We start from the raw sequence: 60948 nt of genomic DNA on the forward strand, positions 1-60948 counted from the left end.
GCCTTGAAATTTTGATGACATACACATTTTGCACACAAATCGTAAAACTGAATTTCATTGACCATGAATGTGACCTACTGACTTTCTTAATATTTTATCATCAGTTTGACATTTGAAACATGTAGCTCATATTACTCAGGTGAGCGATCCATGACCCTCTTGTTTAAAAATTATGCCCCTTTTTCAACTTAGCAGTTTTTATACGCCCGTTTGAAAAACGGGACGTATTATGGGAACGCCCCTGGCGGGCGGGCGGGCGGCGTCCACAGACCTTGTCCGGAGCATATCTTCTACATGCATGGAGGGATTTTGATGAAACTTGGCACAGTTGTTCACCATCATGAGACGGAGTGTCATACGCAAGAACTAGGTCCCTAGGTCTAAGGTCAAGGTCACACTTAGAGGTCAAAGGTCAAATTCAAGTATGACTTTGTCCGGAGCATATCTTCTTCATGCATAGAGGGATTTTGATGAAAGTTTGCACAATTGAGACGGAGTGTCATGCGCAAGAACCAGGTCCCTAGGTCTAAGGTCAAGGTCACACTTAGAGGTCAAAGGATACAAGAATGAAAACTTTGTCCAGAGCATATCTTCTTCATGCATAGAGGGATTTTGATAAAAGTTAGCACAATTGTGCATCATCATGAGACGGAGTGTCTTGCGCAAGAACCAAGTCCCTAGGTCTAAGGTCAAGGTCACACTTAGAGGTCAAAGGATACAAGAATGAAAACTTTGTCCAGAGCATTTCTTCTTCATGCATGGAGGGATTTTGATATAACTTGGCACAAATGTTCACAACCACAAGACGGAGTGTCATGCGCAAGAACCAGGTCCCTAGGTCTAAGGTCAAGGTCACACTTAGAGGCCAAAGGTCAGATACAAGAATGACTGTCCGAAGCATTTCTTCTTCATGCATAGAGGGATTTTGATGTAACTTGGCACAATTATACACCATCATGAGACGAAGTGTCATGCGCAGTTCCCTTCTTTAGAATTACTTCCCTTTGTTGTTACTATAAATAGCTTATATTGTAACTTTTTCATTACTAGACGTAGGGAAAAATCGAGACCACTTTTCTGTAGTACAACATGCATGTTACATCCAATTTTGAGGTGTATTTTGACCAATCTCTACCTGGTAAGGATTTTTGTGTGGACTTAAAAAAAAAATTTTTTGTATTTTTTTTTTTTTTTTTTAAAGATTAACTTCCCTTAGTTGTTACTATAAATAACTTATATTGTAACTTTTTTTATAATTGACCGTAGGGAAAAACCAAGACCACTTTTCTGTGGTACAACATAGTTGTTACTTTCTAATTTTAGGTGTATTTTAAGGTATCTCTACCTGGTAAGGAGTTTTTTTGTGGACTTAGAAAAACAAAAGAATTACAATGATTACTAAACAACCACAAAATTAAAATTACATCTGCAAATACAGGTGCTAGAGTAAATAAATTTGCTGTGACGGGCGTATATTGTGACATTCTGGCACTCTTGTTGTTTTTGTATGTAAGCTGGTATCTCAGTATCCGCTAATGGGAATGGATTGAAACTTCACGCACTACTTGTTCACTGTCATGATATGACATTCAGTGCATAGGTTCAATAACTCTGCTTTGCATTTTTAGCTTGACTTTTCAAAAGTATAGTCCCTATTTGGTTAAGTTTTTGTATGTAAGCTGGTATCTCAGTAACCACTAATGGGAATGGATTGAAACTTCACACACTTATTCACTGTGATAAACTGACTTACAATGCACAGGTTACATAACTCTCTTTTGCTTTTTTTACAAAATTATGCCCCTTTTTCGACTTAGAAATTTTTGGTTTAAGGTTTTATATGTAAGCTGGCATCTCAATACCCACTAATGAGAATGGACTGAAACTTTACACACTTGTTCACTGTGATGATCTGACATGCAGTGCACAGGTTCCATTACTCTACTTTGCCTTTTTACAAAATTATGCCCCTTTTCCGACTTAGCAGTTTTTGGTTGTTTTTGTAAGCTAGTATCTCAGTACCAACTTATGGGAATGGATTGAAACTTCACACACTTGTTCACTGCAATGTTCTGACATGCAGTGCACAGGTTCCATTACTCTACTTTGCATTTTTACAAAATTATGCCCCTTTTTTTCGACTTAGAAATTTTAGGTTAAGGTTTTTTATGTAAGCTGGTATCTCAGTACCCACTAATGGGAACGGATTGAAACTTCACACACTTGTTCACAGTGATAATTTGACATGCAGTGCACAGGTTCCATAACTCTACTTTGTATTTTTACAAAATTATGCCCCTTTTTTGACTTAGCAGTTTTTGGTTAAGTTCTTGTATGTAAGCTGGTATCTCAGTACCCACTAATGGGAATGGATTGAATCTTCACACAATTGTCCATTGTCATGAGCTGTTATGCATTTTACAGGTTCCATAACCCTGTTTTGCATTTTTACAAAATTATGCCCCTTTTTCAACTTTAATATTCATTCCATTGACAAGGCTGTTGAATAGTGGAGCATTGCTGTCCTCCGACAGCTCTTGTTTACAAAGTTATATATTCCCGTTTGAAAAACGGGACGTATTATGGGAACGCCCCTGGCGGGCGGATGGGCGGGCAGGCGGGCGGCGTCCACAGACTTTGTCCGGAGCATATCTTCTACATGCATGGAGGGATTTTGATGAAACTTGGCACAGTTGTTCACCATCATGAGACGGGGTGTCATGCGCAAGAACCAGGTCCCTAGGTCTAAGGTCAAGGTCACACTTAGAGGTCAAAGGTCAAATTCAAGAATGACTTTGTCCGGAGCATATCTTCTTCCTGCATGGAGGGATTTTGATGAAAGTTTGCACAATTGTTCATCATCATGAGAGGGAGTGTCATGCGCAAGAACCAGGTCCCTAGGTCTAAGGTCAAGGTCACACTTAGAGGTCAAAGGATACAAGAATGAAAACTTTGTCCGGAGCATTTCTTCTTCATGCATGGAGGGATTTTGATATACATTTGCACAAATGTTCACCTCCAGGAGGCGGAGTGTCATGCGCAAGAACCAGGTCAAGGTCACACTTGAGGCCAAATGTCAGATACAAGAATGACTTTGTCCGAAGCATTTCTTCTTCATGCATGGAGGGATTTTGATGTAACTTGGCACAATTATACACCATCATGAGACGAAGTGTCATGCGCAGTTCTCTTCTTTAGAATTACTTCCCTTTGTTGTTACTATAAATAGCTTGTATTGTAACTGTTTCATTACTAGTCGTAGGGAAAAATTGAGACCACTTTTCTGTAGTACAACACAAGGGCGTAGGAGCTGGGGCGGCAGGGGCAGCACCCGCCGCCCCAATATTTCGAGGAGTGGCGAAATGCCGAACTCGTAAATTTTTGAAAAGGCTAGAAAATATAATTGAAAATAAAAACAGCGGTCGACCATTTATCATGAAGTGCATCGGCGACTGATATGTACACAGAATCTTGTTATATCGCCGACACCTTGCTAGATCACCTTGGTGACAGGGTATTGTACAAAATCGATAATCCGCAACAACCAAAGTCGCTGTATTTTTACGCCCCGCAGACTTGGATTATAGGCGATACATTAATTAATGAAAGTTAATCGATTTTAATTGCTTACTGCCAAACTTGCAATTAATGTTGTATCTCAAATTCTGCCGACAAAGGAAAGTATCTTGAGTAATCGGGATCTTTAGATGTCTTTACATAAAATATTATGTTAAATTAATATTTTTGACGCTTAAACATATTGTTTGCAAATCAAATAATAATAATAATGATTAAATTCAACGCATAAAATGTAGAAAAATCCTCAGATCTAGTTAAATTAACAAGTATTACAGCTTCTACATAAAAATATAAAATGCCAATCAGCCTCGCAATTTGGCATTTCCAAATCGATCATTTGGTAAAAAGAACCATGAACTCTGTTTATTCAACCCTCAATGGTTCAAAGAAAACAGTGAATTGCGTTTTACCTTTACAATGCCATTACCCCTTTAAGTCAGGGTCTTGTGCTCGATCCTCTACTTAGACATTCACTGGTTTTACACTGGCAAAACATTGTGCGTATCTAACATCGTACCGCCGTTACAGTGTTTAAACATAGTAAACTGTAAAAAGGCGTGAAAACTCGAAAAAAAAACCCGAGTATGTTCAACAGATACTGAGCAGTCCAAGAAGTCGCCAGATTGCACCATTTACTCTAGCTATATGCAAAATTTTCCCGGGGCAACCCCGTACCCCGTTCATAGGAGGGGGACACCCCTCCCAAACCCACCCCCTCCGCCGCCCCAATGCTCAAATCGTCCCTACGCCCCTGCAACATGCAAGTCTGAAGTGTATTTTGACCTATCTGTACCATGTAAGGATTTTTGTGTGGACTTACAATTTTTTGGGGGGGATTTTTTTTTTTTTTTTTTTTAAGATTAACTTCCCTTAGTTGTTACTATAAATAACTTATATGAAATTGGAAGAGAACAAAAATAATCCTAAGGAGCTTTGGTCGCAGATCAAAAGTTTAGGGTGCAATAACAAGAGTAAATCTAACACAAATGTGGTTTTGAAAATAAATAGTAATAACTGCTTTGAGCCAAAGAAAATCGCAGATCATTTTAATAACTTTTTTACAACTGTGGCTTCTGTTTTGGTGCAAAAATTGCCCAACCCATTAAATTTATTCACTGTTGATTCAGAACTGTTCAAAAAAATTTATGAACAGAGAAATCCTAAAGGTTTCAGATTTAAACTTCATACTGTAAATGAAGAATTTGTGTATAGGGAATTATGTAAGTTAAACAGCTCTAAAAGCACAGGGTTAGATAATATTCCTGCTAGATTTTTGAAGGATGCAGCTTCTTACTTAAAAATTCATGTTACTTTTTTAGTGAATAGTTCAATTGTTAGCAATACTGTTCCAGAAGATTTGAAAAGTGCTAAGGTTAAACCTTTATTTAAGAAAAATGAGAGGTCTGATGTCTCCAACTATAGACCTGTAAGCATTTTGTCAGTTGTATCTAAAATTCTTGAAAGAGCGGTTTATAACCAATTAGAATCTTTTCTAGTCAAAAATGGTTTATTATATGAATTACAAAGCGGTTTTAGAGGAAACTACTCTACTGATTCATGCCTGATACATTTGACTGATCACATAAGAAATCAAACATCAAAAGGACTATATATAGGGATGATTATGTTAGATCTTCAAAAGGCTTTTGATACAGTCGACCACCAGATATTATGTCTTAAATTGAAGGCGATGGGTATTGAGTCGGTGGAGTGGTTTCGCTCATATTTAACTGGAAGGACCCAAGCTAGTCATGTGAATAATACTATGTCAGGTTTTGATAATATAGTTTGTAGTGTGCCTCAGGGTAGTATACTGAGTCCTTTGTTATTTTTGTGCTATGTGAATAATATGGGTATTAGCATTAGTAAAAATTGCAAGTTAATTTTATATGCTGATGATAGTGCTATTCTATTCTCTCATAAGAACCCAGATGTGATCAGTTCTGTTTTAGGTAATGAACTTGCTAGTTGTAGTAAATGGCTGATAGATAATAAACTATCATTACATTTAGGAAAAACACAGTGTATTCTATTGGGCTCTAGACGTAAGCTCAATAAAATTCAAGATTTTTCAGTTCATTGTAATGGACATACAATTAAGGCACAGGACTCTGTTAAATACTTGGGAGCTATGTTGGATAAAGACCTATCTGCTACTTCTATTGTTAATAATATTGTTAATAAAGTCAATTCAAGATTAAACTTTTTATACAGGCAAAAGAGTTATTTAAATGAATCATTAAGAAAAACTCTATGTAATGCACTCTTACAGTGCCATTTTAATAATGCTAGGTCGTCATGGTATTGTGGACTCACAAAACAACTGAAGTGTTAACTACAAATTGCTCAAAATAAGATTGTGAGATATATATTGAATTATGAATGTAGAACTTCTCTGTGTGTTTCAGATTTTAGTTATCTAGGTTTTTTAAATATTGAAAACAGATGCAAGCAACTTAGACTTAATCATGTGTATAAAATATTTAATGACAAATGTCCGGCATATCTTAAAGAAAATTTTAAAAGGTGTAATGAACAACACCAGTATAATAGTAGAGATAGTAGTACCAATTTTTATGTGCCAGCTGTAAATGGTTTTACAACTTCAACTTTTTATTATAATAGTATTTTAGACTGGAACCAATTACCTCAATTTATACATAATACTAAGAGTAAATATGCTTTTAAAAAGGACGTTAAAAAGCACTTGATTTTAGATATGAAGTTGGCTGAAGATTCCAGTTATATCTATTTTTAATTGTAAGTATAGTCAAATGTAGATTTTATGTGATATGATTTTTAATGTGATAATATTGTTCGTGTAATATATGTATGTCTATGTACTGACAACATAATTGTGCACTTACTCTGCATAAACTGTATCTATTACTATTATTTAAATTATTTAAATACTCTTGTCCATTATGACAATATTTTCAAGGACCCTGTTGGAAATAAGCCGCAAGGCTTTTACAGGTTATCCTGTGTTTTTATTATGTCATAATTGTGCACTAGTCACCAATAATATCTGTGATATCAAAGCTGTGTTAATATATAATGTGCTGTTTAAATTCAATGTATGTGATAATTGTGTCAATGTGATGTATATATTTACAAGAATAAATCTATCTATCTATCTATATTGTAACTTTTTTATAACTGACCGTAGGGAAAAACCAAGACCACTTTTCTGTGGTACAACATAGATGCTACTTTCAAATTTTAGGTGTATTTTAAGGTATCACTACCTGGTAAGGAGTTTTATGTGGATTTAGAAAAACAAAAGAATTACAATAATTACTACCACAAAATTAAAATTCCATTTGCAAATACAGGTGCTAGTGTAAAGAAATTTGCTGTGACGGGTGTATATTGTGACATTCTGGCACCCTTGTTCAATTTAGCTGTTTTTGGTTAAATTTTTATATTTAACCTGGTATCTCAGTACCCATTAATGGGAATGGTTTGAAACTGCACACTCTTGTTCACTGTCATGATATAACATGCAGTGACATGTTCCATAACTCTACTTTACATTTTTACTTTTTACTTTTTGATTAAAGTTGTGTATGTAAGCTTGTATCTCAGTTAAAACTAATGAGAATGGATTGAAACTTCACAAACTTGTCCACTGTCATGAGCTGATAAACACTGTGTAGGTTCTATAACCCTGCTTTGCATTTGTACAAAATTATGCCCCTTTTTTATACGCCCGTTTGAAAAACGGGACGTATTATGGGAACGCCCCTGGCGGGAGCATGGGCGGGCAGCGTCCACAGACTTTGTCTGGAGCATATCTTTATACGCCCGTTTGAAAAACGGGACGTATTATGGCAACGCCCCTGGCGGGCAGGCGGATGGGCGGGCGGCGTCCACAGACTTTGTCCGGAGCATATCTTCTACCTGCATGGAGGGATTTTGATGAAACTTGGTACAGTTGTTTACCATCATGAGACGGAGTGTCATGCGCAAGAACCAGGTCCCTAGGTCTAAGGTCAAGGTCACACTTAGAGGTCAAAGGTCAAATTCAAGAATGACGTCCGGAGCATATCTTCTTCATGCATGGAGGGATTTTGATGAAAGTTGGCACAATTGTTCATCATCATGAGACTGAGTGTCATGCGCAAGAACCAGGTCCCTAGGTCTAAGGTCAAGGTCACACTTAGAGGTCAAAGGATACAAGAATGAAAAATTCAAGAATGACTTTGTCCGGAGCATATCTTCTTCATGCATGGAAGGATTTTGATGAGGCTTGGCACAATTGTTCTCCATCATGAGAGGGGGTGTCATGCACAAGAACCAGGTCCCTAGGTCTAAGATCAAGGTCACACTTAGAGGTCAAAGGATACAAGAATGAAAACTTTGTCCGGAGCATATCTTTTTCATGCATGAAAGGACTTTGATGTAGCTTGGCACAATTGCTCACCATCATGAGATGGATTGTCATGCGCAAAAAACAGGTCCCTAGGTCTAAGGTCAAGGTCACACTTAGAGGTCAAAGGATACAAGAATGAAAACTTTGTCCGGAGCATATCTTCTTCATGCATGGAAGGACTTTGATGTAGCTTGGCACAAATGTTCACAAGCATGAGACGGCAGGTCCCTAGGGGTAAGGTCAAGGTCACACTTAGAGGCCAAATGTCAAATACAAGAATGACTTTGTCTGGAGCATTTCTTCTTTATGCATGTAGGGATTTTGATATAACTTGGCACAATTGTACACCATCATGAGACGGAGTGTCATCACTGGTCCCTTCTTTAGAATTACATCCCTTTGTTGTTACTATAAATAGCTTATATTGTAACTTTTTCATTACTAGTCGTAGGGAAAAATCGAGACCACTTTTCTGTAGTACAACATGCATGTTACATCCAATTTTGAGGTGTATTTTGAGCTATCTCTACCTGGTAAGGATTTTTGTACGGACTTGCAATTTTTTTTTTTTTTTTTTTTTTTTTTTTTTTAAAGATTAACTTCCCTTAGCTGTTACTATAAATAATTTACATTGTAACTTTTTTATAATTGACTGTAGGGAAAAACCAAGACCACTTTCCTGTGGTACAACATTGATGTTACTTTCAAATTTTTGGTGTATTTTAAGGTATCTCTACCTGGTAAATTTTTTTTGTGGACTTAGAAAAATAAAAGAATTACAATAATTTCTAAAAAAAACATTGTAAACAACTACAAAATTAAAATTCCATTTGCAAATACAGGTGCTAGTGTAAAGGAATTTGCTGTGACGGGCGTATATTGTGACATTCTGGCACCCTTGTTGACTTTTATATTCATTTAATTGACAAGACTGTTGAATAGTCGAGCATTGCTGTCCTCCGACAGCTCTTATTAACTTCTTGTTGTACAACATTATGATGGTTTTATATGTATTGTAGTAGAAATATATTGGTGAGGTAAATTTAATCATAATATAATATGCTTGTTTTAATTACTGATTTATTGAAGAGGCAATTAAAGTGGATCAGAAAAAAATATCTGGACTTATAAACTATTATAAGAATCATTCAATTTGATTTAGTATGAAAATCAGACCATTGTTCAGTTTTATTACTTTAAGTTATTAATTAACTTGTTTGTTTGGAATTACTTAAATTTGAATTATTTTATCAACTTTTTATAATAGCAAATACAAATGTAATCCAGTAGAATGAAAAATATTCAGTAAATAGGCATTTGGAACATGCCCCAGTCCAGTCTAATTGTCTCAGACTTCTTATTTCTCTTTGGTTAAAAGTTTTGTATGCAAGAACATATATTTCAGTTATTATTCCTTGAATTGGATTCAAATTTTACACCACAGGTGCTACACACATAATCAAATATTTTACTTGTATGTTTATATACATATATAGGCTTATTAAGTAAAATATTTCATTATGTGTCTAGCACCTGTGCTTTACTCGAGGCTTTCAAGTTATGAAACCTACTAAAATACGAAACTAGGTAATTCTTGGTGGAGTGTATTGTAAACTCCGGACCTTTTTCTTCTTTGAAAATTAAGATAAAGTTTGTGTAATGTTTACATTTATAAGAAACATAATCTGCAGGTGTTTGAACTGTCAGTTTTCATACTTGACTAATTCACTAAGTACCAATGATGTAAGATAGCTATTGACTGCCTCAAAGATCAGTGGTTAGAGCCCCCATTTTAACTTTAAATATATCTTTCCATGTCATTCAGTTTTAGAGGTAAAATAAATAGGTATTTTAATATTTAGCTCGGCTATTTAAAGAAAAGGTAGAGCTATTTGACTCACCCGTGTGTCAGCATCAACTTCAGCATCCCCATTTGGTAAAGATTTTGAATGTAAGCTGGTTTCTCTGACTAAGTAACCACTTGTTGGAATAGATTAAAACTTCACAAATTTACTCACAGTGATAGACTGACTTACACTGCACAGGTTCCATAACTCTATTTTGCTTTTTTAGCTTTTGCGACTGCTCAATGTCTGTTGTTTGTCCGTCAACATTTTCTAAAAAGATCTTCTTGAAAACCACTGAGCCAATTTACACCAAACATCACAGAAATGATCCTTGGGTGGCCCCCTTTCAAAATTATTCAAAGAATTTAATTCCATACAGAACCGAAAGGAAAAACTTTAAAAATCTTCTTGTCTGAAAGTGCAAGGCCTAGGCTTTCGATAGTTTGGTATGTTGCATTGCCTTGTGGTCCTCTACCAAGATTATTCAAATTATGCCCCCGAGTTGAAAAGAGGCTCCTGGGGTCCCAAGTTTTACATTGACTTATATAGGAAAAATCTTTAAAAATCTTCTTGCCCGAAACTGCAAGGCCTAGGCTTTTGATATTTGCTATGTAGCACTGCCTAGTGGTCCTCTACAGAAATTGTTCAAATTATGTTTCTGAGATGAAGAGAGGCCCTGTCCTGGGGGTCCCAAGTTTTACATAGACTTATATAGGAAAAACAAAACAAAACCTTCTTGTCTGAAAGTTCAAGGCCTAGGCCTTTGATATTTGATAATTATGTAGCATTGTGTAGTGGACCTCTAACAATGGTATTCAGATTATATCCCTGGGGTGAAAAAGAGGCTCCGTCCTGGGGGTCACTTGTTTCATGAATTATATACAAAAAATACTTCAAAAAGGATCAGATCATTTTCCTAGGCTGTTTAATTATAATTACCTGATGACCCCAAGTGATTAGGGGTCACCTAACTGTGACCTTGACCTACTTTCTTGTTCTTTTAAGATACAGCCTTGAAATTTAGATGACATGTACAGTTTTGCACACTGATCTTAAAACTGACTTTCAGTGACCATAAATGTGACCTACTGACCTACTTTCTTAATATTTTAGCGCATGTAACTCAGTATTTTCAAAGATGTCTAACCCTGCACCCTTTTATATCAGAGGTAAATTTTACTGTAAATTTACAGCAAGAAATGGCTTATCAAATGAGAAATTTTTGCTTTTGTACAATAAATCAATAATAAGTCTTGAAAAACAGTTTAACTTACTAGAAAAAAAAGAAAAAAGAAGTTTGGTCCTTTTGCGGGTTGAACATCTGCCCACCTGAAAAATTAGTCAAAGAAGGTTTATGGTATAGGAATTAAATACTCTTGAAAAGGAGGTACACTAATATACAGGTCCATTACCTTAAGAGATAATGTAAAGACCTGTTTCTTCCCATATTTTAACTCTATTAAAACAGGGTTACACATTGCCATCAGTGTCCTCAACCTTTTTAGCTTTGCTTTTCGAAGAAAATGTAGAGCTATTGCACTCACCCCGGCGTCTGCGTCGCCGTTGGTTAAAGTTTTTGACAAAGTCAGATATCTCTATCAGAGCTATTGACTTGAAACTTAAAATAGTTATTTACTATCACAGTCTGCGCCAGGAGAAACAATCCCAATAACTCTGATTTGAATTTTGACAGAGTTATGCCCCTTTTTAACTTATAATTTTTTGGTTAAAGTTTTTTGATAAAGTCAAATTTCTCTGTTACTATCAAAGCTTTTGACTTGAAATTTGAAATTGTAATTAACTATCACAGTCTGCACCAGGAGAAACAATCCCCATAACACTGATAAATATTTTGACAGATTTATGCCCCTTTTTAACTTAGAATTTTTTGGTTAAAAGTTTTTGATAAAGTCAAATATCTCTGTTACTATCAAAGCTTTTGACTTTAAACTTGAAATAGTTATTTACTATCACAGTCTACACAGGAAGAAACAATTCTCATAAATCTGATTTAAATTTTGACAGATTTATGCCCCTTTTTAACTTAAAATGTTTTGTTAAAGTTTTTGATGAAGTCAAATATCTCTGTTACTATTAAAGCTTTTGACTTGAAATAGTAATTTACTATTACAGTCTATACGAGGAGAAACAATCCCCATAACTCTGATTAGAATTTTGACAGATTTATGCCCCTTTTACTGGCAAACTCTAATTCAGAGTCAAGCACTGAGAAAGGTCGAGCATGCTGTCTTACGAACAGCTCTTGTTATATTTAGTGCCATACATGTGCCATTAAGTAGTGCTTCCCTATTGCATCTACTTGTATACACATAAAAGACATACTGGAACAGAAATGCTATGTTTTAATATAAATATCTCAACAATACGAATTTGTTACAGGTTGCATGTGTATATCATGATATGCCTACGCCCTCATGAAATTATTCCCAGGCATAATAACCTGTTGGTATAATTTGGATATGGTAAAATACAGTTCTGCCGTATAACATTTCTTGAGTATAAATGATAGCATTCATCTATAATTAATAATATATGAGCCGTGCCATGGGAAAACCAACATAGTGGGTGTGCGACCAGCATGGATCCAGACCAGCCTGCGCATCCGCGCAGTCTGGTCAGGCTCCATGCTGTTCGCTTTTAAAGCCTATTGGAATTGGAGAAACTGTTAGCGAACAGCATGGATCCTGACCAGACTGCGCGGATGCGCAGGCTGGTCTGGATCCATGCTGGTCGCACACCCACTATGTTGGTTTTCCCATGGCACGGCTCATATATGATTTAAAAGATCTATGAAAGATAACATGTATCTAGTACCGGGGTATATTATATACAATAATATACATTAATTCTCAAAGTAATGAACATACTTTGAGTTACTTGGGTAATATCAGGATTTCCTGTAAAATATTTTAACTTACATGTCAAATTATTTATTCTATCTTTACTCTATTTTTCTTGTGCCAAAAGACTTATCAGTAATTTCAGTGCAATATAGGTAGCTGTATTTAAGATTTTTGTGAAGATTTCTGTTGTTTTTTTCAGCCCTGTATACTGTATGCTAGAGGCACAGTCTATGTGACATACATAGGGCTGCTTCAGTTACATAGTTAAGTAAAAGTTGAATAGCGTATCTAGAACCAGAGGGCCAGCAGCTGGATAAAGTCACTGACCTGCAAGTCTCCGAAATGACATAATGATATGCCCATTATAGACTTTCACTTTAGACAAGAAATATTGTGTTCGGCATGGCTGTTTTTCTTTTCTCAGGTCTGGCAGTCTGATCTAGTAGTCTGAAAAATGTCCACCACCTATTGATTACTGACATCTTGCTTGAGCAGTGAGTGTCCACAATTCTTGCCTACCAGAAGATGACATGAAGAAGTCTTGGGTGAAACCATCAAGTGGCTGGGAGTCCGAGGTAGTCTGGCAAGAGGTTGAGGACTACTATTGTAACAAGTCTGATAGAGCAGGAATTAGCTCTACTCTTGTGTATCTTAAATCTTTTTGCGATGTGAAATTGAATAATGTGACTTTTAACATTGAACACATAACAGTACATGAAGTTAAAAATCTTATTAACACTTTAAACACAACTAAAGCAACTGGTGTTGATGGTATAGGACCTCGTGTTATAAAAATGTCCCCTGACTACTTAATAAATTGTTAACCAGTTTAATAAATAAATATATTGACCAGAGTGTTTTTCCTGAAAAACTTAAAAGATCCTGTGTACTACCTTTACATAAAACTGGTCCTCTAGACGACCCAAATAATTATAGACCTATTTCTATTTTACCGACTTTATCAAAAATATTTGAAAGGCATGTTGCTTTACAATTATAAAACTTTTTTCAGTCAACTGATATTTTGCATGTGGCTCAGTCAGGTTTCAGAAAAAAACACTCGTGTCACACTGCCTTAATTCACCTTGTAAATAAATGGTTGAAAAAAATAGATTCGGGTAATGTAATCGGCAGTCTTTTTCTTGACTTCCGTAAAGCATTTGATTTGGTTGATCACAAAATTTTGCTTCAAAAATTGAAATTGTACCATTTTTCTCCCTCCTCTGCTGGCTGGTTTCGATCTTATTCGACGCCGCCAGGAGTGGGTGTCGAGTATATGGGATACACTTCTATTTTGGACCCTGTAAAGATGGTAATGAATAGTTTCGGAATGATAAACTGAACACAGTGAATAGTTTGTAAAAGGACCCTTGATGTTACATGATAGATTTTAGTGAATAAACAAAAAAATGGCAAAAAGAAAACATAAGAAATGCATGTAATGCAACTTATTATGTGATATAAAACAATGTTATCTGTCTTTCCTCTCCTAATTTGTAGAGCAGAAATTTTTTTTTTTATTTACAATTTCGTCAAAATGTTGATCCGATTTATTGATAAGGGAGGTTACTCTGTAAGTCAAGATTTCTATTTCTGACCTTAGCATGATGTACTTACCTATCTAATTTTCTATAAATAGAACACACCACAGATGCAACGCATGAATTTGCAGACAAGGGAGCGTTCATGCATTTTACAATAACATTTCAGTAAACTTCGAAGAGAATATTAAAAAATAAAAATACGGAAAATTACACTTTGCCTGCATAAAATTCCTTGAAAAAACATAATAACAAATTAAATAAAGGAATCAATAAGCATATAATATATATGTTGAAATGAACGTAGGAAGTGCCGCTGTTAACTTTTTTTAAAATTTTTGTCTCATTTTCTTTGTTGATAGGTACAGTGATGTAATTTCAGAATGCGCACATTTTTGCATATTCCTTTTACAGTTGTATATTTATATAATTGTTATGGTTACCTTAACTTTGAAGCATAAAGTTTCCCATTTGTGACCACATGTACAACTGGTCGGAATATTTCTAAATATTTTATTAACTCATCTTGATTCTAACCTTCGACTTTTTTTTTTTTTTTTTTGCTTATGTGTCATATACTTATTGTTTACAAATATTCACTGTCAACTAAGGTGTGCAATAAAGGGCCATCATTTGGCTGAATTTGTCAGTGACAAGTTTACAATTTGGTTAGATTGAAATATCAAAAGCCATGGGACCATAACTTATCAAAGCATCAGTGACTTTCAAATAGATTTCCTTGTTGAATCTATATTTTCATTAATTTTATATGACTAGTCAGTTGCTCTGGTTGTATTATATCTTGTTACTTGTTTCTCTTTTCTTTTTCTTTTTTGTACTTTTATAGATAGTGTGTTTGTGTATCTGTCCATTCCTGTCTAACTTATAAAAAGATTTTCATTAAAACATTTTCTACACTTTGGCAGTGGGTTATTATGCTTGCTAAATTTCTTGTAATATTATAATGTTATTAATCAAGCAATTTCATATTGGCCTTGTTATTTGTCCAAGGGTAGTCGTATTGGCCCGAGGCCGTAGGCCGAGGGCCAATACGACTGCCCGAGGACAAATAACTAGGCCAATATGAAATCGCTTGATTAATGATAATATTATTATTCAACTTTCAACTGTTGGCGGTAACAGTATAAGAACTCTGTGAGTTACCTTATGACAGCTATGCACGTTCAGGTGAAAAATCGTGTCATTCTTTGACAAGTTGTTTACAGTTTAGACGTATTTTAGAAATCATGATCATTTTCGCCAGTAAAACAGAATGAGTTGTATGTAGTAGGCATAGGAAATAGAGATCAATATAATTGCACCTTTACTAATCCTACCAGGTGTTCTGTATTACAAAAGTGGATCTATTGTGACATTTTGATACAAGCAAATCTGTATTATCTGCGCTATTATTTACCTACTGGTACTTCATTTTATTATTGGCTTGTTAAAAGTTAATTTTTTACCATATGTAAGTTGACAGAATCATAGGAACCATGTCTTGAGGGGTAAATCAAACACAAATGAATAAATCCTTAATGATTTTGTTGTGCAAAAAAGTATGATATTGTGTAGAAAAAAGTTTTCATTTTCCACTCAATTGTGTAATTGCAAGGGAAGTAAACTAATAGATAAACGTGATATATAGCTGTCGCCATAAAGAGCAATTTTCAAAGTCGACATAGTTGCATTGGAAATGAATATGATTTTTATGTTCGGTTTTTAGTATTTATATATCTTTATTAGCTTGGGTGACACTTTAAATGAACAATGTTTGTAAACTGTTCACTCTGCATTATGGCAGTCGATGGCACTAATTTAATTAATGTATTCACACTTCGATATGACACTTCAATTAGTCAAAGCGCTGCGCTGTTCAGTTACGGGAAATTAACATGTTGCGGTTGTACGCTATAACTGAACAAAAACATTAATACTTCCTTATTTACTTTTCATGTTCATGTTTAAATAATTTTATCAAGGAATAGGACTTAAAAAAAGTATAAGAAATTATATTACTGTAAAAATGATGATACATGAAAATTTTATGTGTCTTTCGGCTGCGGAAGTGTTTTCCGGCTATACGATAATGGAAAAAAAATTAATCAGCTTAAATTTAATTTCAAATCTGAATGAATATAAAAAATATATAATTAACTAAATAACATATCTAAATACGTGTAATGGTAAAAGCATTGGATTATTTGTAATGTGCTGTTGTTTTTTCAGCTTAAATACGGAGTTCCGAAAAAAACAACAACAGTAAAACACAAATATTCCACGATATGAATCATTATTTAGGTAATATATAGTTCTTTCTTCAAAAGATGAACAGGATATATAAAAATAATGTATTAAACAATCATTCTGTACAGTTTTCTTGGCTTTTTAATGTGTTTTTTAGTGTTTTCCGGCTTTTCTACGAATTTAAGAGAAACCGTAAAACACAAGTATTCAACGGTAATAGTCTTAATTACGCTAATAAATAGGTGTTTTTTCACAAAATTATTAATATATACGATAGTAACCTAAAAAATCAATCATTTTATACATTTTTCTTGATTTTTTAATGTGTTTTTCGGCTTTTCTACGAACTTACGAAAGACCGTAAAACACAACTGTCTCACGATATCAGTCTTTAATACGCTAATATATAGTTTTTTTTCCAAAATATTATTCATATATATGACATTAACCTAAAATCAATCATTATTCACAGTTTTCTTTATTTTTTTATATGTTTTTTGGTGTTTTCCGGTGTTTTCCGGTTTTTCGGTGTTTTCCGGTGTTTCTATCAACCGACTTAAAAGTACTAGCCCAAGGCAAGAGTTGTCATTCTTTGTGGATCACAACTTTAAATTAAAAATTAAAACTTCTGTTATTGATATTAACAAAACTATCATAAACTTCACATTTGTGAAATCATTTTTGGTTATTTCAAGGACTTGGAAATTAATTTCTAGACTTTATTTAATGTAATACTATCACTGAAAATTTTAGGGTCTATCTCTATATGTAGGTACTTGAGAATAATTTTGAAAGGTACTTTTAATGCGACAAAATCAAGAGTAACTAGAACATACCTTATTTTTTGGAATTCCTATTTATTTTCTTTAGCGAGTACCATACCATTTGAACTGTGATAAAAACTGCTTTAAAAGTCGTTTCCTTTTAGGCTGCAAGCAACGAGACACAAAATTATACACATATGTGTTGATCAAGATAATACAACCAATCATGCACATATTATATAGTCCCATGCCTCGTTTAATTCTTATCCGAAATTGTTTGCAGTTCACAACTGACACTCTTGTTCGCCAATTTATTCATCCACTTTCCAGCACTTGAATCGCTATTTATCATTGCACAAATAGTCCACACTATCAAAATGTCTGTTAAAGATAAGTCTCATCCTTTTAATTAATCTGAGTTTCCATATTTTCTTATTATTTTCCTGTTGTTGTTGTTGATCTGTTTTTGACCGGAAGGTCATGGCGATGACTGACGCCAATGAACACATGTGCTGTTGTCGTCTTCTCGGTACTGTATTCTCCAGGTACTTTTACTCATGTTACTTAATTTACATTTTCCTTGACAACTGCTAGAATTTCTGACAGGAAACACTTGCATTTTACACAATACCGAATAAGCGAAAGTACCGTTGTAATCTCCGAAGACGTACATCCCGCTCAGTCATACTTGGTTATTAAATTCAAACATGTTGGATGACTTTTTTTTATCAAAATGTGAAAAAAAAAATGTAATCTATAACTCTGATGTAAAACAAAATGGCGTCATTTAAAAATCAAACGGAAGTGGCTTCTCCGTATTGGCCCTCTCTTTTGAACCAATCAAAATGCTTGAATTCCGTATTGGCCCTGTTTTTTCGTATTGGCCCTGTTTTTCTCATATTGGCTCAGTTATGTTTTGTATTAGCTCTGTCTGTTTCATATGATGTTTGCAATTGATCTAATACAGTGTGTAATATTGTAAAGTTGAATAATAATAGATTTGAATCAAGTTTACTGTTGGTCCAAAAAAAAAAATGAATTCTATGATACTCCAAAAGTATATAAGAAAGATTCATGACATTTGCTTTGTGACTAGGGGCAATATAGAGATTATTCATGTTATATCATTCTTTTCTTGGACAAAAATTTTGGTTGTTTTGGCAACGGAAACTGTATAATCTGCATTCTGAAATCTGTAATGTAGGTGACTTAGGACCATGAAACTTCATCAGTGAATAGAAAACACTCATTACATTATATGATAATAAAAATGATGGTTTCTGTGAACCACAACTTTGAAATAATTATCTTTCAACATTTCCTCATTTCCCAACAAACTGCATTTCTGTGAAACTTCATACACATACTCCTGTATATAAGAACTTTTCACAGGTGCTGACCTTAGTTGGTGAAATAATTACTTTAATTTTATATGTAAAGGGACCACCTACTCGCAATGTCAATGTCATTGCAGATAGAGGATTTGTATTGCATGTAGACCAGTCTATATTGCATGGTAATACTTTTTTATTATGCTTATTTTTCATGCTTTTAACAGTAAATAACATATATTGTATTATGTGCTAATGTTGATAATTTGTAACCAGTCAGACTAACCAAACTAATAATTAGGTGATTTCTCATATTGCAATAAATGTACTTCAGACACAACATTTGGCTGTGTCTTTGATGCTTGCATCAATGAATTTCCTTGTCTTCCAAATAGAACGCAGTCTGTTAAATTAAATACTAGTGTTTCTAATGAATCATTCATAAAAACAGGAGTGCCTCAAGGTTCAATTTTAGGTCCTTTATTGTTTCTCTTATACTTAACGATTTGCCTTTACATTTGAAAAATTCTAACCTTGACATGACTGTATGCTGATGATTCAACTTTATATGTGGCTGATCAGTCAATTTCTCTTATTGAGACCAATTTACAGTCTGACTTACATATCATAGATAAATGGTGCATTGCAAACAATATGGTACTTAATCCTGTAAAAACTACTTCGATGCTGATAGGTTCCCAGTATAAAATAGGACATTCTGCTTCTCTGAATCTAACAGTGAATAACTGTCGTATAAATTTTGTCACAAATCAAAAAGTTTTAGGTGTACATATCGATCAGCATTTAAAGTGGGATGTTCACATAGAAAATGTCTGCAAAAAAATTATCTAACAAATTTACACTTCTACGAATGATCTCAAAATTTCTTACACTAGAAATGAAACAAATGTTTATAATGCCTACATCATTCCGATTATTGACTACGGTGCGATAATTTGGTGTAATGCTCCCAAAACATACTTTTCAAAAGTATCGGTGTTTCAGAAAAGTATTGCTAGATGGATATTAGCAAAACCTTTGTTAACTTCTTCTGTTGCTATGTTTAAAGAACTGAAATGGCTTTCTGTCGAAAACAGACATAAATTACATATAGCTGTAATGACATTTAAGGCTCTACATGGTTCCACCCCAGAATATATTACTCAGTTGATTACTGTTTCCGACAACAAGTCATACAACCTCAGATCTAATTCCCAAGGTTTAATTACTCATTTCAGACTCAATTCAGATTATATGAAACCATCTTTCAAATTTTTATCAATGAAAGTGTGGAATTCTATACCAGTTATTATCCGAAATGCAGCGAATGTAAACACTTTCAAATACAGTTACAAAAAACTTTTATTTGATGAAGTCTGCACTGCATAATCATAAAGCTACAGGTGCTCAGATCAAATGCGATTTTACCTTTTGTTGTTTTTAGCTCACCTGTCACAAAGTGACAAGGTGAGCTTTTGTGATCGCGCGGTGTCCGTCGTCCGTCCGTCCGTGCGTCCGTTAACTTTTGCTTGTGACCACTCTAGAGGTCACATTTTTCATGGGATCTTTATGAAAGTTGGTCAGAATGTTCATCTTGATGATATCTAGGTCAAGTTTGAAACTGGGTCACGTGCCTTAAAAAACTAGGTCAGTAGATCTAAAAATAGAAAAACCTTGTGACCTCTCTAGAGGCCATATATTTCACAAGATCTTCATGAAAATTGGGCAGAATGTTCAGCTTGATGATATCTAGGTCAAGTTCGAAACTGTGTCACGTGCCGTCAAAAACTAGGTCTGTAGGTCTAAAAATAGAAAAACCTTGTGACCTCTCTAGAGGCCATATATTTCACAAGATCTTCATGAAAATTGGGCAGAATGTTCAGCTTGATGATATCTAGGTCAAGTTCGAAACTGGGTCACGTGCCGTCAAAAACTAGGTCAGTAGGTTTAAAAATAGAAAAACCTTGTGACCTCTCTAGAGGCCATATATTTCACAAGATCTTCATGAAAATTGGTCAGAACGTTCACCTTGATAATATCTAGGTCAAGTTTGAAACTGGGTCATGTGACTTCAAAAACTAGGTCAGTAGGTCAAATAATAGGAAAACCTTGTGACCTCACTAAAGGCCACATTTTTCATGAGATCTGTATGAAAGTTGGTCTGAATGTTCATCTTGATGATATCTAGGTCAAGTTCGAAAGTGGGTCACGTGCGGTCAAAAACTAGGTCAGTAGGTCTAAAAATAGAAAATCTTTGTGACCTCTCTAGAGGCAATATATTTCATGAGATCTTCATGAAATTTGGTCAGAATGTTCACCTTGATTATATCTAGGTCAAATTCGAAAATTGGTCACGTGCCTTCAAAAACTAGGTCAGTAGGTCAAATAATAGAAAAACCTTGTGACCTCTCTAGAGGCCATATTTTTCATGGGATCTGTATGTAAGTTGGTCTGAATGTTCATCTTGATGATATCTAGGTCAGTTTTGAAAGTGGGTCACGTGCCTTCAAAAACTAGGTCAGTAGGTCAAATAATAGAAAAACCTTGTGACCTCTCTAAAGGCCATATTTTTCATGGGATCTGTATGAAAGTTGGTCTGAATGTTCATCTTGATGATATCTAGGTCAAGTTCGAAACAGGGTCATGTACAGTCAAAAACTAGGTCAGTAGGTCAAATAATAGAAAAACCTTGTGACCTCTCTAGAGGCCATACTTGTGAATGGATCTCCATAAAAATTGGTCAGAATGTTCATCTTGATGATATCTAGGTCAAGTTTGAAACTGGGTCACATGCCTTAAAAAACTAGGTCAGTAGGTCAAATAATAATAAAAACTTGTGACCTCTCTCCAGGCCATACTTTTCATGGGATCTGTATGAAAGTTGGTCTGAATGTTCATCTTGATGATATCTAGGTCAAGTTTGAAACTGGGTCAATTTAGGTCAAAAACTAGGTCAGTAGGTCTAAAATTATTAAAATCTTTTGACCTCTCTAGAGGCCATATTTTTCAATGGATCTTCATGAAAATTGATCTGAATGTTCACCTTGATAATATCTAGGTCAGTTTCGAAACTGGGTCACATGCGGTCAAAAACTAGGCCAGTAGGTATAAAAATAGAAAAACCTTGTGACCTCTCTAGAGGCCATATTTTTCATGAGATCTTCATGAAAATTAGTGAGAATGTTCACCTTGATGATATCTAGATAAAATTCAAAACAGGGTCACATACCTTCGAAAACTAGGTCAATAGGTCAAATAATAGAAAAACCTTGTGACCTCTCTAGAGACCATATTTTTCAATGGATCTTCTTGAAAAGTGGTCAGAATTTATATCTTGATAATATCTAGGTCAAGTTCAAAACTGGGTCACATGAGCTCAAAAACTAGGTCACTATGTCAAATAATAGAAAAAACGATGTCATACTCAAAACTGGGTCATGTGGGAAGAGGTGAGCGATTCAGGACCATCATGGTCCTCTTGTTTGATATTGTGTTGTTTTAATATGCATTTTTTTTTTTAATACTTTGTACCTTGTTGAAGGCCTCATTGTAAATATGTGATTTCATTTGTATCTGCTTATGTGATTGCATAATGAGTTTACCTTCGTAAAATAAAGAAATTATTATTATTATTATAGGTAAGGATTGTTTTCATCCACATTCAGCCAAAACTATTTTAACTCCCATTCAGTTTTATTAAGCATTTTCATTAAACCTCTGTGAGAAATGTAGAAATATTTCCAGTCTTAATTAAAATACTTTGTGATTATTTTTATGCTGCTAAATTGTTTACATTTGTGTGACATTAACTTCTGTGAATTACATTGTTTTGATATTGTATGAAACTAACTCCCAATTTCCTTTTATATTAAACGTTAAAATTTGGAATCCATTTCTACACAAAATTTAGTAAAATTGGAATATATCATGAGGGATTTATTTTAACTATTATTTGCTAAATGTCCTTATTTGTGGAAATAATATTTACAGAAGTATTTCTTATTGTTTTAAGGTGTTCAATACATCCATTAAGGTAGTTCTGCACGTTTGACAAACCGGAAGTGATGGTGTAACATCATTTATCCGGAAAACGTAGAATAAAGCGTGGATTCGGCTTACGGAAATAAATATCATTATATGAATTAATTGAATCCAGTGAGTAAATTTATTACAACGGCACTATTGCTATATTTCTAAAGTCAAAATATGACATTAAAACATATGACACGTTAAAATAATCAAAATAATGTCTTAAAAATAGCATGAAATGTCCGGTTCACTTTAACCACGGTGAAATATCTCAAAAATAAGCACCCGGACCTTTACATTTTATTTCATAAAATTATAGGCCATGCGTTTATTTACAACTGTGAGTAGTTTCATCAATGTCTACATTGTAGAAATATTTCTATTCGCAAAAATGTAATGAAAGTAATGATTTTCCCATAGACTCCCATTATGAAATATTGCGCGAGGTCCAAATTTTTCAAATCAGTCTAGCAAAAAATGAAGCTCGCGACCCTATCCTTTTTATTTCCTCAATTTTCTAGGTATATTCTGAAGTTTTGAAAAATTAGTGTTTAATGAAATTCTACATTGTAGAAAAAAGTTCGATCCAAACATATGCAGAACTACCTTAATTGGTCACATCTTTTTAATGAAAGCTCAGAAAGCAACTGCAACTACGGAAACATTGAACTTAAACACACTGGATAACCGCCTATCCTGACGCCCGCTGGAAATGTAACCCAGCTGGTAATGTAACCCAGCTGGAAATCGGTAGGTAAAGTTTTTCATTTATTTCTATTAAAACGAAGCCAATTTTTGCAAATCAACTTGACAGTTTAGTCAAGGAATGACCATGGCTTACATTTACAATTTCTGGGCCAAAAACGATCGTTATGTTTTGAGATATTCGCTAACAATTTCTTCAGTTTGAAAAAATCGAGCAAAAATCCAAAGTTTTGCGCAAATTGTTTTGTTTGTATTTCTGTCATATCTTTGTTTCTATTGCTTATATCTTACTGTAACTTCACATAGACATTCTCCAGCATACAAACAAAGTATATGCAGGGGCTGGACCCATTATACATAAGGTCAAGGTCGCCAAGGTGTTATACTTAGGTTATTTTTAAGGTTAAAGTTTTTCGGCAATCTTTGTTTTTCTGTCATATCTTTGTTACTATTGTATATATCTTACTGTAAGTTCACAGAAACATTGTCCAGCATACAAAGTATGTGCAGGGGCTGGGCCCATTATTATACCCAAGGTCAAGGTCACCAAGTTGCTATACTTGGAATTATTTTCATGTTAAATTTTTTCGAAAGCTTCATTTATAGATACAAGATACAAATTTTTATTTATAGTCGGGTGTCAAAAAAAGCAACATTCAAACTATGAATAGCTATTGGCCGACTTATTTGTTAATAGACATATCTTTGGTACTTTAAAAGATAATGACTTGAAATTAAAAAATCTTTCTTTATAATCATGCATGTGTGGTTACAATCTCCATAACTCTAATTGTATTTTTGACAGAATTATGTCCCTTTCATACTTAAATTTTTTTGGCAATCTTCGCTTTCTGGATATAACTTTAGTACCATATAAGCAATATAAGATAATGACTTGTATCTTCCTTTTAAAGTAGAGGTCTCTTATTGAGACATAAATTCATTTGACTGTCAAATCGCTGAATAGTGGAGCGCTCTGTCTTACGGACAGCTCTTGTTATTTGTTCATTTTGTCACGGGTCGTAATTTTTATAGACTGTTTCATCTTTAATAGTAACTTGCGCCGTGCATTAAGTCTTTTCCAGAGCGGGAAAATGATACTTAACCCTCGCGCATGCGCCAAATTTCCGATAGTGTCCGTCAGGTTTTTATTATGTTGTATCGTCTGCTATTTTATTGAATCGGGGCTTCTCGGTAAGGTACGTAATATCACGGATATTAACGGAAGTTTCCGAGGCAATTCATCCATGTGTTTGTCCGTGCAGTTTTGTGAACACTTGTCATGTTTGTCCAATCGTCTTGTTTGTCTTACATGATTGAATGAGAGATAGAATGAGAGAAAGATATACATTGGTCTGTTCTTTTTATCCTCTTTGCACTTTTCACCGCCAAAATCCTTCGGCCCTCAGTGCAGTCTTTCTTCTCTTACGAGTAAGATGGGAAAACATTAAAGTAGAATTCAAATTATTTTGAATTTATCTGATAATCCTCAGTTAATTCACCAGACGCTGTGGTAAGAAATATTTAGATCTCTTGTTCATTAATATTGTATTTTGTATTTCTTGACCCGACGCGTGAATTAATGTTTGTGCAATTTTGTATTATTTTATCTTTATTTTACCATGATTGTTAATTTCATGTTATTATATGTTTTAGGCTTTTTATGTAACGGAATAATAAAGAGAGTAGAACCTACGCCGGGATTGCTAATATATTAAGCCCTGTGACAATTTCAAAGATTCAAGGTGAGGTATTAGTATAGCAGATACTCTGGCATCCATTGTAAGCGTTGTAACTTAAACATCTCTGACACTACTGGCCATAATTACACCAAAATTGGTCTGCAGCATCCTTTCAGGACCTCCTCACCAGTATGTTCAAATAAGTCCACTTGGCTCCATACCCTATTGCTGTACGGTACGGGTACGGTACGGGAATTAGGAACATTTTAGTCATTATTGTAGTTACGTCCCTTTGTTCAAATTACCGCATTTGTTGCAAAATGTAAATAAACAAATTTATTTTACAGAAATTCATCTGTTTAATATGTAATTAGGTGTTAAAGTAAAATATGATTATATCGATAAGTTTTTAGCTGTATGCATACAATCAGACGTCGGTAAATATCCGTAAATATTAGTCCAACTCGTGACGTAATTATCACTTTCATTTCATTCCAGTCTGATATTAGTATTATTATAATTTACGTCCAACTCAGCCACGTCCGAACACAGGCGTAATCATTAGTGATTAAAATATGAACATAAATTATAAACTTCACAGTATGAAAAATGAAAGAAGTATTCTAATTTACTGTAGGTAAAACATTTACAGTGCTTTAGGGTATAGCGGATTTTAGGGTATAGAGGATAGATTGATAAATTTTATATTTAGACTTGAATTATTGTATAAATTTTCATATCATTCTTTTACTGGCATGCAAACAGACATTCTGACATACATTTTAAATGTTTGCTTGTTGTGTTATTTTTCATATGTCATCAAATGTTAAATAAAGCTATCCCCTATAGACTAAATCAGTGTATATGTAAAAAATGTCAGTGAATGAAAAGTATTTGATAGAAATGTAAAAAGCTGAATGTTTTTGAAAAGAGAATACGTTATTATTCTGATTTATAGTAAAGAAATCTTGGAAAGTTTGTTAAGATGTGGATTTTAAACTAATAATGGAAAAAATGACCAAAGCTATCCTGTACACCCTAAATCAGCGCATATGTAAACAATGGCTTGGAGAGAAAAAACACATGGATTTCTATTAAAACCTGAATGTTTTAAGAAGAATAGATGTTTTCTGTCAGATATACTGAAAAAAAAACTACTATTTTCATTTCTTTGAATTGGAATGCAGGAAAAATTAGTTAGCTATCCGCTATACACTAAAGCACTGTATCTGTGAACAGAAAGGTTATTTGATATGTTCTGCATAAAAACTATGGAAAAACAGCTATCAAATATATGCATGAATGTACAGCATTTAGCACAGTGTGAAGTCGTACTCGATTTGTTCACCAAAGTTTATTACGAGTGTTTGTGAAGGAACAAGCACATGAGAATATATATGAACAGATCACTCAGATATCTGTTTTGTTTTCAAATTTTGTAATTTAACTTTAGATCGTAGTAAACTTCCAAATTTTGTAATTTAACTTTTAGATTATAGTAAACTTACAAATAATATTGCGCTATTCTTGCATACCAGACAGGGATTTCCGGTATCTTTACCGGTGCTGGCTCCTGTGTTGTAAATGACATATTACAAACTACATATATGTAGAAGATTTATGTAGTAATATATATTTTATTTAAAAATGGAATAAAAATTCAATACTTCGACAGTTCCTGTTAGTTCATGATAGTATATTTCTCGATTCAAATCACGTTATTTTATCAAAAATTCATAACGTTACGCTGCAACTGATAAAACAAAACCGGAACTAAACATTGTTATTTATTTTGAAACGTCATGATGTCTTTCCTGTTTACGGACGTTGGTTTCCCGCGCTTTGTTTAAATACACTGCCATATGAAATAGTTCTAAAAAGAAAGCCGTTCGATTGATTTTATTTTTATTATTTTTTCATGAAATCAGTATGCAAGAAAAAGATTCTGTCACTGGTTATAGGTGCAGATGGAAATATCCGGCTCTCGGGTAACTGTTTAGGCGTTAACTCGGCAAGGAGCCTCGTTACCACCTAAACAGTTACCCTCGAAGCCAGATATTCATCTGCACCTACAACCAGTGAAAGAATCTTATAATACATTTAGAATTAGCTCGAGACGTTGTGCTCATCCTGTACCGGTACCTGAATATGAATGAAATGCACCAATAATGACATAATAAAGCTGTGACGTCAAAAATGGCAAAAAACAAATCAATAATGTAGGTCAGTGGGTGACTTTCTTCAGATACTACGAAGTGCTCATGACATGACATATCGTGTATTTCACAAAACAAGCACAAGAATAAATTTATTATTCCAAATATGTTTCTTTTTGCCATTAAATCATCATTATGCTTGCAATCATGTCTGAAAGACTGAAGTACCTCGATTATGCCGATTTTAAATTGTCGTTGCTAGTGACTCTGTGGATGGACTGTCAGGGGAGGTAAATAGAGTCACGGATTGGGACTACATAAATATCTGCTCTGTTGGCTATTTATTTACGTAACATCAGCCTGCCCAAAGTAAACGTGGAAGCTAGCATGATATATTTCATGCTGGTCACTTAGGGGGAAACCATATAATAAAATTAGTCAGTCCATTCAAAGTGCATGTTTGCTCACATAAACAGGGGTGGCAAATTCAATTGTCCGTATTGCCCAGGTTGTCCCAAAGCTTGTACGGACAAGTGAAATTTGACCAGAATTTACTATATAATTATCATACGAACAAGTACAAAATAACAATTGACAAAAACAGACAAGCAAGTCAAAATCAGATTTCGCCACCCCTGATAAAGCTACTATGTGACTGTAGTGATAGTAGGTTTATAGGCCACTTCTAGATCTATACATAGAGATCTGAATTTGGCTATCCCTATCGGGCCTCTGTCAAATGGCAGCATGTCAGTACATGCGATCAGCTGTTTAGATGGAATAGAAGTTATGACTAAGGCCACTTCCAACAGCCTTACTGTTAGGTTAACCCTGTAGTGACGTGGTCAGAGTGTCCGCCTACAGATCACAAGGCCTGGGGTTCGAGCCCCAGTAGGGACCTTGGTATTTTCTCTCCCAGGGTTTACTTTAATGGTGTTAGAAGTGTTTGTCAGACTCATGCGGTGGGCATGGAGTGTCATTCTGGAGAGCCGGTAAGCTCTGAAAAGTAAAGGGGGAATAGTGAAGTGATAGTAGGTTTATAGGTCACTTCCAACAGCCTTGCTGTTGGGTTAACCCTTTAGCGACGTGGTTAGAGTGTCCGCCTTCGGATCATGAGGTCTGGGGTTCGAGCCCCAGTAGGGACCTTGGTATTTTCTCTCCCAGGGTTTACTTTATGACTCAAACTACGGGGGTCAGGTATATAGGCCCAATCCCTGTGTTAAAGTCTTTCGAATAGGTAACAAGTATGTAGGTAACCTAAAAACATCAGAGGAAGGACTAATGTATAAGCCCTTAGCACGGGGGAGGAACTGTTACACGGGACTCGGTTGTTGAGGATATCATGTTACAGATTTAGGATGCTACTGTTACAGTATTCCTGGATAATGTTACAGCATTCGGAGGATATTAATCGCTGTTGGTGTTTTGTTTGCCAAAGAAATAGTAAAGATTTATCTTTTTTTTTGCAAAAGTAAAAATTGTTTTTCTAGATCAATGGTATGTACATCTGTTGAGACATGGTTTAACACGTGAAACACAGTATATTGATGTCTATCAAGCGTTTAATGACAAAATCCGAAATTCTGATAGAAAATTATCTAAAAGAAGTTGATTAAAATATGTTTCAACCATATTTTATGCTCATTTGCATCGATAAAGACCCTCTTTAGGTATGCAGTTATAATACGAGGTAGAAAAATCAATGTGGGTCTAATTTTTCGTGGTTTTATAGAATGTTACAGTTGTGGGGTGCTACTTCTGGATGTGTTACAGATTTAGGATGATACTTTTTGGAATATATTTTGACAATATACAATACCAGGATAGCAAATAAAATTTAGATATCATGAATTATGCAGGATTTTTAGTAAGATGTAACAAATATATTATACCAAGTGCATTTTTTTCTAATTTCGAAATTCTAAATCAACATCTATATATAATAAAATGATATATAAACATTTTCAATGGAAAGCTAGTGTTCTATATATATATATATATGATACCATAATCACCAATTCGCATTGAATCGTCGTTTGCTTTTTAATAGGCTGTTCTTTCATAAATAGTACCTGTTTATGCTACATGTATTAAGCTAGCAAACGATGTGTCCTAGCTTCAGAAGAGCTTGGCAATGCGTGTCTTTATCAACGATTTCAGTTACTAATATGCTTAAAAGAAAATATCCTCTCGGAATCGGTAATGGAGAACATAAGAAATTAATTGGCTTTTCTTACGACAGCTTGCACATGTGCAACAAAACTTTATTTCAAATAACAAAAGATTCTTTTTTGTTAAACATGTATACGTGTTTACTGTTGGAACAACCATCGAATCATAGTCTGCTTGCATCTGCGCAATGAAGATCTGGCAAGCATACACAATCAAATAGGCTAATCTGAAGCATTGAATCTGTTTGGTCACAGTTAGAGGACTATATCATTTAACAGAGGATTTTATACGTAGTTCATAGTTAAAATGTATAATGTTTCATGGATTTTCATCTAAAAATATATGCGTCACTGTCTTTGTGTGTATGACGGTGTCAAGGGCTTTTCAGGACTGCGCCATTAGAAGGCATATCTCAGGAATGTAGGCATTGCGTAAACGTGAGCACGAGCACATTAAATTCGGGTTGTTCAAAAATTAGGAGTTACCTTATAAACATAGTAACTCACTCTCTTTTTAGATTTGAACGAAAGTAATTAATCTATGTGAATATAAATAAAGAAACACTTAGAACATTTTTCGATTTCGCTCCGCGATATCTTTGGTGATTTATTTTGAGGTTATGAAAAAAAATTAACAACTGATGTATTTAGAAATTGTTCAAACGATCGGTCAATTTGCATGGAAAAGGGATGGGAGATTTGCTCTGCATAACTTGTATCATCAACTGTTCATCATATGTGATTCTTGACATATCACAAGCGACATCTTCTCCAGTTAGGTGGAATGTTGTAGTTTTTCTTTCCTGTGTTTTTAAACGTCATTACAGCAACGCCACTCTAGTACATGTCTGACTGCCTCAGATGACAAAATAAATGTTGTTTAGCAGTATTTACATCTAACAACAGAATCCTGAAGAAGAAAAAAGTATCATCCTAAATCTGTAACACATTCAGAAGCAGCACCCCACAACTGTAACATATCCTGCTAAACTGCAACATTCTATAAAACCACGAAATATTAGACCAACAGTAATTTTTCTACCTCATATTATAAGTCCATGCCTGAAGAGGGTTTTAATCAATGCAAATTTGCATGAAATACGGTTGGAATATCTTTTAATCAATTTCTTTTAGATACTTTTCTATCAAAATTTCGAATTTTGTCATAAAACGCTTGATTGACATCAATATACTGTGTTTCGCAGGTTAAGCCATGTCTCAACAGACGTGCATATCACTGATCTAGAAAAACAATTTTTATTTTTGGAAACCCTTTCAGAAGAAAAAGGCCTGCTGCGTACTCTTGCTGTGTACATACAGCGTATATGATGCATACATGATGTGTACTGAAATCAAGGGCTTTAAATAGTACGCAGGATATACACTGCACATACACCGATAGTACGTTTGTAGTACACTTTTGACATGCAAATGAGCTCTGCCGCGTACTACTTGCTGCGTATATGCTGTGGACTACATAGTACACAGGATGTACGCTGGAGGAATTTATTATGCGGGAAATAGTACGCAGCATGTACGCGGCACATACACTTTTCACATGCAAATGAGCCTGCGGTGTACTACCCCTGCGGCGTACATGCTGTGTACTCCTGTGGCGTACATGCTGTGTACTCCTGCGGCGTACATTCTGTGTACTCCTGGCTCGAGTCCTGCGGCGTACATGCTGTGTACTCCTGCTGCATACATGCTGTGTACTCTTGTGGCGAAACTGCTGGGATAATGTAAATTCCTTACCCCACCAACTTTCTTATGCAAATGCTGATCATTTGGACAGAAAAAAACAGAAAAAAGATAAGTGACATGCATCAATAAGTATTTACCCTTACCAAAATAATGAAGATTGATGTTATCAAATAAATTAGTATGCTTTTCTTCATCCACTTTTCAATGAAATAAATCAATTTTTGTAGCATGTAATTTGGTAAACATCTGAAGAAAATGGCGTAACTGCATCAAGGGGAAACAACTTTAATGCAACTAAATATAAGTGTTATAAATTTCGAAGTATCTGCGGTGTACGTGCAGTGTACTATTTTCTTGTACAAGTCCCTCCTGCGTACATGCAGTGTACTCCTTAAATTTTCAGAGTCTGTGCTGCGTACTTGAAGTGTACTAGTGACCTCCTGCGTACATGCTGTGTACTCGTCGAAATAGTACGCGGCATGTACGCGGCATGCGGTGTATGTAAAATGTACTCCTCTGGCGTACTACTGTGTTCGCGGCATATACACAGCAAATACGCAGCATGTACGCCACAGAGGCTTGCTTCTGTAAGGGAAAAGAGATAAATCTTTACCACATCTTTGGCAAACAAAACACCGACAGCTATTAATATCATGCGAATGCTGTAACATTATCCAGGAATACTGTAACAGTAGCTTCCTAAATCTGTAACATGATATCCTCCACAACCGAGTCTCGTGTAACAGTTCCTCCCCCGTGCTTAGGTGGACATGGTTGATCAGGTCGGCATAATGTCCATTCTGTAGCAACCGATAATGCAAATATCGAGGAGGTGAAAGTAGAATCTAGCAACGCGTAGCCATTAAACTAGTGGTATGGGTTGTGATGTTTTTATGCCCCCGCCATAAAATGGAGGGGGGGAGGGGTGTGGGCCATATAGTGTTACCCCTGTCCGTGTGTGTGTTTGTCCGTTTGTGTGTTCGGGAAAGGGTGATGGTCGTGTCGGGTCCATAACTTTGACATGCATGGTCTGATTTCAAAATAATTTGACACAAATAATAAGCATGGATAGACGATGTGTCATGCGCAATAACCAGGTCCCTAGCTCAAAGGTCACACTTAGAGGCCAAAGGTCATATACAAGAATGACTTTGTCTTGAGCATTTCTTCTTCATGCATGGAGGGATTTTGATGTAAGTTGCCTCAATTGTATACCCTCATGAGACAGAATGTCATGCGCAAGAACCAGGTCCCTAGTTTAGAATTACTTCCCTTTGTTGTTACTATAAATAGCTTATATTGTAACTTTTTTATTACTGGTCGTAGGGAAAAAACAAGACCACTTTTCTGTAGTACAACATCCATGTTACATCCAATTTTGAGAAGTATTTTAACCTATCTCTACCTGGTAAGGATTTTTGTGTGGACTTAGGATTCTTTTTTTTTTAAGATTAACTTCCCTTAGTTGTTACTATAAATAACTTATGCCTGTGACCTTTCTCATGTTGTGTCTGTGACACATTTCTAGTTTCAAATAAAACAGGTCAAGATACTTTGTTCATTTAGTTGATTTTATTATCAGCGGTCCCTATGGTATATAATATATTTTTAGCTCGACTATTCAAAGAATAGTGTAGCTATTCTACTCACCCTGGCGTCGGCGTCACACCTTGGTTAAAGTTTTGCATGCAAGTACATACAGCTATCATTTAAAGGCATATAGCTTTGAAACTTATTTTTTTCTTTTTCTAGGTCAATTACCAACCTCACTGGGTCAAGTCCCATAACTCTGATATGTATTTTGAGCAAATTATGCCCCCTTTTGGACTTAGAAAATCCTGGTTAAAGTTTTACTACAAGTTGTTGTCTCCAAAACTAATGCAGATATTGAATTGAAACTTCACATGTGTCATCGGGGTTATAAAACTAGTTGATAGCAATAAGTCCCATAACTCTGACCTGCATTTTGGCCAAATTATGCCCCCTTTTGGACTTACAAAATCCTGGTTAAAGTTTTGCGTGCAAGTACATACAGCTATTACTAAAAGGCATATATAGATTTGAAACTTATTTTTTCTTTTTCTAGATCAATTACCAACCTCACTGGGTCAAGTCCCATAACTCTGACATGTATTATGGGCAAATTATGCCCCCTTTTTGGACTTAAAAAATCCTGGTTAAAGTTTTTTCGTGCTGCAAGTTACTGTCTCCAAAACTAATGTAGATATTGAACTGAAACTTCACATGTGTCTTTGGGGTTATAAAACTAGTTGATTGCATCAAGTCCTATAACTCTGACCTGCTTTTTGGCCAAATTATGCCCCCTTTTGGACTAAGGAAATTCTGGTTAAAGTTTTGCGTGGAAGTACATACAGCTATTACTTAAATGCATATAGATTTGAAACTTATTTTTAGCTCACCTGTCACATAGTGACAAGGTGAGCTTTTGTGATCACCCTTCGTCCGTCGTCAGTCCGTCTGTCCGTCCGTCAACAATTTCTTGTCTGCACGATAGTGGTTTCATTTATGATTTTATTTTAACCAAACTTGCACCCAACTTGTATCACCATAAGATCTTGGTCCTTTCTTGAACTGGCAAGATTCCGTTATAGGTTCCAGAGTTATGGCCCCTAAAAGGTCCAGAATTGGCTATTTTGACCTTGTCTGCACAATAGCAGCTTTATTTATGATTTAATTTTTACCAAACTGGCACACAACTTGTATCATCATAAGATCTTGGTTCCTTTCTTGAACTGGCAGATTCTTCTTTTGTTCACTTACAATATTTTTTTTTTTAATTACTTCCCTTTTACATTACTATAAATAGCTTGTTTTTAGTAACTTTTTAGCTCACATGTCACGAAGTGACAGTGTGAGCTTTTGTGATCGCGCAGAGTCCATTGTCTGTGCATGCGTCCGTGCGTAAACTTTTGCTTGTGACCTCTCTAGAGGTCATATTTTTCATGGGATCTTTATGAAAGTTGGTCAGAATGTTCATATTGATGATATCTAGGTCAAGTTCGAAACTGGGTCACGTGCATATCAATAACTAGGTCAGTAGGTCAAATAATGAAAAAACCTTGTGACCTCTCTAGAGGCCATATTTTTCATGGGATCTGTATGAAAGCTGGTCTGAATGTTCATCTTGATGATATCTAGGTCAGGTTCAAAACTGGGTCACATGAGCTCAAAAACTAGGTCACTATGTCAAATAATAGAAAAAAAACGACGTCATACTCAGTTCAAAACTGGGTCATGTTGGGACAGGTGAGCGATTCAGGACCATCATGGTCCTCTTGTTTATTATTGGCCGTAGGGAAAAAATGTGGTACAACATGGATGGTACCTCCAATTATTAGGTGTATTTTGACATATCTATACCTTGTAAGAATTTTTTTTTTCTTTTTGGTTAGATTTCTTCCCATTGTTGTTCCTGTCCTTTGGACTTAGATATTTTTTCTGAGGACCTTCTTGTCCTCAAGTGCAATGATAACAGGTGAGCGATATAGGGCCATCATGGCCCTCTTGTTTCTTTTTCTAGGTCAATTACCAACCTCACTGGATCAAGTCCCATAACTCTGACATGTGGTTTGGGCAAATTATGCCCCCTTTTGGACTTAGAAAATCCTGATTAAAGTTTTACATGCAAGTTACTACTATCTGCAGAACAAATGCAGATATTAAATTGAAACTTCACATGTACCTTTGGGGTTATAAAACTAGTTGATTCCATCAAGTCCCATAACTCTGGCAAACATTTTGGCCAAATTATGTCCCCCTTTTGAATATAAAACTTCTGGTTAAAGTTTTGCATGCAAGTTACTATCTCCAAAACTAATGCAGATACTGGTACTGCTTCTGGGACAATAATTCAAATAGTCAAGCATTGGCTGTTTTATGGACAGCTTTTGTCTATTTTTCTAGATCAATTACCAACCTCACTGGGTCAAGTCTCATAACTCTGACATGTATTTTTGCCAAATTATGCCCCCTTTTAGACTTAAAAAAATTCTGGTTAAAGTTTTGCATGAAAGTTACTATGTGTAGAACAAATGCAGATATTAAATTGAAACTTCACATGTGCCTTCGGGATTATAAAACTAGTTCATCAAGTCCCATAATTCCAACATGCATTTTGGTCAAATTACCAAGTATGTCCGCTTTTGAACATAAAACATTTGGTTAAAGTTTTGCATGCAAGTTACTATCTCCAAAACTAATGCAGATACTGGATTGAAACTCTATAGATATTTTAACATTAATGGTAACATTTTCCTGCTTCTGGGACAATAATTCGAATAGTTGAGCATTGGCTGTCTTACGGACAGTTCTTGTTAAAGTTTTTGTCAAATAATAAAATATACTGGAAATTATTGATTAGTTAGCAATTGTCAAAACGGTCTGGAAGAAGTGACATGTTGTCAATTATTCAGTGCTTCGGATAATGTTTTACAAGTTTCCAAGTTTATTCAACATTTTCTCAGTTTGCACAGTCATATACATATTAAAACATAGGAAAAATGCAATTTTCAACAAAGTATTAGATATAGTTTCGCAAATATGAGTGCAGCACAATGAACACAGATCAAGATCTCGTCAAATAACTGATAACATAACATGATTTGTTTAAGTGTCTTGAAGAACCGGACCCGAAAAAAGAAAACAAAACAATAAGTCACAAATAATGAAATTTAGAAATATAATAAGCTGATTTTTGTTTTTAAATGCTCTTATTTAATCTTGAGTGGAAAAAATAGGAAAAACAACTAATTCTCGTGTGAATTATAAATCCGTACGGCAGGGATATAAACTAGCTACTTTTATTTACGGGCCAAGACTGTCAAAAATAAGTGTTTAACATTAGGTATATGGGCATTTTCTCCAACAATTTAGGGGCCCAGCCCAAAATCTAGGGGCCATGGGCTGCTGGGCCCTGCTAATTTATATCTCTGGACTACGGGATAATAACATAATTATCGAAAACTGGAAACCCAGGTTAAATATAGATTTTTTTAAACTTCTACTTTCACTTTCAAAATGATGAAAGAAAGGCTCTGATTGGTGAATGAGTGTCTCAATAACCTGTCCTCAGATCCAATGTGCGTTACATTAAGAGATGATTTTAATCAGATTGTTTGCCTTATAAAATATATTATATGGTTTACTAAAACTGTGTAATATGTTTTTAATATTTGAAACTGAAACTGAATAATTTGATTAAACGCCTATTTCTATACAATGACATATTCAATGGCGTTGTACATAATAATAATAATTATAATACTGGATTTAGCACAGTGTACAGGCACCCTTGATTTACCGGTATTCACCTAAATTAATTCAGGGTGTTTATGTTGTAGGGTAGAGTGTAAGGGTGCATTTATACTTCCTTACTATTGAGCTGGCTTTTATAGTGATGTGGTGGAGTGTCTGCTTAGGTGTGATAGGTCCCAGGTTGGATTCATGGTCAGGGCTGAAGTATTTTCAGTCTGTTACATTTTGCACCCAACGTGGGGCCACATGACTGAACTCGGTGGTGGTTTACTATATTGGTTTATTAACAAGTCCATCTTATACATATCATAACATAAAATAAAGTGTCACTCTCATGTAGACAATTATACGTCTACAGTACAGTGAGTGACCAGGAATCGAACCCTGGATCTAAGTCAAACACCATGCCATATCTGCACTCATTGCCCTGTTCTAGTCTGCTTGTGAACCCCATTAGGTGGAGCTCTTGTTAGCTCATTGGGATCAAGTGAATATTATATTGACCATACTTTTTGTAAAATGATTTGTTTCTTGTTACATTCTAGACCTTAAACATATATTTTTCAGTTGACAAAGATGTGACATTCAAATGCTGAGATTTTGCAAAGTGGTTATGATGTCAAATTGATCACAAACTTTCAAAATGACTGCAGTCACATGTAGGCTTGTTTTACACAAATGTAGAATTCCTCGATTCAACTCTCTGTACCCAGTTTATTTCTTCACATCATCACGGACATGTAGAGCAGGCTATAAGATACAAGAGAACCTTCAAGACTGTTACACTCTACTGAATGTGTCTGAGGGGTGCTCCCAGGAGGAACTCAGACAGGCTTACTTGGCGAAGGTGAAAATCTATCATCCTGATAGTCAGTCTCCTACCGCTGATTCCAAGAAGTTCAATCAAGTCAAAGAGGCATATAAAGCAATTAAGGTAACAAATCTATGTTCAAATGTAGTTCTGGTTTTGTAACACTGTTCAGTTGAGCAAAATAAATGGACATCATTACGATTATTTGTCAAAATGCACCATAACACGTTACAGCAGTTAACTAATAAAGTATCAATGAATATGCACTTCCAGCTATTAATATGGGATGTAACTTTTGCTATAACAAATAGAAAAACATTAACGTAGTTTTTTAGCTCAACTATACAAAGTATAAGGAGAGCTATCCTACACGACCCGGCGTCAGCGTCTTTCCGCGTCCCCACCTTGGTTAAAGTTTTTTTACACTTTTGTCTTTTTTCAACTTATCTCTGTATTTACTTGATAGATTTGATTCAAACTTGAAATAGTTATTCCTCATCATCACCCACATCATCTGACATAAGGGCCATAACTATCGCACCAATATTTCATGATTTGTCCCCCCTGTTCACTTAGATTTAAAGGTTAAAGTTTTGATGCACTTTCACTCTATCTCTGTTATTACTGAATGGATTTGATTCAAACTTAAATTAGTTGTTCAACATCATCACCCACATCATATGACACAAGATGCATAACTCTTGCACCAATTTTTCATAAATTATTCCCCCTTTTTACTTAGAATTTCAGGTTACAGTTTTGATGCACTTGCACTCTATCTCTGTTATTACTGAATGGATCTGATTCAAACTTAAAATGATTGTTCAACATCATCACCCACATCATATGACACAAGTCTGGCACCAATTTTTTTATGCATTATGCCCCCTTTTACTTAGAATTAAAGGTTAATTTTGATGCATTTTCACTATATCTCAGTTATTATGAAATGCATTTGATTCAGACTTGAAGTAGTTGTTCCACATCATATGACACAAGATGCATAACTCTTGCACCAATATTTAATGAATTATGCCCCTTTTTGCTTAGACTATACTTATATAGTGTTTTGATACACTTATCTTTACCTCTCTTATTACATAATATTTTTGACACAGACTCAGGCTATTGTGCAATATCTTCATCCACCATTGGAGTTAAGAAACACTCCAGTGACAACTCCAGTTTCTTCAGATGTGCCCAGTTTCACTATCCAGCATCGAAATAGTCGAGCGCACTGTCTCCTGTGACAGCTCTTGTTTCTGTTGAAATTCTGCAGTGCTGTTTTTGTATCTACAAGTAGTTTTAGGTTTTATCATTATTTTGAACTATTGTCAAACTACATTGTAGTTTCAGGTAACTGACTCGTAATGGTGAATGCACAGCAGGTGCGTATTTCTGTTTTCTCTTTGCAGCAATTTTCGGTGGTTTATCACTGGAGCATGCCAGCAGAGGAATGCTGAAATAGCACCATATGAAATCATTAATATTTGCAGGAGACTAATTTTGAAATTTATGGAGTTTATGGTGGTGTCAATACATAAAATTAACCCTAACCCCACTAAATTTCTGTAATGAACTTGTCCATCTTTTAATTTGATACTGACTGAATTGCAAACTTGCAGATCATGATCAGACTGCATGGATGTGCAGGCTGATCATGATCTGCACTGATCTCAAAGGCAGAGTCAGGTGTGTCCAGCATGATAAGGGTTAGATCTCATTGAACAAGTAAAATCCTGATCCCTTCATCTTGATAAGTGAATATCCACAAATTATAACAAAACAGCCGTTTTGGGGGGGAAAAAAACACAAAATTTTATACCCAAGAAATTATACAGTTTCGCAGCACGTCAAATTCTTACTTGGGAATTGCATTGTTAATACGGGTTCACTAAATTAGAACTATTAAACTTAGCATGCTGGCAGCAAGTGATTCTGCCTTTGCGTCTAATGCAGATCAAGATCAGTCTGCACATCTGTGCAAGCTGATCTTGGGTCTGCACTGCTTGCTGTTCATTCACTAAATTTTCAGTGAACACCCCTTTGAATATTTGAATAATAAGTGGTACTGCCCAAGTTGAATGATAGACCAGTCTAGTTTAGAAATTTATCAGGGTAAAGGTTAAAAAGAAAGACATCATTATATATAACAGAGTAAAATCTGTTTCTTATTCCAGTCAAGACTAGATGAGAGCGATACATTGGGACAGTACTATGATGATGATGACGATGATGATGTATTTAATGTAAAACCCATGCAAGCCCAACACAGACAGTATCTGGACAATGAGGTAAAATAGTCTTACCAATTAAAATGATGCATACTGTTGTTACTGTGCTATCAACTGTGCAGCAGCTGGTCTGTTATTTAGATTTTGTTTTTCATTAAATAAAAAGTGGAATTTCTTTGAGATGGTTTCTTTCTGATGTATATGACATATTAAAGTACCTATACAGTAAAATAGAAGAAAAGTTGTCTTTTGAAAAAAGAAATGACAAAAAGGTGTAGTTTTTGTTACATTTTTAGCTCGACTTAGATTCAAAGTATATGGAAAGCTATCTTACTCAGTCTGGATGGAGGGGCACCTTGAGTCAACTGTACCCATTTAAAGCAGCTGGAAATATGCCAAAGTTCACTGTTGTGACCTAAAACTTTATGGCTTTGATATATCCCAAGAAAACAAAATCAATTTTTGCCTACTGAGATGACCATAATGTTAAATATGAGACCCAATAAACAAATGAAGTCAAAATTTCACTTTCAATTTTTTTGTGTGTGTCCAAAGCAGTAGAAAATAACCTAATGAAAGTAGAACTTTGGTAATAAATATAGAACTGATCAATATACAAATACTGCTATTTTTATCGTTTGTTTTTATGTAAGCATATTTATATATAAAATCACCAACAGTAACCCTCCTGAAGACTGTTAGTGATGTTAGTAGAAGAATAGATATAGAAGATGCAAGATGTAAAGCACCCATACGTGGGACTCTTCTCTCAATGTGAGTAATTTTAAGCTAGACTATACAAAATATGGAGATCTGGCCTACTCGACTCAGCGTCGGCGTTCTTCCGCGTCCGCATTTTGGTTAAAGTTTTGATGCACTTTCTTTTTTTCCTCTAATTATTTGATAGATTTGTTTCAAACTTAATATAGTTATTCCTCATCATCACCCACATCAAATGACACAAGGGCCATAACTCTTGCACCAATATTTCATGAATTATCCCCCCTTTTGACTTAGAATTTCAGGTTAAAGTTTTGGTGCACTTCCACTATATCTCAGTTACTAATGGGTTTGATTCAAATTTAAAACAGTTGTTTTACATCATCACCAACATCATTTGACACAAGGTCCATAACTCTGGAACCAATTTTTTAAAGGGTTCAATAATTGTCCAATACCTTCATCTGCATTGGAGTCATTAAACACTCCAGTGACTGCTTCAGCTTCCTCAGATGTGCCCAGTTTCACTATCCAGCATGGAAATAGTCAAGCAAGCTGTCTCCTGTGACAGCTCTTGTTAGTTGGAGGAACGGCTGCTCTTACTCACGACCCCTGGTTTCGTAGTCAGACGGTGTTACCACTGGACCACTGCGTCTGCTGTTTTTATCAATTTTTTTAATATAATTTAACTGTAATCTCTGTTGCTAAACAGGCTGATCAACCCATAGTTCAAAAGCACATTGACAAAATGTTAAAACTGGTGACACAGTTGATATTGTTTCTATTTGTTTGTAGGGATTTGGATATGGTAATCGAGCCCAGAGACAGAAACAGTATGAGCAGTTACGTGTGAACAAAGCCCAGGAGAATGTTATGAAGTATAGAATCAGGTGTATCATGCCTGAGGGAGACAATGCTCTTGTAGCAAAGGATCAGAAAGCTGCCAAGAAAACAAAAATTAGGCACGTTTTAGTGTGTATAAATATGTTTGTGTGCTTAATTAAGAAATAATTTATAGCAAAACAGTGCTTATCACTATTTATACATGATGGGCGGTTATACGTCGGGCGTAATAATTTAACGAGGGCGCAGCCGGAGTGAAATTATTTCAAACGACGTATAACCGCCCGAGTGTATAAATAGTGATAAAGCACTGTTTTGCTATAAATTATTTCGATTCTAATATGTTCTTTATTGTAAAATTTATATCAAATATGATGGAACTGTCTCTTCGCGCAAGCATGGCGCCAATAGTAGGTATTTGTTAAAACACGCCTGGACCGGAAACGGTAATACGTCTTGTGGCAGAATTCAGTTCGAGCAAAAATTAATGCAGATTATTCAGCAAAGCGAATAACTAATTCAGTATGTGTATAAATTAATCAAAATAATTGTGCAATGTGACATTTCGTTTAAAACATGTTATTAAGTAAAATATTTCATGAAATTTGAAAGCGCTATTTTTTTATGCGTACATGGCGCTAAATATCCCGTTGACATGACGTCAACATACCATTGTTGTGATGATTAAAGCATTGTTAGCCATATTAGAATTATAGGTATCAATTGCATATACATATTCAGTTGGGAATTCCAAGTTCTCTGCACAAATTCTGAGTCAATGGAGTAAAAAGGGGCAGTATTCCGAAATATTTTGAAAAAGTGTAGTCTTTTCTGTAATAAAACCTATGCAAACAGCACAGTCACATAATATGTGATAGCACGTATTCAAAGGTATAATAGACTAAGATTTATATTTGAAAATATGATCAATATCTACATATAATTCATGTATATGTGAAATTAAAATGGTTTTGTCTAGTAAGTTCTACAAAATGTTCTATGCATTAGCTTTAAAATAGTACATACTAGTAATACAATTAAAGCTGAATAACTGTGTAACAACTAAAATACTAGAATGTTTTTGTTTTTTTTAAATAAAAAGCTGTTAATAAATGCCATTTAATTATGAAAATAGCTCTACATACCTAATCATTGTATATATTTAGTAAGAGGATGATCATATTTATAAATTAGATATGTATTCCAGTAACACTATGGACCGCTTAGTGGAAGATATGATAGTGGAGTCAATGTCGCAAGGTCACTTCGATAACCTTTCTGGTGCTGGAAAACCACTAGATTTCAGTAAAGACAACCCATACATGGATCGCACTACTCAGAAACTCAATCAGATTTTACTAGATGAAGATTTGTTACCAAACTGGATTTCAAAACAGAAAGAAATCAGGCATGTTATTTTGGCAGTTATTTTTAATCCCCTGCTGTGGCGGAGGGATTATAGGAATGGTCTGTGTCCGTCCGTCCGTCCTTCTGTCCGTCCGTCCGTAACAAAATCGTGTCCGGTCCATATCTCCTAAACCCCTTGAAGGATTTTCATGAAACTTGGGTCAAATGATCACCTCATCAAGACGATGTGCAGAACCCATGAGTCAGCCTTGTCGGTTCAAGGTCAAGGTCACAACTCAAGGTCAAAGATTTGAGCCTGCCATTTTGTGTCCGCTCTATATCTCATAAACCCCTTGAAGGAATTTTATAAAACTTGGGTCAAATGATCACCTCATCAAGACGATGTGCAGAACCCATGAGTCAGCCATGCCGGCTCAAGGTCAAGGTCACAACTTAGGGTCAAAGGGTTTGAGCCTTCCATTTTGTGTCCGCTCTATATCTTCTAAACTCCTTGAAGGATTTTCATGAAACTTGGGTCAAATGATCACCTCATCATGACCATGTGCAGAACCCATGGGTCAGCTATGTCGGCCCAAGGTCAAGGTCACAACTCAAGGTCAAAGGTTTGACCCTTCCATTTTGTGTCCGCTCTATATCTCCTAAACCCCTTGAAGGATTTTCATCAAACTTGGGTCAAACGATCACCTCATCAAGGCGATGTGCAGAACCCATGAGTCAGTCATGTCGGCTCAAGGTCAAGGTCGCAACTGAAGGTCAAAGGTTTGAGCCTTCCATTTAGTGTCCGCTCTATATCTCCTAAACCCCTTGAAGGAATTTTATAAAACTTGGGTAAAATGATTACCTCATCAAAACGATGTGCAGAAATTATGAGTCAACCATGCCAGCTCAAGGTCAAGGTCACAACTAAGGGTCAAGGTTTGAGCCTTCCATTTTGTGTCCACTCTGTATCTCCTAAACCCCTTGAAGGATTTTCATCAAACTTGGGTCAAATGATCACCTCATCAAGAACTCATGAGTCAGCCATGTCAACTCAAGGTCAAGGTCACAACTGAAGGTCAAAGGTTTCAGCTCTGTATCTCCTAAACCCCTTGAAGGATGTTCATGAAACTTGGGTCAGATGATCACCTCATCAAGACGTTGTGCAGAATTCATGAGTCAGCCATGTCAGTTCAAGGTCAAGGTCACAGCTAAAATCAAAGGTTTACCCTTTCACTATCCATAGCAGTGGCGGGGGATTTAGCTGTCTTTCAGAATGCCTTGTTATAAATAAATTACTGTGAAATTTTTTAATTGTGTGGGCATGAAATTGCCTAGTTTTGGCAAAAATGACATTCGTTGGGATATGAATTTATGGAGTTTAATACTTACCCTGCTAAATTTCTATAATGAACTTGTCCATCTTTCAGTTAGGACAGTACCATTAATTGTTGAAAGGGGTGCATACCAAAAAAAAATACTGACTGAATGGTGAACAGTGCAGACTATGATCAGCCGGCACGGATGTGTAGACCGATCTGCACTCAGGTCACAAAGGCAAAATCACTTGATGCCAGCAGGCTAAGGGTTAACATTTCAAGATCAGAATCATGGGACTTTTATTTGTTGGTTGGGATTAAACTTTGTGGATTAGTGAAACCACGAAATTTACAAAAGTTAGTCCCCATGAATATTAACGATTTCACAGTCTTATCCTGTCTAAGAGGTGTAATAGTTTGTAAGCCAGGACCAACAATCTTCTAGGTAGTGGATCGGTAATGGCAATCTGTAATTTCTGTTAAATTACATTAAATATTTCTTCTTATATGATTCCGGCATTTTCTGGTTGTTACAGAAACCCTTGTTTGAATGAGCTATATTCACTTTTTACCATTACTTTAGATGGTCTCTAAATGCAAGTTGCACTGTAATAAGAAATAAACACATGCTATTATCCCAGTTGAAATAAAAAGTAGCCACTTCTTACATTGCTCTAGGAAGAGGATGTGATTCAGTAATGTAAGATAAGACCACAACACAGCTGAAGATGTGTAAAATTTTACTTAAATAGCTCTGTACTCCAAAATCCACAGAGTAAGTTGAGGAAAATAAACTGTATATTAAAGCTTACATAAAGGTCCAGGTTAAATAAGATCAGTTTTAAGCTAGACTAAAAGTATATGTACAGCTATCCTACTTAATCTGTCTTTAAGGCCTACATATACATACAGCTTGGTTAAAGTTTTGATGCACTTTAAGTTATAACTCCATCACTCACATTATATTACAGAAGGGCCATTACTCTTGCACTGGTCAGTTTTTCATAAATTCTGCCCCTTTAAAGTTTTGATGTATTGTCACTCTATTTCTGATATAACTGGATTTGATTCAGACTTTAAATGGTGTTTCCACATCATCACCCTCTTCACATTGCTCAAGATCCATAACTCTTACATCAATATTTCATGAATTTTGCCCCTTTATAAAACTCAGCTCCTGGTATCAGTTTTCATGTGCTTTCCTTGAAGTTTAGATGCATGTCATGAAGTTCAGATGTGTGTTAGGGCCTCTGTGATGGAGAGTGGTTAAAGTCCCTGACTTTGAAGCACTTGCCCCTCACTGATGTGGGTTCGAGCCTCACTCAGGGCATTGAATTCTATATGTGAGAAAGTCATCCAGCTGGGTTAAGTGGCTCTACCTAGGTACCGGCCAGTGATTAAATAATGCACGGAGAGGCACCTGGGTTCTTCCTCCACCGTTAAACCTGGAAAACCGCCATATGACTTAAAATTTTGTCAGTGCGACATTAAACCCAACAAAAACAAGAACAAAATCGAATGTGTTTGTCCTTTTCTTCCAGGATGGAAGGGGATAAGGAGCACCCATGTCCCTCAGTTTTCATTTATGATATGTGAATTTATCTTGTAATTTAAGAAACTTCATACATGAAATGTTTTGTTTCCTCTATAGGTTATTCACAGACATGTCCCATTTCTCTACCCAGTGTTAAAATAATAAAGTGTTAACTTCTGTGACAGCTCATGTTATTGCATATTTATTTAGTTAATTACCGTTACTGGAATATTAAAGTACAGTATACATTTTATTTCTTATTTTCACAAAAAATAAAAGTTTTCTTTGTTAAAAGATTTATAATGGATAAAGTTTAGGTAAAACATGAAATAAAACGAAAAATTGTTTATTTACATGTTAGAGCAAATATTTTTCTCCTACATTGTCACAAGTTGCTGATGTTCCGATTTATAAAAGTTTAGATTTCAGATACACAGGAATTGAACCACAAAGGTGCTAGGCCAAGAGGCTAAATAACCAAGCATCTGAAAAATGAACCATGGTTTATCAGAAAATAAATCACAAGAATACATTGTTCATTTTCATTCTAACATGATAATGAAAACTAAGCTGATCTCCATTTGGAGTAGTTGTGACACAGGCGTCCTGCAGCTATTTGATATCATAATGTTCTCTCACCAGTCCGCCTGTCATTCATTTTTTTTTGCACAATATATAACACTTGACTTCATAATTGACAAAAAAATTGAGCCATGGTAAGAATTATTATCATTTATAAATAACATTTTGTCATATTGAAGCAAATAATGGTGGCATATTGTATTTATACACAAGTCAAAATCCAGTAATATTCATAATTCATTGTTATTACAGGGATGATCTACAGAGATGCAGAGAGAAACTAGCAAAGGACATTAAAAGATGTAATGAATGCTCTAACCCTAAAGACAAAGAGGAAAAAATGGCTGCCGTCACAGAAACATTCAGAACAAGCCTCGAAGATATCAACATCAAAATTTTTAATTATAATCTGATAGTTCCTGTACTAGATAAACAGATGATGCCGTACTACTTTGATAAAGAATATAAACGAGTGTGTAGTGATATAGAAACATATCTGCCGAAGGGTTACGACACATCATATCATGCTAGTCCTATGACAGGGTATGACCCTGTTCAAACTGTTTCATTTAAAGATATATGGACAGGATTAAAAGACATTTTTAGAAACAGTAAAAAGACTTAATCTGTGATAATTGAAATTTGACAGAGAAATATCAAATTGAAAAATTGTTGATATTATGTATTAAAATATTTTGTTAAACTTGTTAAAGAAACAGTACGGGGAAAATATCATAGATGTAGTTATTGTAGTTTTTAGCTCACCTAAGCTTTAAGAGCTTGTAGTGAACTTTTAAGACCCCTGGATGTCCATCCGTCTGTCCATCAGTCTTCCAAAATTTGCCTCCAACAACTTTTCACAAACCTCTTTGAGGCAGTTTTACTAAACATAGCCAGAAGCATCCTTGCATTAAAATTGCTATTCAATTTGTTCAAATGGTTCTGAATAACAAAACAATATGGCCATTAGAGCCAAGATAGTAAAATCTCTTGTCTAAAATCGCAAGACCCAGAGCTTAGATATTGCATATGTAGCATTGTCTAAAACAATGAACAAAATTTGTTCACATCGTGCCCCAGGGGTCAAATTCATCCAATCCTGTGTTTCACTTGTTCTGCATAGACGTATGTAGGAAAATCTTTAAAAAAATCATCTTGTCTAAAACCATAATGCTGAGCTGTGATATTTAGCATGTTGCATTCAGTTGTCCTCTACCTTATTTGTTCAAATCATGCCCCTGTGGTCAAAATTGACCCCCACACTGGGGTTCAGTTGTTTTAAGTAGACTTAAACAGGATTTTTTAAAAAAATCTCTCATCAGAAACCCCAAGCCCTGGAGCTTAGATATTTGGCATGCAGCTTTCTGTAGTGGCCAACTGCTAAATTCATTTAAAGCCTCTTGGATCAAAATTGGCCCTGCCTTATATAAGAAAAAACTAAACAGAGCTTAGATACTTGATATGTAGTCTAGTGTTACTCTACCAAGTTTGTTCAGGGTCAAAATTGGCCTTGCTGATGGGAGTCACTTGTTTTACACAGACTATTAAAAGAAAATCTATTAAAATCTTCTTTTTGAAAACTTCAAGGCAAAGAGCTTAGATATTTGACATGTTGCCTGGTGTAGAGGTCCTCTACCAGGTTTGTTGAAATCACATACATATTTGTGTCCGGCAGTCATGGTCCTTTTGTTTAAATTCAGCTAAATTGCTAATATTTATATGCCTAAGGGGATGTATTATGCAATGGCACTATTTCTCAATCTGTCCTTGCCATCTGTAAGCAAATTTGTTTCTGCTCGGTATCTGAAAAATACTTTGACTTGTGTTCCTCAAACTTGATATGCCCTATCCTATCAGGCAAAGGATGCCCCTTAATGGTTTTTAAGACAGTTGGTCAGAGGTCAAAGTTACAGTGAACAGTTGCCACTTGATAGCAAAAAACACCTATGTGACAAGTTTATAATACTCCTGAATTTTCCATGAATGATGTAAGTTCTTCAAATCCCAGACAATATTGGAAAACTGTAAATATGCTGGTCAAGAATAATTCTAAAGCAGAAGAAGAAATACCGCCCCTTGAAAACGAAAATCATGACATTGCTGTTTCTGATGCAAAGCTACATTTCATAAATATTACTTCGTGTCAATATCAACACTAAATGATTCCAATGTTTGCTTCAAAATCTAGTAACTTTGTCCAACTTTACTAATTCTGAGTAAGATGTAATTGAGGTTTAAGATAACTTAGTTGTCAATGAAGCATGTGGTCCAGATTGTACTAGTCATAAAATGTTAAAGGGGTTGTCAAAAACTAAACTTTTTTGAACTTTATTCAATAGATCGCTCATCTTAGAGATAACCAGCTTCAAGGAAAATTGCAGAAGTAATTTATAGCTGCTTGATAAAAAAGAACAGTCTTTACCATCTAACTATAGATGAATATCACTGATCGATTGTGTAGATGAAGCTATGGAACGGGTGATTTTAAGATATTTGTACAATCATCTAAATTTCAATAGTCTTAATAACAAGAGCTGTCAGTTGACAGCATGCTTGACTATTCTCAGTGCTTGATAGTATAATATAAGCTATGAGTAAAACTTCAACATTACAATAAGCATATTCTAAGTCGAAAAGGGGCCATAATTCAGTCAAAATGCTTGATAGAGTGGCCTCCTCCTTTTTACAGACTGGGGCCATGATGGTAAACAAGTATGCAAAATGTCAAAGCAATATCTCAATGGACTTTGAAAATATTTGGGGTGGTACGCAAACTTTAACATTACAATAAGCATATTCAAGGTCGAAAAGGGGACATAATTCAGTCAAAATGCTCGATAGAGTTGTCTGCTCCTGTTTACAGAATGGGGTCATGATGGTAAACAAGTATGCAAAATATAAAAGCGATACTGTAATCGGCCGATTATAGGTCGCACTCGTGTATAGGACGCAGTGAAAAAATTTCAGCAGAATTCTGGAAAAATGCTTATACCCACTTATCCAAAATTATGTTTGTCGAAATTTGCTATAGTTTCTACGAACTCGCTGGTTTTTGCTAAATCATTGTTTGGTCATTTTCTATTCCCATATATAGGAGGGATTGGTCCTTCGAGACCAGAATCTCGTAAAAAAATATGCGTCTTATATTTGTAGGATGACGGTATCTCAATGGACTTTGAAAATATTTGGGGTGGTTCGCAAACTTTAACATTTGTGTGACGCTCACGCCGACGCTGGGGCGAGTAGGATAGCAGTCGAGCTAAAAATGTATAAAAGTCGGTCAGGATTTCTTCCTGGTCAATCAGCCGTGTACCAGCTTGTAGATATTTAAATCCAGACCTGTAAATCTCCTGACGAGAAAACGAGTGCCAGAATGTCGCAAAATATGCCTGTCATCGAACTTGGCCTAATTCAAGGGGCATAATCCAAGAGTGTCTGGGGTGCTTTGGCTGGTTATCAAATTTGGCTGAGATATTGTGCCACAAACATTGTCAGCAAGTTTGGTGAAAATTGGATGAAAACTCCGACGTGCTGACATGGCTAAATTCGCAGTTTTTCAAGTTATTCAAGGGTCATAATCCAAGAGTGCCTGGGGCGATTTGGCTGGTTATCGAACTTGGCTGAGATATTATGCCCACAAACATTGTCAGCGAGTTTGGTGAAGATCGGATGAGAACTGTGTAATTTAGAGAGAGGACATGCTTTGGATGCCGCCACCCGCCGCCATGGGTGTTAACATTATATGCCCCATTCTTTCAGAGACGGGCATATAAAAAGTCACTTGTATGGTTTTCTAAGATATATTTAAAACCATCTATCGAGTTTGGCATAGAGGCCATATATTTTAACTAAAGCAATATGGCGTATTTGAAAATCTGATCAACTGGATAACAAACTAGAGATGCTTTTGAGAAAAGCGCATGTCTCCTACAACTGCCTAATCATCTAAATAGTAAGTAAGTCTGCACTTTCTTGGACCCAAAATGTACCCTATACTACTTGTGCATGCGCTTTCTTGCACCCAAAACATACCCTATACTAGTAATAAAAGTAGTATAGGGAACGGTTTGGGTGCACGAAAGTGCATGCGCTCCGAGGATTTTTCGGTAATTCAAGGGCCATAATTCCTAAGTGCCTGGGCCGATTTGGCTAGTTATCAAACTTGGCCAAAGTCTTGTGGTCAGACACATTTTGTTTAAGTCTGGTGAAGATCGGGTGAGAAATGTTTGACTTAAGAGTGCGGACAAGCTTTGTGACAGACACACACACACACTGGAGTAAATTAATATGTCTCCCACACCACTGTGTGGAGGGAGACATAATTACCTTGAAAGTATATCTCAAAAACTATTTGACAGACAAGCATTTTCAAAATGTATGTCATTAATAGTTACTGTATGTCATTAACTGCAGGTGTACCTTGAGGATCAGTCTTGGGTCTTCTTTTATTTCTTGTATATTATGTATTTTGTTATAAGTACCACTTGACTCTTTGCTGATGATAGCTCGCTTGCTGTATCTTCATCAGACTCCGCTTATACAGAAACCTGTAAGTTCAGATCTAGAAGAAACCATACAACCTATGCTTTTGATATTTGGTATGATGCATTGTCTAGTAGTCCTCTACCAAAATTCTTCAAATTAGGCTACTCGGGAATTTTCAGAAACGCTTTTCAGTGTTTCCCACCCAACTAGAGGTGTACTGGTCAGGAACCCAGGCAATCCTTGCATGTATCAGTGCTATACACTGGGCACATTAAAGAACCAGGCTGTCTATTCGCAACGAGCTAGGCTAAGTTAGCCGGACAAGCCTGTATCTGATTTCTCTGTCGTGGGGGCTTTGTCTCGCTCTGTCCCTCTGGTCAGGTCGCTCTGTGTCTGTACTAGTAGAGGATGAATTATGCGCCCTGTGTGGCTGCATTTGAACTATGTAAAGCACCTTTGAACGTGAAATTGATCATGAAAATGGTGCTATATAAATCTGGTATAATAATAATAATAATAATAATAAGTCCCCTGGGGTTAAAAGAGGCCTCACCCTGGGGTCACTGAGTTACTATGTGAGTTATGTAAGAAAAAATACTTAAAAAATCATTTGACCCTATTTCCAAGACTGTCTGATAATAATTACCTGATGACCCCAAGTAATATGATGTCACTTGACTGTGACCTTGACCTACTGACCTACTTCCTTGTTTTTTAAGATACAGCCTTGAAATTTTGATGACATACACAGTTTTGCACACCATCGTAAAACTGAATATCATTGACCATGAATGTGACTTACTGACTTTCTTAGTATTTTATCATCAGTTTGATCTTTGAAACATGTAGCTCATATTACTCAGGTGAGCGATCCAGGGTCATCATGACCCTCTTGTTTCAAATAGTCCCACCTGAGCAATTTTAGCGGCCATCGAAGATAAAAAGAGAAAACCTTTAAAAGACTTCTCCTCTTGAAACTGCCTGATGGATTTTCACCCAACTTGGTCTATAGCATCTAAGGTCTTCTTTCAAATTTCAAAATGGTCTCACTTGACTGATTTTATGGGCTACCAGAGCTAAAAATAGAAACTCCTTTAATACTAAAGTTAACACGGTTGTTACAATTTATGATTCAGTGTGTCACACATATCAAGGTCAAATAATTCAGATGAGCAACTTAGGGCCACTATGGCCTTCTTTATAGTGGCCCTCTTTGTTTTGAAACTCACAAAGAATTACAACTCACATCGTTTATACATTATGTATTGAAACAGAACTGTAATAATAAATAACTTGAAGTTCACATACTAAAATTACTATGCATTATGTACATCAAATTATCTAAAGATTATTCACTTATTTTGTTTGGTTTTATGTCACACTAGCACAATTTTATGTCGTATAGTGACTTTCCAGCTTTTGATGGGGGAAAGGAAGACCTCTGGTTCCCTTCCATGTTCTTTTACAAGCACAAGGCAGCACCTGGGTAGAATCACGACTTTCCATATGCAAGCTGGATAGCTTCCTTGTATTAAATAATTCTGAACCTCGAGTGAGGTTTCAAACTAACTATGGTGAGCAGCAAGTAATTTTAAGTCAATGCCATGGAGGCCCAAACTAGTAATTAAGGCTTTAAAAAATGAAGAACATTATGAGTGTTTGATATCATATATGATAAATGGTCCAAATATAATGTCACACTTCACAAAATGTCAACTGCTTTTTGATTATAATGTATTCTGTTCAATATGGCACAATTTAACAGTCAATTATCTGCCAACACAGGGTTCTTCCATCAGTGTTTTACCATATGTGCTATCACAGATCTCTCATCTTTACCATTAACTCTCATCTGAATAAAGAAACAAAAGAAACACTTTAAATAGCCAAATATTTTCACATTACTGAGAAACAGTTTTGTGCAGTACTAGTTCTAATGGATGCTTCATTCCACATAACAAAATCCTAATGAAGAGATACAATTTCTGTTTATTCTATAATAAACTCATCCCTATCCCTACTAACAGTTAATTTGACTGAAACTACAAAGTTTAATATTGATGAAATAATTGCACCCATGTCTGACCTACAATTAGATATACAATGTTTGTTTGGTTTACAAATACAAACTTTTTCTCACAATTAGCTTACAACTGCCAGATTTATCAAAAGTTAAAACATTAAAGTGAACATTCCTTTCACCTGAGCCCATTTTCATCAATATTTAAAGTCGGAAACTTTCAGTATGCAAATATATTCAATTTACTATAACGTCTTTTACAGTAAATTGATACTGATGAAACTTTGCTGAGCTGTCTTTCATGCCAAGTTTTATTAAAGACTGTCCCATCCCAATGGGTTAGCCAAATTTTTGACGTGATGTGACAAAACTATGACAATTTTTGGTAAAAGAAAGATGGCCTGATAAACAGTCAAGAACTTTTTTTTTTTATAGCTAAATATCCATATAAATAGCAAGTATGTATTTCCAATGGAACTCCCCATGATAATTTCTTATCTCTAATAGAGTTTACTCTCTAAAATTAATTCAAAGTCTTACAGGGGATTCCATGTGAAGTATATCACAAGTTACAGAAATACTTGTTTTTTGCAAGCAAGTGTACTGAAATTTGTCATTTTCTGAATAAATAACAATATGCTAAGTTATTTTAAAGGAAATTAACTTTAAAGTCTAAATGACTTTATGTCATTTATATATATAATAAAAAATGCTGTGACCCCTCCAAACTTATTCAAGATCTCCTGTATACCTATCAAGCCATAATGAACCAGTATTAAACAAATCTTTTATCTCAACATTGAAAACTATCAATGAAATTAAGGCACCAACAGCAAGAAGTACTTTATATAATCATGATAATGATTTATGAAATTAAAAATCATTTCCAAATACATGCTTCAAAGATAACCTGTATTTTGTACCCTTCTTGACATATTTCCAGTTTGCGGTATCTTTTTATAATCTTTATTTTCAAAAGTATTCTCCAAATTGTGTCCTGGTTGTGAATACAAGAATATTTAGAATCTGTGCTAAGTTAATAATGACAGATTAAAAAGGAAATTCAACATTGAAAGTCTTAAGTATAAATATCATTGATGAATATGGGTACAGGGATCAAACCTGCCTGAGAGTGGTCAAATAAACTTGAAACTTTCATCACATTCAAGCTAGAGTAAGTATAAACTAAACCTTGATACTTGGATTGATAGTCTTGTGCTGTATCACTGAAAAGTCAAGTGTCTAAGTAGTGTCTACATTCATCTACATTTGCATGATATTTCACAGATACATGTCTGTTAAGTATCTCAGAAATCTTTTGCAGCAATCAAAAATACTGATACTATAGCTTCAAATACATGAAAATGTCTGATAACTTTGTCATTAAGACAAGACGCAGGTCACTTACTTCTTTTGTATGTGTATTCCAGAGCACTAGAAATTGTCCGCATGTCTGTTTCGATACTTTTAGCCCAGTTCTCAACATCTCCTATTTCCTGTTTATATAAAACAAATAGTTACAGTTACACAGTCTAGCAAAGAAATGCAAAGAAAAAGAATAATTGCATAGGATTTTTGTGGTATTATTGTATGACACTGAATAATTCAATTATCTACTCTTACATCTAAAACTATGTAGAGGCTGAAAAGATGAAGCAATGTGATTTCATTGACAAACAAGACATATCCATCTATATTCCATAAAGATTCCATGCCACTTACTCATTAGAAGTTAACTGGTCTACTTTTTATGTAAAAGAATTAAGATCTTTGAGTGAAGATTAAAGAAATTACTAGCAGAATGGTCAACTGACAGTTTTACCATATTTGGTATTTTATTAAATTTCAAATGAAAATGAAAAATGCAAGGCATAAACAAAGAAGTATAAATACAAATATATATCTATTGAAAGAGCTTCAAGCACCTGTGCTTCAACTGACTTTTCTTTCTACTAAGGGTATAACTTAAAACTGACCCATGACTTTGAAGCAAATTAAGGGTCAAGGTTCAAATTACACATCTGTCAGCATGTCATAAAAGATAAGAATGATGTCAACAATGTATGACGCATGCCCCAGGAAAATGCTTGAAAAATTAAAGTCAGTAAAGGGACATAACTCAGAAAAATATTTGACATGAAATTTATAACAATAAGGCTAAGTCAAGAAAAGGGCTGTCCATAAGATAGCATGCTCAACATTTCTCAGTGCTTGACTCTGAATTAGAGCTTTGCCAGTAAAAACTTTATAAAACTTTAACCAAAAAGGTCTAAGTTAAAAATGGGCATAACTCTGTCAAAATTCAAATCGAGAGTTATGGGGATTGTTTCTCCTGATGTAAACTTTGATAGTAATAACTCTTTTAAGTTTCAAGTCAAAAGCTCTGATAGTAACACATATTTGACTTTATCAAAATCTTTAACCAAACATACTAAGTTAAAAAGGGGCATAACTTTGTCAAAATTCAAATAAGATTTATGGGGTTTATTTCTTTTGGTGTAGACTTCAATAGTAAATAACTACATTAAGTTTCAAGTCAAAAGCTTTCATAGTAACAGAGATATTTGACTTTATCAAAACTTTAACCAAAAATTTTTAATTCAAAAGGGGCATAACTCTGTCAAAATTCAAAACAGAGTTATGGGGATTGTTTCTTCCGGTGTAGACTCTGATAGTAAATACCAATTTTTAAGTTTCAAGTCAATAGCTTTGATAGTAAAAGAGATATTTGACTTTATCAAAAACTTTAACCAACAGAGACGTTGATGTCAACGTCAGGCGAGTGCAACAGCTCTACTTTTTCTTTGAAAAGTCGAGCTAAAAATGATAAATGAACATGAAAGTCCTGCAAATATTCCTATATCCACTTCATGCCCATGCAGTCTACTAAGTTTCATTTAAATTGGATGAAAACTGTACAAGGAGTTGAGTACACAAGAAAGTGTGATGGATGGATGGAATGAAGGATGGACAGTTCTAACACTATATATATGCATCCCGGGTCCTCCCCACAGTGGGCACCAGGGTAGAAAAAAAGTTTATTTTATTCACTTACGGTTAATTCTATTTTCTTGGGCAATGAAAAAGTTTCATTCTATAATTAAATGCTCAAACAGATATATGCAACTTACTTTGTCATGATGTGAACAGAAAAAACCTTAGCCTTACATTTTGCAAAAAAATTGTATGCCAGTTATAGTTTATATTTTATGGAACTTATTTAGATCATCCTCTGTTTTGCATGGCAATATATTCCATGAAACTGAGAGTGTTACATGTAACTATATAATTGTCAACTAATACTTACTATAACTGGTAAGATAATTACAAAGCAATTAACTAATAGACATGCTTCTTAATGTGTAATTTTGTTAACACATTTAGAATATGAGATAAGAAGCTCCCCCAATGACAATCTACTAGGTAGTTTAACTTGCTTGCACAAGAACAATTTTTGACTCTTATATAGTATACTAGAGATCCTTATTTCTAACACTGGAAGACAATAGGCAGTCTGATAATCCTCATTTTTTTTCAAGTTAACAGCATCAGCATATTAGAAAGACCAACCTTAAGAGCTGTATTAAAATCCTCTACAAGTTTAAGCCATTGTGTGGTCTGTTTGGAGAACTGTGCAGCATTGGACTGAAGTATCTTTGTTTCTGTATCAAGCTTCTTTTGATTTACATAGGCATTAGCAACTCTGAAACAATAAACAGCAGTAAATGCATTACAGTGCAACAGAAAGCAGTGTAACGTCAGATATTAACACAAACCACTTTCTTGATGATAGTCATCACCACCAGGAATGAAATGAAGCCACTTTTACCAACAAAAAAGGTCCAAGCATGGAAGCTACAGGTATCATTTTTGCACATCTTTGGAAAGACAAAATATCCTGAAATCAGCCCGGGAGAGAACCAACATACACTATTATACTCACACTCTAAGCAGATGCTCTGCTATTAAGCTAATGAGGAGCCTGGAGGTACAAATGAGCCACGCCATGAGAAAACCAACATAGTGGCTTTGCGACCAGCATGGATCCTGGCCAGTCTGCGCATCCGCGCAGTCTGGTCAGGATCCATGCTGTTAGCTAATGGTTTCTCTTATTGCAATAGGTTTTGGAAGCGAACAGCATGGATCCTGACCAGACTGCGCAGATGCGCAGGCTGGTCTGGATTCATGCTGGTAGCAAACCCACTATGTTGGTTTTCTCATGGCGCGGCTCAAATATGCTTATTGTATAACTGTACATCAATTACAAAGAAAGTTACATTAACTGTGGTCAATGACTGCTTCTTGTGGAATGTGGAAGCCACAGTAAAATTATGTTCTCATCGAAATTTGAAATCCATGAACTTCAGGTTAGTAGGCACAAATTAGACCCGCTGCAAATTTAAGATTTACTTAACCTTTACCCTGCTAAATTCTAAAATGGACCGGTCCATTGATCATTCAATTTGGGCAGTACCACTTTTTCTTCAAAAGGGTGTTCACTGAAAATTTACTAACTGAATAGCGAACAGTGCAGACCAGCATGCTGATCTTGGTCTGCACTAATCGCAAAGGCGGAACCACTTCCACCAGCAGGGTAAAGGTAAACTAAAAGTGATAATCTGTTATTCTCTTTTAATCTACATCTTACTGTTTTATTATCCTATGTAAGCTGAAGCCACTTCCAGGTAATAGGAATAAGGACATGTACTATCGCTTTAAATTTCAGTTATGCAGTAGGAGAGTACTCATTTTGCAGAACTGCCTGTTTCAGAGTAAAGCAGTCACATGACATTGCATGGTTATGTTATTGTTTATGATTACGATCTGGAAACTTTAAGACATACGTTTTCTGGGTTTCTTTTCTAAGTTATTAGAACAAAAGAAGGAAGAAAGATACTATACCCTGCATTAAGATGATCCACTAAAGAGTGTGTGAGTGCTGATGCTGCAATAATTGCCTCCCTTTTCTTTTTCTCTGAAAGAAATCAAAATATAATTTTGTCAATTAACCATCTTTAAAGAGCTCTTGATCTCTTTTAAAACAAATAACCAATAAGTTGTACCTAACTTGTGAAGTATCATTTGGACATCCAGTCATACTACACATGCTACTGCTCATACTTTTATAAGTATCTTGAGAGTTAACCTTGTCTTTTGGCAATACCTTGGTTTTTATCTTTTTGCCAAAATTGCTATTTCTCACTTACTAAAACATGCAAAAGCTTATTCAGGTGAATTTATTATTAAAAGATTAGTTCTGCTTCCCACTCTGCTGAAATTTGCAGCAAATATATTTAATATTATGTACATGTATAGCACTAATGAGTGCTGTGCAATGCTTGCAAAGAACTTAATAACCTTTTCATATTTATAACCTTTGTAATAATGAACAGAAATCTAGGTGCTAACCTTAAAAGGGATCTAAACTGGTCTTCCCAAATAAATAACTTACTAAAAGCAAACTAATTCTACTGGTTTATCAACAGTATTTCAGTTATGTAACAGCGGGCAGTTAACCTAACCAGTGTTCCTGGATTGTGCACCAGTACAAACATGTTCTCCGCAAGTAACTGCCAACTTCCACACATAAATCTGAGGTAGAGGACAAATGATTTCTGACACAATGTCTTTTTCCTATCATCACGGAAAACATATGACTCACCTGGGGATCAAACTCACGGCCCCGCAATACATAGATATGCGCTTCGAGTTAAGCAGGCGGACTAGCCATATGACCTATAAATGTGTCAGTGCAACATTAAATCCAACAAAAGAAAGTCTGTCAATGCTGACTCTTGGTAAACATTGTGGAAACAGCTCTTTCCCAAGGCAATAGGAGAGATCGTGTTTGTATACAAATCCCTTGTATTTTCTGTTTTTAGAACTGATAAGAAAAATATCGGGTGGGCAGATGCCGAGCGTCCATATTTTTTTGTAAACATTGATGTTTTTCTAAAGGCTTAAACTTTCTTAAAACACAAATGATATCAATAATTTTTTCATCAACGGAAAGGATATAAAACAAGCAATTTATTGATTACTTTTAACTATCATTTCGAAATAAAATGGATTTATTAATATGAATTACGCTTAACTTACAGTGTTTTTTTCTAAAAGTTTGGAGCATTGCTACGCCGCTATTAAAATCGTATGTCATTTAAAACGGTTATTCATTTTAAAAAGATATTGAAATGAGAAAATATGAAAATCGTAAGCATTTCAAAACTTTTTGAATTTTTAAAATCCATAAATGAGCGAAAAAGTTATTAAAAATTCTGATCCCATACACAAACGATGTAAAAACATTTGTTTTGCCAACCACCAGATAAACAGGTGTTAATGCATGATGTCACAGCGATCTCTCCTATTTGAAGTGTGTTTTCTCCAGCGTATTCACATCAATTGGTTTTCCCCTACAAATTCCATTAAGTAGCATGTTGAAATGACCATTTAAAATATCTCACATATCCTCCCTATGGCAGGACGTGCAAAAGTGGCTCAAACATTTTGCAGCCAAGCGTGGGCCCCCTTAGTTAAGATTAATGAATAAATTTCTCTTACTTTCAATTAATTTTGTTCGCGAAAACATGTGACATTTTACCTTGTCTTTCCTTTCTCGCAGACTGTTTTGCTTGATGGACTTTTATTAAGTTTGACAACATTTTTAACCATGACCTGTGTATAAATATTTGATCATATATCAGTGTTTTGCAATACAAGTCACATTTTATTCTTTGTTGACATTTGTCCTCTTCCCGGAAGTAACCTTTGTTGACGCCCTCTGCGACATTTTTGTGTAAGGGAGGTAACCTTTTGTTACAACTGAGCGTGTAATGTCATTGAGCCCAATACTGATTACAGTGTAATTTTACTCTCTGTGTGTCGGATAAGCAATTTTTGTGGAATGAAGCTCGCTGATGCATTTATGTCATTATATGCCTAAAGAGATTTTTATGTGTAGTTTGGAAGTGTAATTGATTTTGCACGTGAACAGGTGCGAAAAATTGTCACCAAACAGATAATGGCGGTGTGTCCTAGGATAAATTTATTACACACCTGTGTAATTATATGTATATTTTTTGAGACAGTTTTAGGATTTAATCTAGATACACTTATTCCAGTGATTAAAGTTGGACCAGATAATAGTTATTTTGGATTTTCAGTAGCGCAACATCAACAATTGCAGCGAAAACCGGGGTCCACAGAATTTGATGAAAATACTGTTTTAGGAAATTAGTAAGTTATTACTAAATTACTTTTTTTGATTGATTGAGTCTGTTTAAATTCACCTTCTTCCTTAAAGGCTTAAGAAAAAATACACCTGTGTTAAAATCACACAGGTGAGTTTTTTTTTGTGTAAGGACATAAAAAATTCTGGGTAAAAGATTTATATATTTGTGTGTCATTCTACAGTGAACTTGCCTATTCCGAACCAGTCTGTAAATTGACTCATTTCCAAGTTTTTAAGCAGCCGTCGCTCATACGTCAAGAAAACCCGTAAGCTATGTTTTGGTTTTATATCTAATACATTAAACTAATAATTAATTGCTGGTAAATGTTCAAGTTATTCTTACATAATACATATTTACAACATTGTCCAAATGCTATATTTTTTGTTATGTGGAAATTTGACGAATGTAAACAAAAATGTCAGATTCAAAGAGCGCTTGCGTTCTAGTTTTTTAATGAAATGAAATGGAAGGGAGATTAAAAAGAAGGAAATTTTATGCTCTTTCCAGTCATATATCCCACATTAAAAACAATTTGTCCATTGAGATGCCTAAAGAGGAAATATAGATGGCATACATTGTGCCTATTCCGAATCACACATTTTCAGTTCTGTTCTACTGCACGTTGTTTAAAGATTGCAGAAAAAATATCGATTCAATGTGTCCAAAATATTAATTTATGTTATTGTTTTTACCCATGGCCAGATGTTAAAGAAAAAGGCGGAGGTATTATTATACAATGTGACTATTTAATTCACATAAAGGACAAAACCGCCCACATGTCTGTTTTAAAACAGAATATTTCAATAATGCCAAAGAAGGATGTCATGCCTATCATTTTAGTTATTTAATTGGCCTTAAATGCGATTATTTCTATTCCTGACATAAAATAATTTCAGTTTTCGATTCAAGATGGTAGTTTTATGTTGTTGTGGATAGTAGTAAGAAAACCATTTCAGGTCATTTGTGGTGATTCGGAATAGGCGAGTATGACCCGGTTTACGCACAGTACCAGTCTGATCAGTTACAGAAATCTGTTACAAACAATGTTTTGTTTCGAATTTCTTTTCACATTATTTTAATCATGACATATTTGTCCAGCATTTAAAATGAAATTTATATTCAAAATATAAACTTGACGAAGTAAAACGATAAAAAATTAAAAACTGGTTCGGAATGGGCAAGTTCGCTGTATATATTACTGCTTATTACATTTTTTTTCACACAACTTTTGTTAATTATAATTAGGTACCCAAAGGTATGCATGCATTGCTAAGGCACTGACATGCATACATCGTCATCACCAGGTATTCATAAATCACTGATGCAGATATATTTTCCTGTCAACATGACATCATATCTTTTAATCGGAACAGCATTCAGCACCATGACCAGAATGAAAAATTTTGACTTGAACCCACATGAAATAGCATTAATAGTATAGGTTCCAAAAGTATGTATTGTAATTTTAACATTTTTTACTGTAATCAACGTAAATTACAATAACTTCAAATTAAGTCTTTGAAAAACTGATGTCTAATTTATAAATCTTGAAATT

The 60948-nt window shown here is 35.1% G+C and overlaps 2 protein-coding genes across 3 annotated transcripts; one reads left to right on the forward strand and one right to left on the reverse strand.

The window, feature by feature from the left end:
* Positions 1-25214: 25214 nt before the first annotated feature.
* Positions 25215-46393, forward strand: LOC123531634 (dnaJ homolog subfamily C member 28-like). Of its 2 annotated transcripts, none has more exons than XM_045312769.2 (6): positions 25215-25286; positions 36837-37203; positions 39261-39374; positions 40830-40996; positions 42085-42285; positions 45909-46393. In XM_045312769.2, the coding sequence occupies exons 2-6, from the start codon at positions 36913-36915 to the stop codon at positions 46279-46281; spliced, it is 1146 nt and encodes a 381-aa protein (XP_045168704.2). In that variant the 5' UTR covers positions 25215-25286; positions 36837-36912; the 3' UTR covers positions 46282-46393. The 2 variants fall into 2 exon arrangements, with proteins under 2 accessions (XP_045168704.2, XP_045168705.2); XM_045312770.2 differs by having other exon boundaries at positions 25282-25401.
* A 4997-nt stretch (positions 46394-51390) lies between these two features.
* On the reverse strand, positions 51391-58957 carry LOC123531636 (biogenesis of lysosome-related organelles complex 1 subunit 1-like). Its single transcript, XM_053518569.1, has 5 exons — positions 58763-58957; positions 57064-57136; positions 55732-55864; positions 53570-53657; positions 51391-51993 (listed from the first exon to the last, which is right to left on the reverse strand). The coding sequence occupies exons 1-5, from the start codon at positions 58821-58823 to the stop codon at positions 51983-51985; spliced, it is 366 nt and encodes a 121-aa protein (XP_053374544.1). The 5' UTR covers positions 58824-58957; the 3' UTR covers positions 51391-51982.
* Positions 58958-60948: the final 1991 nt, after the last annotated feature.

Source organism: Mercenaria mercenaria, chromosome 11 (assembly GCF_021730395.1).
Source record: "Mercenaria mercenaria strain notata chromosome 11, MADL_Memer_1, whole genome shotgun sequence".
Classification (NCBI taxonomy): Eukaryota; Metazoa; Mollusca; class Bivalvia; order Venerida; family Veneridae; genus Mercenaria; species Mercenaria mercenaria.

Coding starts and splice junctions, on each gene's coding strand:
- LOC123531634 (XM_045312769.2), top strand. CDS start 36,913: ATGACTGCAGTCACATGTAGGCTTGTTTTACACAAATGTAGAATTCCT. Junction 40,997..42,084: donor GCCAAGAAAACAAAAATTAG/GCACGTTTTAGT, acceptor TATGTATTCCAG/TAACACTATGGACCGCTTAG. Junction 42,286..45,908: donor TCAAAACAGAAAGAAATCAG/GCATGTTATTTT, acceptor TTGTTATTACAG/GGATGATCTACAGAGATGCA.
- LOC123531636 (XM_053518569.1), bottom strand. CDS start 58,823: ATGTTGTCAAACTTAATAAAAGTCCATCAAGCAAAACAGTCTGCGAGA. Junction 57,137..58,762: donor TGCGAGAAAGGAAAGACAAG/GTAAAATGTCAC, acceptor GATTTCTTTCAG/AGAAAAAGAAAAGGGAGGCA. Junction 53,658..55,731: donor ATTTTAATACAGCTCTTAAG/GTTGGTCTTTCT, acceptor TTATATAAACAG/GAAATAGGAGATGTTGAGAA.